Here is a 72,089-nt window from a genome sequence, read left to right as displayed (position 1 = left end):
ATTCATTTCTGAGAGGAAGAGGGTGGTGGGGGAAAGAGGTGCAGAGTCACCACACAGACCCCGGGAGTCGGTGAAAGCAGGCCTGAGGCAAGCAGTTGCTACAGCTGCTTATATAGTAAGGCAGCCAATCCAGTCAAGGGGCGGTCTATGCCCTAACCAATCACAGCCTGTTGCCAGGCAGTTTCCAAAGCCATCCTATCACAGCCTGTTGCCAGCCAGGCTCTGTTGCCAGGCAGTTTCTGAAACCATCCAATCACAGCCTGTTGTCAGTCAGGCTCTGTTGTCATGTGGTTTCCGAAGCCATCCAATCATGGCCTGTTGCCAGGCAGTTTCTGTTGCCAGTGGCCATCTTGGCATGACCTTCTCGTTCCACCACATTGATCCCTATCACCTATGTGGGAGACCCACATGGGATTCCTGGTCTCTGGCTTTATCCTAGCCCACCCTAGATATTGAAGCCATTTCTGGAAGAAAACAGTAGATGGAAGCTCTCTCTCTCCTTCACTCCCTCAACTTCTCCCTCTCTCTCTCTCTCTACCTTTAAAAGTACATCTTCATAACAACACACATATTAGCTATTAAAGACTGCAGAAGAGTATAAAATGAAAGCATGACTCCCTGCATTCTATACTAGTCATATTTCCCAGAACAAACTACTCTTAACTATTTCCTACATTATCTTCTGAGATTTCTATATGCATATATACAAGAGTACTTTAAAGTATCATGAAAATGTAATCAAATGATTAAGTCTGATTTGCTGTAATTAATTTCTTTTTAAATTTTTATTTTTATTTATTTGAAAAGCAGAGTTACAGAGAGACAGAGACAGAGAGAGTGAGAGTGAAAGTGAGGTCTTCCATCTGTTGGTTCACTCCCCAGATGGCCACAATGGCTAGAGCTGAGCAGATCCAAAGCCAGGAGCTTCTTCAGGTCTCCCATATGGGCAGAGGTCCAAGGACTTGTGCCGTCTTCCACTGCTTTCCTGGGTCATAGCAGAGAGCTGGATCAGAAGTGGAGCAGCTGGGACTTAAACAAGTGCCCAATGGGCACAGCAGGTGACAGCTTTACCTGCTGCACCACAATGTCGGCCCTTGTAACTAATTCCAAAGTCCATGCATACAAGAAGGTTTCAAAACCATTTGTGTAGTGTGTATTATGAAAAGAGGTGAATGAATTACAAGTTTTGCACCAAAATAATGTCATCTTTAATTCTATTTCTCATGAACTTTTTGAAGTGCCTTCATAAAGATATTTGTGCAGAGGGCTGGCATTGTGGCATAAATGGGTTAAACCACCACCTTTAATGCTGACATCACTTATGGGCACTAGTTTGTGTCCCAGCTGCTCCACTTCTGATCCAAATCCCTGTTTATGTGCCTGGGAAAACAGTGAAAGATGACCTGGTGGAAGCTCTTGGCTCCTGGCCCCTGGCCCCTGGCTCCTGGCTCTTGGATTTGGCCTGGCTCAGCCCCAGCCATTGCAGCCACTTGGGGAGCAAATCAGCAGATTCACAGGGAGAGATGGAACAGCTCTCCTTGCCTGTCTCTCTGCCTTCTGAATGAAATGACAATGAGTAAATAGCACTTTATAAAGAGATACATATGCATGTGTCCTTTTTTTTACAAAGGGGCATTTTTTCTGTACCTTGTTTTACATAGGTACTCTGTCCCTACATCATTTTTCAGACCTATTACATATTTAGTATTTGACTGTACAGATATAGCATAATGCATTTTACCACTTCTCTGTCAATATACATTTAGGTTGCTTCTGATTTATTCCCATCTTCAACAATACTACAAAGACCTGACTTGGTCTTTATGTATTTGACCAAATATATGTTAGATAAATTTGCAGTTGAATCCTAGCAAAGGACATTTACATTTAAAGAACTTTGATCTGCTAAATTATCCTCCAAAGAGAGTACTGTGTTATTCTCCTGCCAAAATGAGTGCAAGGGCCTGTTTCCCCACACCTTCCAAAAGTGTGTGTGATCAGAGTCAAAATCCCTTCCGATGCTTCCAATTTCCCATTTCTTCTGCTCTCTGTCTTCAACTTTTCTTTCCCTCTTTTTAGGTCTCTGATCACACTTGGCTTTTGCCAAATTAATCTGTGAATATGTTCTGCAATTATTTCCTCTCTACTTACCTTCTACACTGCCTTCTCTCACCCTCCAACCTCACTTTTCCTGCTCACAAACTTCCCTGATAGTTTCCCTGCTGCTCGGCACAACTGAACAGAAAGCAGGTGCTCACTCTTTCCCTGGTCTCCCAACCTGCCATCCTCTTCAACCAACAGAGAATGTTAATCAGGAAACTGGGAATAATTTCATAGGAAATAACACTGCCTGTGGTGCTGGCATCTAATACAAATTTCTTATACAGGAGTATGGTTTTGCATTTCATTACGCCCATTCTCTACTGCTTATAAACATTATCATATGAAAAAACAGAAATGAGTTAACTATATCAGAAATTATGTCAGAAATTAACTCTGAATTTTAAAAAGCTATAATATACATGGTTAATTTTGGCAATCTGCACAAATGACCTGCGTCCTATTACTTTTTGCTTTTGAGTACTTCCCAACCTCTCTACTGACCTCCACCTCCTCCCTCCTCCTTCACTCCTACTCCCTTTCTACACCACTGCCCCCTTTGTCCCTGAAGCTCTCTCCCTTTGGAAGCAGTCTTGTAGACTGACATTCAATCATGTGAGAAATGTTACTTATTTCAAAATGGTTCTGTAGGACAGGCCTGAATGGCATCTGATGGCAATCAACTGGCCTTCTAATAACCCTTAAATATGTTTCCAGCATACATGGGGCCAGTATTGAGGCATAATATGTAAAGCCACTGCCTGTGACACTGACACATGGGCTGTGGTTCATGTCGCAGCTACCCTACTTCTCATCCAGCTCCCTGGTAAGGTGCCTGAGAAAGTATCAGAGGATAGCCCAAGTGCTTGCGTCACTGCTTCTTCATGGGAAACGTGGATGAATCTCCTGGCTCCTGCTTTGATCCAGTCCAGCGCTGGCTGTTGTAGCCACTGAGGATGTGAACCAGTAGATGGAAGATTGATATCTGCGTGTGTGTGTGTGTGTGTGTGTGTGTGTGTGTGTTTATCTTTTCCTCTAACTCTGCCTATCAAATAAATAAATTTCTTTTTTTTTTTTTAACAGAGTGGACAGTGAGAGAGAGAGACAGAGAAGGGTCTTCCTTTTGCCATTGGTTCACCCTCCAATGGCTGCTGTGGCCAGCGTGCTGCAGTCGGTGCACCACACTGATCCGAAGGCAGAAGCCAGGTGCTTCTCCTGGTCTCCCATGGGGTACATGGCCCAAGCACCTGGACCATCCTGCACTGCAATCCCTGGCCACAGCAGAGAGCTGGCCTGGAAGAGGGGCAACAGGGACAGAATCCGGCACCCCGACCAGGACTAGAACCCAGTGTGCTGGCTCCGCTAGGTGGAGGATTAGCCTGTTGAACCACGGCGCTGGCCACAAATAAATAAATTTCTTTTAAAAAGTTTTAGAAAGGGGTCCACACTATGGTGCAGCTAGTTGAAAACATCCCTTGTAATACTGGCATCCCATATAGGTACCAGTCCTGGTGGCTCCATTTCACATCCAGCTCCCTGCCAATGGTCTGGGATCAAGTACTTGGGCCCCTACACCCAAGTAGGAGATCTGACTCCTGGCTCCTGGCCTCAGTCTACCACAGCAGAGGCTGTTGTGGCTATTTGGGGAGTGAACCAGAAGATGAAGATCTCTCTCTTAGAATAAAAAAAAGAGGGGTCAGCACTGTGGCACAGTAGGTTAATCCTCCACCTTCTGCGCTGGCATCACATATGGGCGCTGGTTCTAGTCCCGGTTGCTCCTCTTCCAATCCAGCTCTCAGCTGTGGCCTGGGAAAGTAGTAGAAGATAGCCCAAGTCCTTGGGCCCATGCACCCATGTGGGAGATCCAGGAGAAGCTCCTGGCCCCTGGCTTCAGATCAGCAAAGCTCCGAACATTGCAGCCAACTGGGGAGTGAACCAGCAGATGGAAGACCTTTCTCTCTCTCTCTCTGCTGATAACTCTACCTCTCAAATAAAAAAAAAACTTTTTAAAAAAATAGAAAATAGATTAAAATTAAGGAGAACAAATAAAAAAAGCCCCTCTCTCATTCTGCCTTTCTGTTTAAAGAAAACTGACCACAAATATTCTGACTCAATTTGACATACGATGGAGCCAAGAAAGCTACTTCTGACTTTGTCTAGTGCCTCCTCAATCCCTTTCTGCAGAAAAAACAATTCCTCTTGCTTTCAAGCACCCAAAGCCAAAATGACCAGTGCTACCCAGTTTAACTCTGTTAAGGCTGCTCCAGCATTGAAGGAAAGAAGGAGGAAGGGACACAAATGCATGGTGCTTTAGATCATAGTTTCAGACCAGAATCTCATGGTTGGGGGGTGGGTGCTTTCTCAAGATGGGAGTCTCTGGTGCTCCAAAATGGAGTCCCTACTGTCCAGGTGTTACTTCATTACCAGCTTATGTATCTCATACAAAATATTTCTCTCTTACACATTTTATAAAACTTGCCAGAAACCTATAGCCATGAGGGGAAGGATGTGCCAAGGACAGCCAGTTAGCCTGATGAGTCTAAGCATCCTGTTCTCAGCTTTTTCCAAGTCGTATTAACAGGTAAACAATACAGTTGCTCAGAAAGTGGTCTTACACTTGTTACAAGAGCTGCTTCCCACCGGAAGCACGAAAATGCTGGTCCGTTCACAAGCACTGTGATAGGGAGGGCACTGGAGAAAAGGTCAAAAACAACACACTGGGGCTGAGAGGAGAAATGCTGTCACCCTAACACCCTCTATCCAGAAATCACTTTCTGTGTTCACTTCCTAGATGGCCTCATTATGCTAATGAGTTTCATAAACTGGTAATCTGGTGACAATGACATTCTATCAGGACACTGGAATCACTCAGTTATTCATGTGAAAACTGCATTACACTGAAACTCACTCAGCAATAGTTTTCAAGGTCATATCTACTCTACATCTCTGTGGGGGGAGAGGTGAACTTTTTTTCTTTCCCCTCTTCTTTTTGACCCCTCCTCCCATTAACAACTTGTATAGATGCTTCCACAGACCACAGTCTTTATGAAAATGTAGAACTAATATCGTCCTATGTCAAAAATGTCATGGGTTAAACACAGAACCCAAAATAAGACAAGTATCTGGACTTCTTAGTTAATTCAGTGTGGGGTCCAGGGCTATGGCAGAGTGAGTAAAGCTGCCCCCTTCAGTGCCCGCATCCCATATGGGCCATGCCAGGTGGATTGTTTTCAAAGGGAGGGGGGAATTTTTTCTAAGTCCCAGCTACCCCACTTCAATCTAGCTCTCTGCTATGGCCTGGGAAAGCAGTAGATGATGGCCCAGGTCCTTGGGCCCTGGACCCAGTGGGAGACCCAGAAGAAGCTCCTGGCTCCTGGCTCCTGGCTCCTGGCTTCAGGTCAGCCCAGCTCTGACCATTGCAGGCATTTGGGGAATGAACCAGCAGATGGAAGACCTCTCCCTCTCTCTCTGCCTCTGCCCCTCTGTATCTCTGACTTTCAGATAAATAAATAAATCTTTTTTAAAAAAAGTATGGACTGTAACATAATCAGCCTGCTGGAGCACTGGGTGACTGCAGAACTGGGCAGAGAAAGTGCTACTTTTCTGTATTTGTGTTTATAGTTCTCCACTTCATGCAAATCCAGACTAAAATAGCTCCAGTTGTTGACTGCACAGTTCGCTCTCACTTTGTAAAGGGGTCAGCGGCAGGCAATAGCAGTTGACATCCTTCCTAACAGGAGAAGGAAGAAGGGCTGATGACAGAAATTGAAAAGCAGCAATTAAGTCATCAGCTAAGATTCTGTGGCCTCAAACTCCAGATTGAAAAGTCTGTTAACTAAACACGGAAGAAGGATCAACCCGCAAAGTTACTGCTCACCCTTCACACTGCTCCCTCTGGCGAAAAGCTCAGCAGCAGGGCCACCGCTGCCAGGTGTGTCCATGGGGAATCCAATGCCCGATGAGGTGCAGAATGGGGGCCATGGAGCAGCTCCTATTCTGACCCTCCTTCCCACCCCTGCTGCCTCCCGCACTCCTCTGAAGGCCACTGAGCCCCACCCCGCAGAAGCAGCAGCCAGAAGGCATTCTGTGACCCACCCGAAGTGGGAGCCGGGCTTATTTAAAGAGTGAACTGGCAGCCTCACGGCCTTCCTTCCCCGCCCTCTCATCCGCCCTGCTTGTGCAGTTGTCCTGACCGGTGCTCTCTGTTTCGTAACCACCACATAAAGCACATTGAGGAAAATTTGAGCAAGGTAACACGGGGGCCGGCCGGGCACTGGGAGGCTGGGCAGTGGCGGTGGGAGACAAGAGAGCCCAGGTCCCAGCCCTGACCCTGCCCCGGGAACCCACCAGAATCACTGAGAAGTGAGCCACGTGGTGGAGCCGCCACCCGCCCTCTCACCCATCCCTCTCCCACACTCACATCTGTGCCCCTTCTGTTCTCCATACTTGCCTGAAAGTCCCGGGAGCCCATCCCCCTGCTTCAGGACACTCAGGGAGCAAAGCAGAGAGTGTGGGACAGAAAAAGTCCCTGGCATGTGGGACCCACAGGCGGCAGCTGAAGAGGCACAGAAGCAGCAGGTGGCAGCTCAGGGTGTCTCCGCAGACTTCCTGAGATTGTACGTGCAGGGCAAGAGCCACAGTGAATGTGGGAGAAGGAGCAGCGTGGCCTCTCAGGCTGACTCCCCATGAATGAACTTGCTCTGTTCTCAACTCTGCACCAGAGAGCAGGCACCGACATGCACGTACGCAGGAGCAGGTACTCCCACGTCCACACGCACAGGCAATTGGAACGCAGAATACGTCAGGGCACCTGGTGACTCTGGGAAATGGAGTCCAGGTGGCACATTTCTAGAGACCTGTGGGCGATCCCCAAGGGCTTCAGTGTGGAGTGGATGGAGAAATACTGCCAAAAGGGGGCATCCGCTCTGTTCACATCCCCTCTTTTCCTTCCCACCCCAAAATCTCAAGGATCAGTTGGAGTTGGTGTTCTTTCCTGAATCAAATCTTAAAGCATGGCACTCTCTTTTGTAACTGATCCCAAATCCTGGCTCCTTCATAACCTCTGTCTTCTTCCAGAAACATCTTATGGGTTGCATTGTTCCTGGAAACTTCTCTCACATAATAAATTATTATGAAAGCAATTATACCTTTTAGCAGAGGTGTAGAGGGTAGAGTTTAACATGCAGATTTGATAATACAATTTTATTTGTGTCTTATTGATGTTTATAGTTCTTCTCAAATCATTTTACACCATCTTTTAATTCCTCAAGCATAGAAACAAAGAAGGGAACTGGATACTGAACTAACATTGCTAAGTATCTTCTAGGAGCAAGATTAAGGGACTGAATGCCTTACCTCATAGCATTTATACCTTGGATTAATTCTGGAGACAGTATAATCAGGAGTTCACAAAGGGGAAACTGAGGTTCAAAGAGGTTAGAACTTGCCCATGGGAATATCATTAAAATGTCTAGGTTAAAGGCTAACTAAATTCTTTTGTCTTGGGGCTCAGTTTCTAAAACCCCAGATTTGTCATCTGGGGGAAAAAAGTGAGAGAGAGGGAGGCTGGTACCGTGGTGAAGCAAGTAAAGCTGCCTCCTGCAGTGCTGGCATCCCATGTGGGTGCTGGTTTGAGTCCCAGCTGCTCCACTTTGGACCCAGCTCTCTGCTATGATCTGAGAAAGCAGTAGAAGATGGCCCAAGTCCTTGGCTCCCTGCACCCATGTGGGAGACCTGGAAGAAACTCCTGGCTCCTGACTTCAGATGGGCACAGCTCCAGTCATTACAGCCAGTTGGGGAGTGAACCAGCAGATAAAAGATCTCTCTCTCTCTCCTTCTCTCTGTGTAGCTCTGACTTTCAAATAAATAAATAAATCTTTAAAAAAAAAAGTGAGAGAGAGCAAGAGTACCTACAACAATAATCTACACTGTAGAGAACATAGGATTCTAACTTGTCTAAAAAGGAAGACAATTCAAAATTGCTATTATTCCATTGTCATTTTCATTTTTTCTTATGTTTAATATCAAGATAGCATATATATTATGCAATCTTAGGTATACATATGATTTTTAAAATGTTTAAGTAGAAATGCAAATGGATAACTAGATGACATGGAGGTCTATGTTTATGATTGCTTCTGTCAATTCTAGTTCATGGGATTAGAGTTGTTGCTGGATTAGGAATGCTTAAATACTTATCCATTGCTTTCGCACTATTTACTGTCAGGCAATATTCTTTGGGTAGACTGCTCTTTCTTGCCAAATTGAAAATGTCATGGGGACAAGAAACATGTTTGCCTTGAAATTAACTCAGCATCTGGACAGAGTAAGTCTCTTAGTTCAATGAATAAATGAGGATATAGAAACAAGCAAATAAGAGTTGTGACCCCCAAGAACTGCCTAGTAGGGGAGACAAGGAAATAGGAATCTATTTGGAGACTGTCACAATTAGGGTTGAAGTGTATAAACAGGAACCATCCAGGCCAACAGGTCAAATGTTTGCCCTTGCTATGGAAGGCATTCCATTCATTTATTTAATAAGTGTTTATTGAGCAATCTTCTGTGTTGTGTGTGGAAAGAATTACCAGCCACTTGATTTCCCTAGGAATTGAAATAAGAGACACTGAACAACCAGATAGAAGCAGAGAGACTGGGCTGAATCACAAAAGGCTTTGCACACAAAGGTAAGGAAAATAAAAGACAGGGGGTAAATTAGTCTATTAAAGATAATTTAGTAGGATCCACGCAGAGGTACTGTGGCAGTGAGAATGAAGAAAAGGCAAATATTACATTGAGATCTACATGTAGAATCAACGGGAGTTCAATGCTTTAATATGGTGGATGAAGGCAGATGAAACTCATGTGTAAATCTTAATTTGGATTTTATTTTTAAAGGACAAGATGTTCTTACTACATTAATGTTCATCAGTAACAAAAGGCTACCTCCAATCAACTTACAAAGTTGGCATAAATCTAGAACACAATCTCATGGGTAAATGTTATGTATAAGCCCTATGTAAATCATCAAGCCTATTATGTAAACTGCTACCATATACAATGGTCCTCACTATGATGCAGTTACTTAGAAATTAGAAGACATGGGGTCAGCGCTGTGCTGTAGTGGGTAAAGCTTCTGCCTGCAGTGCCAGCATCCCATATGGGAACCAGTTTAAGTCCCAGCTTCTCCACTTCTGATCCAGCTCTCTGCTGTGACCTGGGAAAGCAGAAGAAGATGGCCCAAGTCCTTGAGCCCCTGAACCCACATTGGAGATCCAGAAGAAGCTCCTGACTCCTGGCTTCAGATCAGCTTAGCTCTGGCCATTGCAGCCATCTGGGGAGTGAACCAAAACATCAAAGATTTTCTCTCTCTTTCTCTCTCTCTCTCTCCCTCTGCCTCTCTGAAGTTCTGCCTTTCAAATAAATAAATAAAATCTAAAAAAATGCTGATGAGAAACTATTTTTAAAGAAAAGAAACTAGAAGACATAATCAGTGGCTATACGAACAACCTAAATAAAAATGAAATTCAAAATTACATAATTCATAGCTGAATTTGGAACACCTCACTAAGTCACAGTTCATGCATCCAGCAATCTCAGGTACTCAAAGTACAATGAGCAGGACATAAGTAAAAACATTCCCAGAATAGTCAAAATATGCATTATAAAGTCCAAGTGAGGTGTCCTGCCACTGGCTCTGCATCATGGCTCTTAAACTGGTTCATAAACTGGCTCCTCTGGCAGGCGTGAGTGGGCACAAAGAGAAGAAGAAAGCAGTCGGTGTGAACTGTGACTAAGTGGAAAGGGCTCCAAGAACAGTGATGCAGAGCTCTGTGGCCCCTAGCTGGATGTAATGTGCAGGCAGGCATTTTGATTTCTGGGAGACTACCATGCTCTGAGTTGTCATGGGGCCATCAGAACTGAGCAGAATCAACACATTCAAGGCCAACATCCACAATTCATCTAGTGATAATGGAGCACAGGAGCTTGGCTTTATGGGTACAACTAAGCCTCACTCCCTTGCTATATCTTTGTTTGGAGCCACTGGAACTGGAGAGCATATAGGGTCAGAGGGGGTAGAGGAGCATGGTGTGTGGGGGTCTAAATGTGGCAGCAGTGTGCAGAGGGAGGTGTGGAGGAGGAGGAGAGAACCAAGAGCATCTAACACTAGGGGCATAAGGATCAGAGGAGGAAGGGAGACAGGATGACTTGTCTGCATTATGCCCGGTACCCTCCTGGGTATAGTTGATACAACATGAATGATGTGAATATAGTGCTTACCCTAAAGACACTTCAGTCCTGGGGGACAGGTGACAAGGACATAGACAATTACAAAACAGTGTGATAAAAGGTGTAGGTGCACAACAGAATCACCTACATCATTTGTGGATTTCATGTCCACGTCAGGTAAGAACAACTGGACTAAGGTCAAATCTCAGAGGGATGAGAGCCCAGAAATGACAGTTGTCTGAAAAGAAAATAGGCAGGTGATAAGCAGATGCTTGGTAACTGAAGCTGGGGCCAGAGCATGGATCCTGACTGACTGGAGGCTGTCAAACTGTCATTAACCTGTACCAGGCTGAGATGTCCTAGCTTCTATCCTGGTGCTCATGTCTGTAGAGAGGCATAACAAGAAAGAGAAACTCACCTCTGGCTGTGGTTGACCAGAGGGACTGTGGGAGGTCCTCCATTTGAGGCCAGAATTGTTTTACCCTGAGGTTTCCTCATTCATGGGAAGGCTCTTTTTTTCTTTTCTTTTCTTTTCTTTTCTTTTCTTTTCTTTTCTTTTCTTTTCTTTCCTTTCCTTTCCTTTCCTTTCCTTTCCTTTCCTTTCCTTTCCTCTCCTCTCCTCTCCTCTCCTCTCCTCTCCTCTCCTCTCCTCTCCTCTCCTCTCCTCTCCTCTCCTCTCCTCTTCTCTTCTCTTCTCTTCTCTTCTCTTCTCTTCTCTTTTCTTTTCTTTTCTTTTTCCTTTTTTTATTTGACAGGCAGAGTTAGAGAGTGAGAGAGAGAGAGAGAGGCAGAGACAGGTCTTCCTTCTGTTGGTTCACCTCTTAAATGACCGCTACGGATGGTGAGCTGTGCCGATCCAAAGCCAGGAGCCAGGTGCTTCCTCCTGGTCTCCCATGTGGGTGTAGGGCCCAAGCACTTGGACCATCCTCCACTGCACTCCTGGGCCACAACAGAGAGCTGGACTGGAAGAGGAGCAACCAAGGCAGAATCCGGTGCCCCAACTGGGGCTAGAACTTGGAGTACCGGAGCTGCAGGTGGATATTTTCTTTTTTGCATTAAACTCTCCTGCCACCAGATCTCCCACATACCCACAGAGGGCAGATGATAATGACTTATTGAATGAACAGAATCTTGAGGTGTCAACTAAATAGAAGACTCATGAGTCAATACTCACCTATGGGTGTACTGCAATATGAGAAAATTGAGGCAGGGGATTTTGGTCACACTCAACCTAAGAGTCCTTCTTAAAAATCAAAATAAATAGGAGCTGGTGCTGTGGTACAGCAGCTTAAAGTTCTGGGCTGAAGCACCGGCATCCCATATGGGCACTGATTTGAGTCCCAGCTGCTCCTCTTCTGATCCAGCTCTCTGCTATGGCCTGGGAAAGCAGTAGAAGATAGCCCAAGTCCTTGGGCTCCTGCACCCATGGGGGAGACCTGGAAGAAGCTCTTGGCTCCTGGCTTCAGATCAGTGCAGCACCAGCTGGTACAACTCCAGCCATTGAGGCCATCTGGGGAGTGAACCATTGGATGGAAGACCTCTCTCTCTGTTTCTACCCCTCTCTGTAACTGTCTTTCAAATAAATTAAATATTTTTTTAAAAAAAGCAAAATAAATAAATAAATAAATAATCCCTTTCACAGCTCAGAAGTACCCAGCTGCCAACCTCCATAGTATATGCTTCCAAAAAAAATGACAAATCCCCTAAGACTAGAGGTGGGCAAGCACTATCTTTGCACTTTCAAAACCATGTGAGGAGAAAAAGCCCCACCCCACTAGAACCCATTTGTCCAGGATATAGCAGAAGCCTCAGAGGCTGGCCTCACTGCACATTTGCCAACAGGGTAGGCAGGGCACAGAAGGCGTGAAGATATTTGTGGTCTCATGGTGCTGGCTCCAGCTGTTGACACACAAAGAATGGGTGATAGGCAGGCGTTCGAGCTAGCCCTGCCTCTGCCTGGCCACCACTTCAGTACGCATGGACCAAATCTGCATCTGGAGTGCCTGCTGAGGCCAGGGGATACATGGTAACCTGCAGTCAGAGGAAGTTTGAAGCACCAGCTTCAAGGTTGGAGAGTTGCCATAGCAACAACACTTTTAGGGGTTGATGTGACAGGGACAGCCCTGGGAAGATGAACCGGTCTCCTGACCCCATGTCTTTCCCTTTATGCTCCTCTGACTTACAACGTGAATGAGGCTCTGACAGAGGGACAGCAGATTGTGATTGGATAGATTTTTATTGTAGAATTTCTACCAGAAATCACCTTCATCAAAGCATGCTTTGTTCTGACTTTATCATACACAGTGATGGAGCAAGGACAAAAGCCTTGGATCCATGATGACCTCTTACATAGCAACAAGCAGGCCCCTGTTTTTCGGCCTTGCCAATACAGCGCCACCCTACTTTAACCAGGCCTGTCCTGCCTTGACTTTTGGACACATTACTATCAGAAGACTCCTGCTGTCAGCCCGAGATCTCTCTCACTCCTCCTCTCAAGCTACCTCCCCATATGTCAGCTGCTCAGCTTCAGAGTCCAGTCTCAGCCTGAACCTCTCCCAGCTCACACTGTTATCTCAAAGGACCCTGAAATCTAGCCCAAACTCTCCCTCTTTCTCATCAGCCCAGCATTAGCTCACATCTCCAAGCCCATTGCCTACAGTGCTAGCATCCCATTCAGGCACTGGTTCAAGTCTCAGCAGCTCTACTTTTGATCCAGCTCTGCTATGGCCTGGGACAGCAGTGGAAGATGGCCCCTGTGCTTGGGTCCCTGCACCCACAGGGGAGAACTGGAAGAAGCTCCAAGGCTCCTGGCTTTGGATTGGCCCATCTCTGGCTGTTACAATTATTTGGGGAATGAACTAGTGGATGGAAGACTTTCTCTCTGCCTTTGCCTCTATGTCACTCTGCTTTTCAAATAAATAAATAAATCCTTTTTTAAAAAATGTTTTATGGGGCTTATTAATGTATGATTAATCAACATTTCTAGTTTCCTTATATAATGTCAATTATAGTATAATATTCTGCTATTAACTTTTAACTCTGTTCATTGTTTAGGATGACAACACAATTTGTTATCTTCTTTGGTTTTGTTACATGTTTTTCTTTTTTAAAATATTTATTTCTTGGTATGTCTGAGTTACATAGAGAGAGAAGGAGAGGCAGAGAGAGCGAGCAAGGTCTTCCATCCACTGGTTCACTCCCCAGTTGGCTGTAATGGCTGGAACTGTGCCAATCCAAAGCCAGGAACCAGGAGATTCTTCCAGGTCTCCCATGTGGGTGCAGGGTCCCAAGGACGTGGGCCATCTTCTGCATCTTCCCAGGCCATAGCAAAGAACTGGATCAGAAGTGAAGCAGCCAGGACATGAACCAGTGTCTATATGAGATACCAGCATTGCAGGCAGCACCTTTACCCACTACTCCACAGGGCCAGCATTGTTATGTATTTTTCTTTTGAGCTTTATACCTCTTGCCTGGCAGAATTTTTCAGAAGTATAATTCCCAGCATAATACTCCTGGCCTGGCACTTTGAGATAGTGAATTCTGGCTACATAACAAATATAGCTAAGTTTATTAATGGACTGCAAGTAAAACTAGCCTGAAGACCACTCCTTCTAAACCCTCATTGTTGCTCAAAGTTGGCTAAAAATGTGCTCACACTGACCCCTTCTCATCAAATGTTTCTCTCTTACATGGGTCTGGGTCAAAAACCAGGTCAAATAAAACCTGGAAAAATTGGAACATGATCAGCTGCATTTTCAGAAATGGATTTTGGTCACAAAGAGGAAACAAAAATCAAGATGCAATGAGTCATTAGTGTCAATCCTAAATCAGGTTCGATGAAGCAGGATGGTTATAAAGGAAGGGATTTTTAATGAATTATTGTTTGATAGTAACTATAACAGAACATTCTGTCAGAACTATATCCTCTGGAGAGGGCTTCCATTTTGAAGGGGAGATGCTACCTTGATGTGATACTTAGTGTTCTCATACCTAATGCTAGAAATTTTGTACAGCACCCACAGTGAACTTCTGAGGAAGTTCTTTGACATTGTTGTTCCTGAGAAGCTGGGATTAGGATGCAGAGCACTAATTCAAACTTTGGAAAAATAAAATTACCGATGCTGTAAGATTGATCTGGGCATTGCCACGTGAGGTTGGCTGATATGTCTCAGAATAACAGTCACTTGTGTACTGCAGGACGCAGAGTAGCTCACTTTTGGCCAACCCAGCACAATACATACAACTCACTGTGTGTGCTTCCACTCCTGGAGCAAAGGTTACTGACTCATTTTGGGCTCTCTGGGAAATATTAAGCCATAGTATTTGATAACCAAAATGTTACTTTGAAGCTATAATGTTTAATCCAGTCACCTTGCCATGAGACCGCTCTGGGACACATATATGTGAATAATTTTATGATATTGAACAGCTAGATCTGACCAATGTCCCTTTAGTAGAGGGGGGAACACCCATTCCATGTCATAGAAAGCCCATGGGTCTGACCTTGCTACGGCAACTGCAAATGGGACTTGAAATTCAATAAACCTGTAGCAGGCTAAATCTTTTTAAAAAAGATTTATTTATTTACTTATTTATTTGAAAAGGAGAGAGAGAGAGAGGGAGAGAGAGAGAGAGAGAGAGAGAGAGATCTTCCATCCATTGTTTCACTCCCCTAATGGCCACAATGGCTGGAGCTGGGCCAATCCAAATCAGGAGCCAAGAACTTCTTCTGGGTATCCTGAGCAGGTACAGGGCCCCAGGACTTGGGCCATCTTCTTCTGCTTTCCCAGGCCATAGTAGAGAGCTGAATTGGAAGTGGAGCAGTTGGAGCTTGAACCAGTGCCCATATGAGATGCTGGCACTGTAGACAATGGCTTTACCTGCTATGCCACAGTGCCAGCATCCCATATGGGCACTGGTTCAAGTCCTAGCTGCTCCACTTCTAATCTACTCTCTGCTATGGCCTGGGAGAAGAGTGGAAGATGGCCCAAGTACATGGGCTCCTACACCTGTGTGAGACCTGGAAGAAGCTCCAAGGCTCCTGGCTTTGAACCAGCTCAGCTTCTGCCATTGAAGCCATCTGGGCAGATAACCAGCAGATGGAAGACTTCTCTCTGCCTCTGCCTCTCTGTAACTCTGCCTTTCAAATAAATAAATAAATCTAAAAAAAAAGCTGCACAGAAACTGGCTGTGCAATCCTTCTCATAATGCAGAGGATCTCTACAGCTAAACCCAAGACTAGAAACTTTATCTGAAGCAACGCCTACAGGGGCTGGTGTTGTAGTGTATCAGGTAAAACTGCCAACTTCTACTCAGTATCCCATATGGATGCTGGTTAGAGTCACAGCTGCTCCACTTCTGATCCAGCTCCATGCTAATGGCCTTGCAAAAGCAGCAGAAGGTGACTCAAGTACTTGTTCCCCTACCACTCATGTGGAACACCCTGAAGAAGCTCCTAGCTTCGTCATGATCAATCCCTGGATTATGCAACCATCTGAGAAGTGAATCAGCAATGAAAAAACACTGTCTCTCTTTCTTTCTCTGTTAACTTCACTATTATGTAAATAAATAACTAATAAAAGAAATACCTAAAACTTTGTCTCCTTTCATTCTTACAATACCCCAGTCAGACAGTCATTGTTCCTTTTCTCTGAGGTTTGAGGAATAACAAGAAATTGGGGCAATTAAACCAAAACTTCCATAATAAAAAATCAAGGCTCAGCCTCTTGTCTGTGTCTCTTTGCCCAAAGCTTTCTTGCCTGTATGGTATCAAAAAAATTTGGGACCAATGCTGTGGCATGGTAGGCTAAGCCTCTACCTGCAGTGCCAGCATCACATATGGATGGTTCTAGTCCCAGCTGCTCCACTTTTGATCCAGCTCCCTGCTAATGGCTTTGGAAAGCAGCAGAAGATGGCCCATGTCTTTAGGCCTCTACATCCATGTGGAAAGAATTTCCTGGCACCTGGCTTCAGATCAGCTCAGCTCTGTCCATTGTGGCCATTTGGGGAATGAACCAACTGATGGAAGACTCTCTCTCTCTCTCTCTCTCTCTCTCTATCTCTCTCTCTCTATCTCTCTCCCTCCCTGTCTGTAAACTCTGCCTCTGAAGTAAATAAATAAATCTTTTTTTAAAAAAAGGGAGTGATACAGCTGGCCTGACAAGCTAGTAATCACTGGACAAAAGAAGTCATTTGTTTCTGCAATAGATAAAACCCTGCTAGCCAAAATTGTCTGGAAAGGATTATTTAGGGGAGTTTCAGATCAGGTAAGAAAAATCCAAGTCTGGGAAGTAAATAACTACCACTTACACATAAACCCCAGACAAATTAAGCTCACCGGTACATCATAAAAATTCCCTAAAGAACATGTCATCGCCACCAATAAAAGGAAGATCACAAGCACCACTGAACAATTGGGATCTTGGACAAAGCTCAACATGCACCTGTCAGCCCCAATTTTAATCTATAAAAACATTTACCTCTAACTTCTTGGGGAGCCCTGAAATTAAGTGAAAAGTTCTCATCTCCTTACTTTGGACTTTGCCATAAACACCTCAAACTACCATCACTCAGTGTCAGTGATTGGCTTACTGTGTGTTGTGCAAGCACATATAGGTTAGGGAGTTCTTTTTGTTTTATTTTTTGTTTCTGTTTTAAAGATTTATTTATTTCTTTGAGACTCAGAATTACACAGAGAGAGAAGGAGAGGCAGAGAAGGAGAGGGAGAGAGTAAGAGAGAGAGAGAGAGGTCTTCCATCTGCTGGTTCACTCTCTAATTGGCTGCAATGGCTGAAGCTGCACTGATCTGAAACCAGGAGCTTCTTCTGGGTCTCCCATGTGGGTGCAGGGGCCCAAAGACCTAGGGCATTTTCCACTGCTTTCCCAGGCCAAAGCAGAGAGCTGGATCAGAAGTGGAGTAGCTGGGACTCAAAGTGGTGCCCATATAGTATGGCAGCACTGCAGGCAGTGATTTTTATCCGCTATGCCATGGGGCAGGTCCTGGTTAGGGGGTTCTATATCAACATTGCCAATGAGTTTGGGGGGATTATTCTGCATAGGAGCAGAGATGGTGCTTGAAACCCAGGCATGCTGACATAGAATGTAGGCATCTCAAGCAGTGCTCCAATCACTATGCTAAATCCCATTCCCTTAGTTTGTTAAATTAACTTTCTACTAGAATGCCAGAGAGACTGAGAAGACAGAGGAGATGATCCATCTGATGTTTCACTCCCCAAATGCCCAGAATGTCTGGGGCTGAGTGAGGCCAAAGCCAGGATCCAAGAACTCATTCCAGGTCTCCCTCATGGCTGGCATGGACCTGAGTGGCTTAGCCTCCAAGGGCAAACATTAGCAAGATGATGGGATTAGAAGAGCCAGGACTCTGTCCTAGGCATTCTTGTAGCTAAATGTGGGTGTCCCAAGTGACAGCTTAATTGTTGTGCCAAATTCCAGCCCAGCTAACTTTGTTGAGGTATTTTCCCTCACAAGTCTCTTTCTCTACTTAGAAGAGGGAAAACTGATTTTTCTTTGAAAAAATTGTCAATAAAACAGGGAGATTCTCACAAATGTAAATGAGATACACTCAGTATTATTTTAAATATATTATTTGAAAGTTTGCTTTTAATAAATTCAGGAAAGTAAGAAAATAATAGATTGTGGTTTGGGTACAAATAATATATCTAAACCGAGCATAACGTGAGTTTTAACACCTCTGCTTTAGAAGACATTTACAACTACATTGAAGTTGTGTAGAAGAGAATGATATAGAATTAATGAAAGCAGGAATGCAGGAGGTCAGATTCTTCTTTTCCCCTCAGGCTTCAATGCAGGACCACCAAGTCCGTATTGCAATGTTCGGATACACTATGTATATTTTCACACTGTTTTTGTCTGCCACTCTCTGAATCTATGTTGGGATTTCTTCCCCAAGCCCTCTTGAATCTGTAGAAATATCACAGCATGATATAGCTCCATCCCATTAAAACACTCAATAATGGATACATGACTCTTCCTTAAACTTTATATGAAGAAACACAGAATAACTCACCTGGAAGCATTTCAGAAAATGAGATAAACATTGAGGGAAAAAGCATTTGGCATGGTAGTGAAAAGACCCACATTCCATGTTATGGTACCTGGGTTCAAGTCCCAGTACTGATTCTGATCCAGCTTCCTGTTCATACACAAGCAGGTGAGCAGCAAGCTCAATAGTTATCTCTCTGTTGCCAGCGTGGTGGATTCAGAATAAGATTCTGGCTTCTGACTGCCCTGGCCAGTCCCAGCAGATGCAAAGACAATCTCTCTCCCTCAGTCTCTGTCTCTCTCTCTGTGAGTGTGTGTGTTCCTCTGTCTCTTAATCAGTATCTGTTTTCAAATGAAATTTTTTTTTTAAATTTGTTTATTTGAAAGGGAGAGTCACAGAGAGGAGGCAGAGAGAGTTTGAGAGAGAGGTCTTCCATCCACTGGTTCGCTTCCCAGATGACTGCAACAGCTGGAGCCACACCAATCTGAAGCCAGAAGCCAGAACCTATTCCAGGTCTCCCACACGGTTGCAGGGACCTAAGGACTTGGGCCATGTTCTACTGCCTTCCCAGGCCATAGCAGAAAGCTGAATCGAAACTTGAGCAGCCAGAACACAAACCGATGCCTATACTGGATGCCGGCACTGCAAGTGGTGGCTTTACCGGTAACGCTATGCCACAGTGCTGCCCCAGGAAATGTTTTCTAAAAATGAGAAACATCATGGACAAGAAAAATATTTTTTCTTAAGCCATCAGGGTCATGTTCAGCATCTTTACCTACATGTGGAAACTGCCCAAGTCTTCCAGAAGCTGCAATCATATCTTAGCTCAGTCTTGAGGGAAAAATGCTCTTGTTTTCCTGCAGGTGCTGTGCGTACATCACTGGGAGTAGCAAGCCTGTGCTTGACTCCTCCAGGGTGAGTTTTGGTGCAAAGCTCACTGTTTAGCGGTGGCTTGCTGCCCCCTGCTGGCCCTCTGGTGGAACTAATAAAGTGTTTGGCAGATACTGACAAATTGTTTACCAACTTTCAAGACCCTACATAATGATGAATAGCAAAGTTAAAGTGGTCACAACTTCCCATTTTATAAAGCTATAGGAATGGAGAGACTGAGCCTCCTCTAATCTCAGCTTCAACTGTATCCCATTACCTTTTTTATATGCATTTCATTTCCAATCATTTCACAATGTTTGCTATTGTCCTTTGTGATTTGTTTCTGTAGCTTCTAGGAGTGTGTTCTTATTTTCCACATATTGTGCACTTCTCAAATGTTCTTCTGTTACTGATATTCCAGGCGAATCTATTGTAGTCATAGGATGTCCTTTTTTATTTTTATTCTTTTAATTTTGTTGAGGTTCTTTTGTGATCTAGCAAAAGGTCTTCTGCAGACCATGTTCTGTGAGTACTTGAACAGAATGTGTATTCTTTTGTTCAAGTACATGGTCAAGTTGCTTTATCCTTTCCAATATATTGCAAACCTGTTCTGTCCATTATTAAGTGACATATTTCTGTCTCCTAATATTAATTTTTTAAGAATTATTATATCTAATGCTGGACTAGAGAGAGAGAGAGAGGCATTCCTCTGCTGATTTTCTTTCAAAATCGCTACAAAGCTGGCCAGTGTTGTGGCGCAGTAGGCAAAACCACTGCCTGCAGTGCCAGCATCCCATATGGGTCCTTATTTGAGTCCTGGCTGTTTCAATTCTGATCCAGCTCTCTGCTATGGCTTGGGAAAACAGTGGAAGATGGCCCAAGTCCTTGGGCCCCTGCACCCAACTCCAGCCATTTTGGCAATCTGGGGAGTGAGCCAGTGGATGGATGACCTCTCTCTCTCTGTAACTCTTTCACATAAATAAATAAATCTTTTGAAAGGGTGGGCTAGCCAGGAGCTGGATCACTAGAACTGCCAGAACTAGAACGAGTGCCACAATTGGTGGCTTTACTCCCTATGCCACAGTCCCCCTTCCTAATACTAGTCTTGACCAGTCTTTTCTCTATGATTTTTGTCATTTTCTTTCACTTAATGTTGGGCTAATTTGTTAGATGCATGCATATCTAGAATTAATCTTATCCAGGTTGATTGACCCTTTTATTACTCTAAAATGTCATTTATCTGTAGTACCTTTATTTTAGAGTTTCTTCTCTTATTGGAATGGTCAGCAAGTATATACATCTCTTTTATAATTACCTTACATGGCATATCCATATTTCATGCTTTAACCTCTAATACTTTTGTATTAGAAGCACCACTGTTCTGGTGCTTAAGGTTCATTTACTCCATGATTCTGGCTTTTTCAATTTATCTTAAATATTTATTTTATTTTATTTCATTTTGAAAGACAGATACAGCAATCATGAAGGGAGCACAGTCCAGAGTAGGCAAAGCAGCCCCTGGTACAAATCACCCCTGTGAGCTGTTTTGCTGCTTCCTGAATATTTCTTTGAATCAGAAATAACCTGAGCAACTAGTTGTTGACCTGGTGTCATTGGCCTAAGGAGTTTCAGACTGGCAGAAACCAGATTAAAATTCCAACTGAAATCTAGGGAAATGTATTTGGTAAGTATCAAACTTGTACATGGTGGTACCAGGTAATATCTCTTTTAATGTTTTGTTCAGCTGTTAGTGGACATTGGTTTTTTTGTTTTGTTTTGCTTTCAAAAGATTTAATTGATTTGAATGACAGAGGTACAGAGAGAGAGGGAGACAGAAAGAATTTCCATCCATGGGTCACTCCCCAATTGGCCATAATGACCAGGATTGGGTTGGTTCAAAACCAGGTATCAGGAGCTTCTTTTTCCACATCTCCCACATGAGTTCAGGGGCCCAAATTCCTGGATCATTTTCTGCTGCTTTCCCAAGCACAATAACATGGAGCTGGATTGGAAGTGGAGTAGCTGACAACATAGGAGGTGACTTTACCCATTATGCTACAATGCTGACCCCTGAACATTGCATTTAAGAGAGCTCTCCCTGGGGCCAGTGCTGTGGTGTGGTGCCAGTTTGAGTCCTGGCTGCTCTACTTCCAATCCATGTCTCTGCTCTGGCCTGGGAAAGCCAGTAGAAGATCAGCCAAGTCCTTGGGCCCCTGCACCTGTGTGGAAGACCTGGAAGAGGCTCCTGGATCCTGGCTTCAGATCACCACAGCTCTGGCTGTTATAGCCAATTGGGGAGTGCACCAGTGGATGGAACACCTGTCACTCTCCCTCTGCCTCTCCTCTCTGTGTGTAACTCTGATTTGCAAAAAATTAAATAAAATAGAAAGAAAGAGAGCTCTCCCTTTTGTAGTCAGATATCTCTTCCCTGAGAAATTGCTTTCTTATTTTTTTAAAAGATTTATTTTATTTATTGGAAAGATAGAGTTACACAGAGAGCTAGAGACAGAGAGAGAAGTCTTCCATCTGCTGGTTCACTCTCCAGATGGCCGCAACAGCCAGAGCTGCTCCAATCCAAAGTCAGGAGCCACAAGATTCTTCTGGGTCTCCCACATGGGTTCAGGGGTCCATGGACTTGGGCAATTTTCTATTGTTATCCCAGGCCATAGCAGAGAGCTGGATTGGAAGAGGAGCAGCCAGGACTAGAACCAGCACCCATATGGGATGCCGGCACTTCAGGAGAGGGTGTTAACCCACTGTGCCACAGTGCCAGCCCAAGAAATTGTTTTCTAACTTGGTTCTTTTACAGGTCTGGACTAAACAGCAATTGTGATCAGACCTCTATTCTTATTGCCCCTTAGCACTTATTTTCTAAAATAAATAAATTGTATTTGGAAACTACAAAAGAAAAAGCTGTTTTACTATAATGCTGCTTGACCTCCTTAAGACTGAATAAGAAATGGCCACTTAAAAGATCTCTGAATGGGGCTGGGGCTGTGATGTAGTGGGCTAAGCTACCACCGCAGGTGCCTGCATCCCATGTGGGCATGATTTCTAGTCCTGGCTGCTCCTCTTCTCATCCAGCTCTATGCTGTGACCTGGAAAAGCAGTAGAGATTTGCCAAGTGCTTGGGCCTCTGCACCCATGTGGGATACCCAGAAGGAACTCTTGTTCCTGATTAGGATTGGCCCAGCAATGGCCATTGTGGCCATTTGAGGAGTGAACCAGATGGAAGACCTTTCTCTGTCTCTCCTTTCCTCTATAACTCTACAGATGGTCTGGGTGGAGGCTTCTTGGAAATAGAATTCAGATGTTCACAGTCGATGGCTACATGTTTCCTCATGAGCTGTCAGTGAGGTCTGCCTTCTGTCATTGCCTTTCAGTGGGCTCCTGAAACTCCCATGCAAACACCATTATTCATAGGTCATTCAAAACACCAGCAACCAGTGAGTGTCAGCCAAAATATGAAAATTTTAACTAAGGTTAAAATTATATTCTGTGTATTAAGTACAATGAATCAGAATCATTCTTTTGAGTTTTCTTTCATAGGAAAAATTTTCAAAATTGTAGCTTTAAGGAGCTGGCACTGAGTCATAGCTGGTAAAACCACTGCCTGCTGTGCCATTATCTCATATGGGCACTGGTTTGAGTGACTGCTGCACTTCTAACCAAGCTCTCTGCTGTGGCCTGGGAAGTCAGTAGAAGAGGGCCCAAGTCCTTGGACCCCTGCACCCATGTGGAGACCCCGAAGAAGCTCCTGTCTCCTGGCTTTGGATTGGCCCAGTTCCAGCAGTTGTGACCATTTTGGGGAGGTGAACCAGCCAATTGAAGACCTCTCTCTCTCTTTGCCTCTGCCTCTTTGTAACTCTTCCTTTCTAATAAATAAATAAATCTTTAAAAAAAAATGTTGCTGCTGAACACTCCCAAAACTGCCTGGAGGAACTGCTACAGCAACTTCAAATGGGTTCATTTGCCTGAGACATAGCAAGTCATTCACTGACTCTGGGGTAGTGAAAAGAAATTATAACTTTAGTTATATACTATCTCAGTTTCTTAAGACATCTAGGTATTGCTGTTAAGTATAAACGGGGTAAAGCAAATGACATAAATGTTTCTAAATATAAACTTAAGTACTCTTTTTTGTTTGCTGATAGATCAGGATTTCTCTCATTTGTCAGTTGAAAATGGCTAATCAGAATAAAAAATGAAAGGGACTCTGTGAAGAGGCTGGAGTCTCCCCTATTTAGAGATTAGAACCCAGGTATCTCCTCTACCCAGCACCATTCTAAGGTGGGCTGAGGGGTAACCCCCAGGGGACATCTGGAGGGGCCTAGGCCTGCCACTCCTTTCCTCTGTCCTGTTTTTGGCATGTGATGAAAAATATTGCATTTTGGATTTTTCTTTTCTGTCCTTGCACTTTAAAATCACCTTAACTGTAGCCTAGGGGAAGCTCTGAGGGCTCACTTAAGAAAGCCACCCAACCCCTCTCTCCCAAGAAAGGGGGGATTTTCTAATAGTGTTTTGAATTAGGCCAGATGCTTTTCCTGATCCCCCTCCTACCACCACCACCAATGTCATGGAGCTCTGACCCCTTTCCTGGGAAGCTAAATGCCAATAAGCCTAGAAAACTAACTTTCCACAAGTCCTTTCCTCTTCTAACCAAGAGCTCAGACTCCTCTCTCCCCAGGTTTCTTTCATGATCACTTAGCACCAACAGGGGGTTCTACTACTTCCTTAGTTGGTAACAGACAAGAGAGGGACCATGGGGGGAAAGGAAGACTCTGGTGTCTCCCCTCTTTTCCTGCTGGTCTGAGGACCAGGAAAAGTAAGACCCTCCTTCTTTTACATATCCCTCCCTCATTTTCCCATCCCAAGATAGATATATAATTTCTTTGATATTTATACACACACCTGGTAACACAGAAGATTAAAAAATAGGATCTGTAACAATAATAAAAAAATTATTTCTGGTTTAAAAATGATCTGGTTCCCTCCAGGGCAAGCAATTGCACAAATGTCCACTGAGTCTGGTCCAGGGACTAGGGAAGGATGGTCTTAAAAGGTAAAAGGGGGGAGCTACTACCCCAGCCTCAGGGCCCCAACTCTCCAACTCCCCAACTCGGTTGCATTTTATAAAACACTCATCCTCTGGGAATCGGGGTTTTAAAAAATGTCCATGCAGGGGAAGGGAGCCCCTTGAGGGAAGGCAGATGGTCACCTGGGGCCCTTTGGTCTAGACACAGTGGTGTGGGGAAGGGGAGGTGCTGACGGCTCACACCATATCTCAGGTGGTACCACCCTCTCATGACAGTTTCTGGACTCCTCCCCTTGTGGTGCCAGGGGAGGCTGAGCTGATGCTCTTGGGTTGCTGTTGGATTTGCTGTGGGCAGTATTGAGCTGTACTTCATCTTCAGGCATCAGCAGTGGCTGCAAGGCCACTTCCTCTATCTCAGAGACACCAGGTGGGGATTCTTGGCTGCTGTAAGATGTTTAACAGCCCAGATATGGGGTGGTTGGACCTGGTTCAGGGGACCCTAGTCCCTGGCCCCTTAGGCTTTCTGCCTTCCCCAAATGGGGGACAGCTGGGCGTCCAAGTGGAGTCTTGCTCGGTGGTGATCTCTTCGGATCAGCTAAGGAGGAAGCCCTATGAGGGCATGCCTGAGCCAGGTGTTGACTGAATGCCTGAGTCTCCCAAGCCTGGCCTCTTCCTCATGGACTGGGAGCTGGGTGACTGGTGCAGCAGCTTCTCTCATCCCTGGAGGGAGGCCACAGATTGTCATAACAGACTGGCGAGGGCTCTCATGTTGGACCTGTTGGTACCAAATGTGGATGCCTCTCGGCTTCCTGTTGCTGGGCCAGGAATACTGACAGGAAGGGAGAGGTGTAGCTGAAAGCTGGGTCTGGCTCAGGCTTCTGTTGCATGTCTGATTGGCCAGGCTCTTACAGGAGGTGGAAGTGGTGCCTTCTGAACACATGGACTGCAGCTCATCCAGTACAAAACCTGTTCTCTGTGCCGACTTGAGGCTGGAGTAATGAGAGCCACTGGAAAGTGGATCGAAGTGAAAGCTTTTGCCAAAGGTGGGAGAACAGAAGCTCTCGGGTTCCAAGCTGGGCTCTGAGTGGTAACTGGGATGACGGCTGCTCTCTGCAGTTGAGGTTGGCTTCCTCAAACTGTCCCCATGACTAACTTGGTGCTGGGGGAATGAGGCAGGGCAGCTGATGCACTGCTGCTGCTATAACCCGGCCGACACTTGTACATGGTTGGTGTGGGGGGCTGTCCTTGCCCCAAAAGCTGCTATCTCCATTAATAGCCAGGCAAAGGTGTGTTCGCAGTCCCATGCAGCTGCTCAGGTCTGGCATAGGAGGAGGCCGGGGTTTGGCATTTGCGGACTGGCTCTCTGTTGTTTCCAAGCTTCCCTTAGACTTAGTTCCCCTAAGCTCTCCCTGGATGCCATTATCCATGATCTTCACAGTAATCTGACACTTCTGGCTGAAGGAAGGGAGGTCTGATTACAATTGTCTTCTCTTTCTTTGGTCTTCCCAAATAACTGGGTGCTGGGGAATTGCAAAGTGCATTGTTACAGCAGCCATTGGTGAAGGGGCTCATGCCTCCCTGGAATTTACCCATAACCTGTTCATTGGCTGTGCGTCCCCAGGCCACCAGCACCACATGAAACCCTGTGAGGCCAGCTACGGGGATGAAGAATAAGCCAGCAACACACTTCACTGCCATTGTGACAGTGTGCAGACCCCTGAGAGCTCCTCTATGTGACAGAGGGCATAAAGGAGGCCAAAGCCAAATATACCCATAGAGTGGGCTGTCAAGGAAAGGAGGAAGAGGAAAACAATGCTCGTTCTGGCGGCCAATACAGTTGTTCACCCAGGGGCAGGGATGATCAAATTCCTCCACACAATTATCACAGACACTGTGTGGGAACGCCGAGGAGGACAGTAGCAGCGGCAGGTGGCACATCCTTTCATGCACACCTGGATGCCCTTGATCTCCACTGTTTTGTCAAGGGAGCTTGAAAATCTTCCTTGTCCTCATCTTCCTCAGCTTGAGGGAAAATGCCTGGGAACATGAAGGTGGCCCTACTGAAATTGGCCAGAACAAAGGGAAACATAAATGCATTGTAGATGGGCACTGCAGGTGACATATTCAGGCTTAGTTCTGGACACATACAAGCAAAGAAGAGTGTTGTAGCTCCCACTAAGAAGATAGCGGCTGCTGAGGTCAGGATGTGTTTCTGGGTCTGAATGTCTATCCAGACTCTGCGGGCATGTTGGAGCTCTGAAGGGACATCTAACCTACTGCATAGCCCAGGCCCACACAGAGGCAGAATGGATAAGACAATGGGATAAGGGAACCAACAGAGAAGAGTACAGAAAAACAAACAAACAAAAAAACAAACCAAAAAATTTCAGGGAAACCAAAAATTTAGAATTATCATCCTTCCACATCCACACACAAAACTGAAGGTCAAAATATCTCAAACGAAAGAAAGCATATCGGAGGGGGAAAGGTGATTGCAAGTGATAAATAACCGCTTCCCCAGAACAAAGTAGAACAGGAGGTTAAGAAACACAACTTGGGGGCTGGCGCCGTGGTGTAGCAAGTAAAGCCGCTGCTTGCAGTGCCGGCCTCCTATATGGACACCAGCTCGAGGCCTGGATGCTCCACTTCTGATCCAGCTCTCTGCTATGGCCTGGGAAATCAGTAGAAGATGGCTCAAGTCCTTGGGACCCTGCACCCACATGGGAGACCTGGAAGAAGCTCCTGGCTCCTGGCTTCAGATTGGCACAGCTCCAGCCATTGCAGCCAATTGGGGAGTGAACCAGCAGATGGAAGACTTCTCTCTCTCTCTCTGCCTCTCCTCTGTGTAACTTTAAAATAAATATAAAATGACTCATTTAGGACCGAGGTCTTGCATGCGGAGTAAGTGTACAACAACTCCTGCTCTAATTTAACAATTGAATCTCTTATGTATGTCAGTGATCACCCAAGACTCTTGCCATGAGTTGCCCAGGCTAAGGAAGCCTTTTGAGACCACAGTCTTTGTCAGTATTTAGGCAAAGCCAAAGGCAAAATGGAAGTTCTGTCCTCCCTTCAAAGAAAACTACATTCTTCTTGGATGGCTCCTTCTTTCCACTGGGGTATCATTCATGGCAATCCTTCATGTAGGACTTTTTTTATTTTTGCCACAGTGTCTTAGAATTCAATGCCTGAAATGTTTTCATGGGCTTTTCAACCATACAAGAATGCTTTAAGGGCTCATTCTGAGGTCACTATGCTATATAAAATGATTGTCATTCCGTGAGTCTGCTGTATGAACTGCTTTCCAACTCAACATGTCTTAAAATGCAATGTCTGGTCTTACTCTAAGTCTCTTTTTTATTGTTTTTTAAATATTCATTTATTTGAAAGACAGAGTTACAAAGAGAGAAAGAGACAGAGAGATCTTCCAGTGGCTGGTTCAGTCCTCAAATGGCTGCAACAGCCAGAGCTGGACCCATCCAATGTCAAAAGCCAGGAGCTTCTTCCAGGTCCCTCAAGTGGTTCCAGTGTCCCAGTACTTGGGCCATCCTCTGCTCATTTCCTGGGTGCATTAGCAGCAAGATGGATCAGAAGTGGAGCAGCTGGGACTCAAACCCATGCCCATATAGGATACTGGCAAGGCAAGCAGTGGCTTTACCCTCTACACCAAAGTGCCAGCCACATGCACACAAATCTTAATCAGTGACTATCCCTGGTTTTAAACTGGAAGTTTTCTGGCAGAAAAATCACTAATTTCTCTGGTTTCATTTGAGGTACAGAAATACTAGCATGTTGCTTTTATTAACGCTGTAGAATGGTTATATACCTGCAAGGTAAAGCTATGCAGAAACTGGCTGTGTAACCCTTCTATTTATATATAAGATTGCTACAGCAAAACCCAGAACTAGCAAGTTTTTTTCTTAAAGAAATGCCTATGGTGGCTGATGTTGTGGTGTAGCAAGTAAAATTGCCAACTATGACCCCAGCATCCCATATGAGTACTGCTTTCAGTCTTGGCTGCTCCACTTCCAATCCAACACCTTGCTAATGGCCTTGGAAGATGACTCATTGTTTGTGGCCCTGGCTGATGCAGCCACCTGGGGAAGTGAACCAGCAGATGGAAGATATCTCTCTCTCTGTGTTAACTAGTAAGTAAGCAAATGAGTAAGTAAAAGAAATGCCTCCAACCTCCTCTCCTTTCATCCTAAAAATACCCCCACATTACCCCACAAATTTCACGAAGCAGTCTAACCAATTACTGTCCCTTTTCCCTAAGGATGGAGAAGTAACAAAAAATAAAAACATCTAAAATGAAACCCCTATAAAACAAAAGCAGGACCAAGCATCTCCTCTGTCTCCCTTAGACCAAGGCGCCCTTATCCATATTGTACCAAAAATAATTCACTGAATTGAGGGAGTGATACAGCTGGCCTGCACACAAGAAGTCACTTTTCTGCAACAGATAGAAGCCTGCTGGCCAATATTGTCTGGATGGGTTTATTTAGGGGAGTTCCACATCTAGGTAAGGAAACATCCCAGTCTGGAGCAGCAAATAACTACCAATTGTATGTAAACTCCCAGATTCACTGACGCCCACTTGAACACCATTACACTTCCCTAAAGAATATAGCATCTTCAACTAGGAAGATGAAGGTCAAAAGCATCACGAACCGATCAGGAACCTGGACACAAGCTGAACATGCATCTGTCACCTCTAATTTCAATCTATAAGAATCTTTGCCTCTAACTTCCTGGGGAGCCCTGGAGTTAAGTTCCTTCATCTGGTCTTTAAAATAAATGCTTCTTTACTCCACCACACCAAAGCCAGTGATTGGCTTACTGTGTGTTGGGCAAGTATATACAGGTTTTAGGGGTTCTACAGCAACACCACCAACCAGATTGGAGGTATGTCCTGCAATAAGGGCAGAGATGGGACTTGAACCCAGGCATGCTGACAAAAAAGATAGGCTTCTCAAGGAGTGCTCCAATCATTATGCCAAATCCCATTCCCTTACATTTTTAAACTAATTTTTTCTTTGGATTCCAGATAGACTGGACACAGCAGAGATCACCCATCTGCTGGTTCAGTCCCTAAATGTCCACAATAGTTGGGGCTTAGAGGCCAAAGTGAGGTGCCAAGAACTCATTCTAGGTGTCTCTCATGGATGGCAGTTGGGCCATCTTCTGTTGCTTTTCCAGGTGCATTAACAAGGAGCAGAATTGAAAGTGGAACAGCTGGGATAGGAACCAGCTCCTATATGGGATGCCAGTGCTGCAGGTGGTGGCTTACCCACTATACCACAGCATCAGCCATGATTATATTGCACACCTCTGCTTTTGAAAATATTTAGAAATATTTTGAAGCTGCAAATTACTGATTTGGGCTTGTGCTGTGGTGCACCAGCCTGTAGCATCTGCATCCCATATGGGAGCCTGGCTGCTCCACTTCTAATCCAGCTCCCTGGCAATGCACCTTGGAAAGTAGCAGAGGATGGCCAAGTCCTTGTGCCTCCACACTGATGTAGGAGATCCAGGACAAACTCCTGACTTTGGATTAGCTCAACTCTGGCAATTGGCATTTTGTGAGTGAGCCAGTGCATAAAATACACAGCTATCTTTCTAGCTATCGCTCTCCCTACCTCTTTCTGTACCTATTTCCAATAAAATAAATAGAAAAAAATACAGTATGGCTTTGGGGGGCCACTACTCAACGCTCCCTCCCCAGATTTAAAAAGTCAGTGATAGAGAATTAATGAAGGCATTAGTATAGGAGCTCACATCTTTTCCTCTTGCCTCAGACTAAACCAGCAGTGAGTGCTCCCCAAGTCTGTACTGCAAAATCCTCATAAATTTGTTATCACACTTTCATTATCTGCCAATCTCTGAATCTGTGTTGGGATTTCTTCTCCCAAACACTCTGGGATACATATAAAAACAACATAGCCCAGTGTAGCTTCATCTGATTAAAACACTCAGTGATGGATAATTGACTTTATGTAAAAAAAATAAATAAGCCACCCAGGAACATCTTAGTAAATGATTGCTTCTCTGTTGCTAGTTAAGAGAAACTCCCAGGGAATAAGCACTTGGCCTGGTAGTTGAAGACCCACATTCCATACTGTGCTGTCTGTCTCAAGTCCCAGTACTGATTCTGTTCCAGCTCCCTGCACATGCACAACCACGGAAGCAGCAAGCTCAATAGTTGTCTCTCTGCCACCAATATGGGAGATCAGATGAGTGACCAGTTTCTGATTTGGCCTGGCCAGTTCCAGCCCATGCAAAATCACTATCTCTCCCTCTTTCTCTCTTTGTTTATGTGTATGTGTCTGTCTCTCTTTGCCTTTCAAATAAAAATTTTTTAAAAATGAGAAACATCCTGGACTGCAACAAGGCTCATGTGCAGGATCATTTCCTCCATGTGGAAATGGCCCCAAGTCTTCCAGAAGCTGCAGTGGTGCTTCCTTAGCACAGTCTTGAAGGAAAAATGTTCTTGTATTTGCTGTAGGCACAGCACCTACACCACCTGGTGGATTAAGAATGTGCACCATATGAGGCCTCTTGGGTGAGTTCAGGATCAAACTCATTGTTCAGTGGCTTCTTGCTGCCCTCTGCTGGACTTCTGATGCAACTAATACATTTTTTGTTAGACACTGACAAACTGCTTACAGACCACCCTACACAATGAAGAATAGCAGAGTTGAAGTGATCCCAGTTTTCCATTTTAGCACTTAAAAAGCTATAGGAATTGAGAGGGATCATATTCGTAACCTGTTTAACTGCATCCTATTTTTATGTTTTATTTTCATTTCCTATCATCTTGTATTTTTTACTTTCACTTGTTATCTATTTTCTATAGCTCTCTATTTAGGAATATGTTGCTATTTTTCATATATATGTGCACTTCTCAAAGGTCCTTCTGTTATTGACACTCAAGATAAATCCCTGTGGTCATAGAACATTCATTGTTTTATTTGTATCTTTTCAGTTTATTTAGGCTCTTTTGTGACCTAGCAAAAGTTCTTCTGCAGAGTATTACATGTGCACTTGAACAGCAAGTGTATTCTCTTGTCCAACTATACCGTCAAGTTCTTTCATGATGTTCATGTTTCCTATATCCTTTCCAATATATTGCAAGCTACTTTGCAAACTTCTTTCCATTACTGAAAATGGCAAATACATGTGCCCTAATACTAGTTGACAACTCTACTTCTCCCTTTTTGTCTCTCTGTGACTCTGCTTTCAAATAAATCTTAAAAACATCCCTAAAGAATAACATTGAAATTTTCATTGCAAGTGCATTGGTTTGATTTTATCTTCTGTAATGTTTCTGAGTTCTAACATTTGTAATGGACTCATTAGGGTTTTTTGACATTTGAAATTCCAAAAGAGGGAAGGGATGGATGGACAGAGAGCAGCCACGTGTTGGTTCATGCCCCGAATGATCACAGTAGCTGGGGATGAGTTAAGTCAAAGCTAGGATCTGAGAGTTCAATCTAAGTTTCTCATGTGAGGGAAAAGGACAACTTGAAGCATCAACCCCCTGCTGTCTCTGTTAATGATACACATGCCATGTAACAGACAACTAATTCCACTACGTTCTTATTTTTATCAGTTTGCTCTCTTTCTTGCCTAATAGCTCTAGTTTGAAGTTCCACTGCTACAAGCAAAAGAAATGATGAGGGCAGGGATCCTTATCTCCTTGATATTAGAGGAGACGTGGTGTGCTGGCTGCAGCGCACTGCCTGTGGTGACCATTGGAGGGTGAACCAATGGCAAAAGAAGACCTTTCTCTCTATTTCTCTCTCTCACTGTCCACTCTGCCTGTAAAAAAAAAAAAAGAGAGAGAATGTGAATAATTCTCATTTGAATATTCCAGAATTAACATACATCAAATGATCACATCATACCCTAAAGTATCTACAACTATTTTTCAGTTGAATATTTATAAAGGCAAATATTATCAGGTTACACTAAAAAAAAAAAAAGAAAGAACAATATAATCTATACAGGACTAAAACTTTTTTTTAAACTTTTTTGTATTAATACAGAGAAATGTTTCATGCATTGCATAGCAGGATAAAACTTGAGGGGCCAGCACTGTGGCATAGCTATAATTCTAACATTTGAAGCTAAAAAAATTTTTTCAGAGAAAACTCAAGCCGAAACAAGAAAGCAGAAGAAATAAACAGTAAAATGGAGAAGGTGGAGACAGGAAGGGGTAATTCTCCCCATCTTCATGTAGGAAAGAAGCAGTGCTGTGATGCTAGCATGTGGCAAGGATGCCTCCCCACCAAGACCCTACAATCTCTGAACCTTGCCATCAACCACCATACTCACATATGGATCCTCTTTGGACTCTGCTGATGCCTCTGGGACAGTCATACAACCCCTGCTGTGCATGTAAGCCAAGCCCAGGAAGAGCCAGTTCAGATTTACCACCCACATGCTCTTGTCTGTTGGCTGGCAGGGTGAAAAACCCTGCAGGGTTTACTACATACCAATTGTAAGAAGGCGGCATGTTTGAATATCCTGGGGATTTTGTATTTTCACCTGGGTCAGAGACAAAGGATTGTGCTGCTTAATGCTGAACACAGTTGCTGCATCAGCAAAATGATTTCCTTCTTTTGCCTGGAAATGCAGGGGTTACACAAGTGGTACAGATAATATTAAACCTTTTAAAGTGTCCAGGTCCTGCTGCTCCTCCAGGGTGAAGTCCACAGTCCACACCTGTAACAGTGCATTTCTCCAAAAGGTATCAGCTCTGGGTCACAAAGAAGGATGTCAGGGAGTTCATTCTTCTCTTTATGTCTATCTTGCCTCTTATATAAGATGAAGCTAATTTTTGTATGCTATAGGCCAACAGAAAGGAAAATGACACTCAAAACATATCAATTTCATATTAACCTTGCAATTATGAAATTTACTATAATAGAGTTTCCCTTATTCAGTAAAAGATCACAGTGTAATCTGTAAACATAAGTGTAATGTGTAACTGAAGGGTGTTAGATCAAGTGAGACGTCCATTCAAAGTAGATCAGGCTAACAATGTTTAAAAAACTTTGGAAGGATGGCCTTGTGGCATAGTGTGTAAAACCACAGGGAACCTGTTTAAGATCCAGTTGCTAACTTCCTTTCCAGCACTCTGCTAATGCACCTGGGAAAGCATAAGATGGCCCATGTCCTTGGGCCCCTGTAGCCACCTGGGAGACCTGAGAGAAGTTCCTGGCTCCCATCTGTTCCAGTTCCAGCTGTTGCCACCATCTGGGGAGTGAACTAATGATGGAAGGTCTCTCTCTCTTTCTAAATAAATCTATTAAACAATAAATTTTAGGGGATGGTATAGTGCCACAGCAGATTAAGCTACCATCCGAACCCACAGCATCCCACATGAGCACCAATATGAGCCACACCTACTCCATTTCTTATCCACTCCCTGTGAATAAATGTGGAAAACCAGTGGAAGATGGCTGAAGTACTAAGACTTCTGCCATCCACCTGGGAAACTTGGAAGAAGTTCTGGGCAAGTATTGGCCCAACCCCAGCCATTGTAGCAATTTTGGGACAACCAGCAGATGGAAGATCTATCTCTTTCTCTCTGTAACTCTCTTTCAAATAAAGAAGTAGTAAATAAAACTTTTTTGGATCATCAGGTTACACTTCACAGAAAAGACATATCTCTTCATCAATGTGTCCTCATGAATATAAAATTGCAAAACACACTGGCAAAAAGGCAAAGAAAAAACTAGACCAAGTGATGGGAACTACAAATGCACCATATCTAGGTGAGTGGTCCTGGACTGTGTTAACTGAATGAATCACTGTTTTTGAAAATTATTTATAAACAAATGTATACTTATAAGCTTTTTCATATTTCTTCCAAAAATCAATGTAATTGCTATTGTTTACATGAAAGATATTGTGTATGTCCTCAAACAGGGCACATAAACTTGGAAAGTTATCTTAGAAGATGTGCATTTTTTTTAAAGATTTTATTGGAGCTGGCACTGTGGTACAGTGGGTTAAAGCCCCAGCCTGCAGTGCCAGCATCCCATACAGGCAACAGTTTGAGTCCCGGCTGCTCTACTGCCAACCCAGCTTCTGCTGTCACCTAGGAAAACAGTGGAAGATGGCGCAAGTGCTTGGGCCCCTCTACCCATGTGGGAGACCCAAAAGAAACTCTTGGCTCCTGGCTTTGGTTCAGCTCAACTCTGGCTGTTGCAGACATTTGGGGAGTGAACCAGTGGAAGGAAGACCTCTCTCTCTCTGACTCTACCTCTATCTGTAACTCTATCTTTCAAATAAATAAAAATAAATATTTAAAAATAACAGATCAAAGGGACAAGATTTTATTGATTTATTTGAGAGGTACAACTACAGACACAGAGAAGGAGGGATAGAAAATATTTCTTCCATCTGCTGGTTCACTCCCCAAATGGCCTCAATGGCAAGAGCTGAGTCACTCAGAAGCCAGGAGCCAGGAGCTCCTTCAAAGTCTCCCACGTGGGTGCCAGAGCCCAAGCACTTGGGCCATCTTACACTATGTTCCCAGGCCACAAGCAGAGAGCTGGATCAGAAGGTGAGCAGTCAGGACACAAACGGGTACCCATATTGGATGCTGGTGCAACATCACCGGCCCCCAGAAGATTTGAATTTGAGAGTCAACGTCTGGAAGGAGAATGAAGAAATAGAGAGGAAGAATTGGAGAAGACATGATGACCAACCATTAGGCATAGAGTAGTCAGAATAGTGAAGAAAAAGACAGGAAGCATGAACACAATTTGGTACGAATTGGTTACACAGAGGGTTGAAAGTGGAGTTCAATTCCATGATGTGTACATGAAAGACTGTGTGGACACTGGCACAGGAAGTTGAAATTGGAAAAAAAATCAACAAGAATATGATGCAAAGAAGTGAGACTGGTACCCATATGGGATGCTGGCACTACAGGCCATAGCTTAATTTTTAAGTCTTGAAAAAAAGATTATTTGCACACAATTTATACCTGCAAGACTCAAAGAATCTCCTGAGAACACCTATTTGGTTGGTTCAATAAAAAAAGAATATTGGAGCCAACATTGTGGTGTAGCAGGTTAATCCACTGCTGGCAACACTGGAATCCCATATAGGTGCCAGTACAAAACCTCTCTGTACCACTTCCCATCCAGCTCCCTGCTAAGGTATCAGAAAGCAGAAGATAACCCAAGGGTGTGGTCTCTTCCACCCACGTAGGAGATATGGAAGAAGCTCCAGGATCCTGGCTTCAGACTGTCATAGCAGCAGTCAATGCAGCCATTTGTGTAACGAATCAGCAGACAGAACCTCTCTCTCTCTCCTCTTTCTGTAACTCTTTCTTTCAATTTAATAAATAAACCATTAAAAAAAGATGAAACATGACCACTGCTGGACAATAGTGGGAGTCAGAGAGTATTCTTATTTTATATATTATTGTTTAACGTTGCCTCCTCCAGTTCTTCTATTTTTAGAACTGTACTTTTGTACAAGCAATCCATTGGGAAATGATAGCAATCTGTCATCTCCAAAGTAACTGATACCTGAAGGTTATGGCCATGACAACACTGTTAAATATGTGAACAGTTAAATAGACCTCAAATGCTTTCAAATGCTCAAAATTGGCCAAAGGAAAGGAGAATGAAGCATATATAAAACATGTTTAAAAAAATCATAAAATGAAAGATTAAAACATCATCTCAAAAAGTTGACTCCAGGCTGGCACCATGGCTCACTAGGCTAATCCTCCACCTGTGGCGCCGGCACACCGGGTTCTACTCCCGGTCGGAGCACTGGATTCTGTCCCGGTTGCTCCTCTTCCAGTCCAGCTCTCTGCTGTGGTCTGGGAGTGCAGTGGAGGATGGCCCAAGTCCTTGGGCCCTGCACCCTCATGGGAGACCAGGAGAAGCACCTGGCTCCTGGCTCCTGGCTCCAGATCAGTGTGGTGCACCGGCCGCAGCACACTGGCCGCAGTGGCTATTGGATGGTGAACCAATGGAAAAAGGGAGACCTTTCTCCCTGTCTTTCCCTCTCACTGTCCACTCTGCCTGTCAAAAAAAAAAAAAAAAAAAAGGTTGACTCCATCTAAAACTATGAAAACATATATCTAAGTCCACTTTTTATTGTCAGAAGCAATCCAACTGACAAAAAGTACTGAGGGTTTAAGCCATAGAGGCCAAGGGTGATAGATAGGAAATACAACACCTAAGCAATCTAACCCCGAGAGTCTTTGCCAAAGGCTGCAATGTGGATTGCAGAGGAAGGATACTGCAGAGGGCAGGGACTTGTGCAGTGAGGATGCATAATCAAGGCCTCAGTAGAGTGTGTGCCATGTGAACTTAGGTCACTCCCTATTTCTGCCTCCATGATAGACAAATTGCTATGAAGATCCCCCCACCCTTCATGACTCCCTACTTTTTTCAGATCATAAAGGAATCTGAAAACCAGAAGAGTTACTCTGGTTTATCTTACTCATGCTTTCACCCTCTACATGGGGTACACAGAAGGCACATAACTTGTTTCCTCTGTTAACAGGTCTATGTATCAAGGGAGGCTACATCTGGAGATAACACGGGTGCCTGGCATTATTCTAGATTCTGGATTTGAGTGTAAAATGATGGAAACATGGTACATTGTGGTCTCTGGTGGGATGGCCTGTGCTGCGGCTCACTTGGTTAATCCTCTGCCTGCAGTGCTGGCATCCCATATGGGCACCGGGTTCTACTCCTGGTTGCTCCTCTTCCTGTCCAGCTCTCTGCTGTGGCCTGGGATGGCAGTGAAGGATGGCACAAGTGCTTGGGTCCCTGCACCTGCATGGGAGACCAGGAAGAAGCACCTGGCCCCTGGCTTCAGATAGAAATAGATTCACACTAAATTTTGTAGCATATAAGTAGCTGATACTAAGTGTGAAAAACTTGTATAATGCCCACATTTGGATACACAATCCATAGAGATTATTAGGGAAAAAGTGTAACCATGAACAAGGAAAAGTCTTCCAAAACAGTGTTTGTTCCAAATCAACTGTGGTTTCTGAAATGGGTCTCAAAATACAACTTTTAAAATAAATGTGGTAAATTAAATAACCCTACTCAAACATAAATAAATAAACCAGAGTTTGTGACATCTACAAATCATTTGATATTTGTCAATGCACTTCACCATAGCTCTAGATATCAAATATGACAAACTACATTTCACATTAATTGGAAAACAATAATTTTTTAAAAAAATCATAGTAGACAAGACACACACCCTGGTATTTGATGTGAGCCTCCCAATCAGCAGCTTAAACTGATGCAGCACAATCCCTGCCCCACAGCTCCTGGTTTTGATTTAGCCCAGACTCAGTTGTGAGCCTTGGAGGATGAAAGCACTGTATCTGTTTGTGTCTCTGCCTAAAAGATATAAAAGAATAAATGAAAGAAATGTACTACTCCACTCATAAGCAGGATGCAGCTACAGAAGAGATGTTGACTCTAAGCCCCTCAACGTCCCTTAGGATTAAGAGAATGGGGTCTCTGAGGGGAGAATGTTGTAGGCAGGCATATAGAATAAAATTCATTAGGTGTGTGAGCTAAAAGACCACACTTTCACCATGCCCCTGTGTGACCTCATACCCCTACCTGGCCACACCTGTGTCTCCACTGGCCAATCAGGTTAATTAACCTCTCCCCTTTGGAAGTGGAATAAAAGTCTGGGACATGGTGTCCTTCTCTCTCCTTTCCTTGGCCTTTTGCCAGTATGGGGCTTGCTGCGGCACTGCACCTCCAGGGCTCGTGGCCTTTGGGCCACCCACCCCATGCTTCCTGGCCTAGATGTTCCTCCATGTGGCTGGTTCCTAGTACTCAGCATGAATTCAGATTTGCTTCTCTCCTGTAGATAGGGTTCTCATTCTCCTATGCATTTCTTTCACTAAATAAAAGCTTAAAAATGTAAAAAAAAAATTTGGCTGTCTTCTGCTCTTTTCCCTATTTCTAAACTTTGCAACACAAGCAACCGCAAATGTGCTGCATTAAAATAGATTTGCTTACTGTGGACATTGCAAGGAGGTTTGAGGGTAAGAAATGCCACTTGTGATAACGTCATTGCATACTGGAGTGCCTTGCTGGAGCCTGCTTGTCCTACCTGATCCATCTTCCTGCTAATGTTCATCCTGAGATGATGATTCAAGTACTTGAGTACCCCCCATAAACATTGTAGCTGCAAATGCAGTTTTTGGATGCTGGATTTAGCCTGTCCTAGCCACAGCTGCTGCAGGCCCCTGGGCAGTGAGCCAGCAGATGAGAAGGTCTTTCTGTCTCTGCCTTTCAAATAAATGAAAATAAATAAGACATTAAAGAAAAATGACAGCAAAAGAGAACAATTAAAATATCCTATTTTAATGAATTCTACTATATAAATTATCATGTTCAATGTGGATTATCTAAATATACCAATTAAAAGAGATTGAAACAGCCAAAATAAAACCAAGACCAAACTATGTGTGATCTGTAAGAAAACCATTTTAAATATAAAGACACAAAAAGATGATCTGATTCTGAGTTAATTAAAGAAAAAATTGGATTCCAGCATTATAGTGCTGTATCAAGATTAGCTTCCTACTTATGATGCTGGCATCCAGCAGAGTATCAAATATCAGCTGCTCTGTTTTCAATTGAGCTCCCTTCTAATGTCTAGGAAAGCAGTGATGATTGTCCTAGTACCTGGCTCCTGCCACCCATGTGGGAAACCCAAATGGAGCTCAGGTATTCTCCAGATGAAGAGTTAGGGTCCTGGCTTAGGCCCAGCCCAGCCCAATCCAGCCCATTGCAGCCATTTGCAGAGTGAACCAGAGGATGGAAGATCTCTTTCTCTGTCACTCTCCCATTCAAATAAATAAATATTTAAGAATGAATAAATTTCACTTGCATATGAAATGTGAAAGATCTGCATTACAACATGGTGACTCCACCATCATCAAAAACAACTACATGATAGAATGCATATGGCGGTGAGGTTTATTTCACTTCTACACACATATTTATCACCACTAATGTGTTAAATTATTCCATTTTTTCAAGTGAAAATATATAAGTACATTAAGAGTAGGATAAACACAAAGATAGCTTCAGTTCTGATTAGGATTTAGGTCAGAAAAATTTTAAGTGTTACACAATGAAACTGAAGGCAGTTTTCCAAAAGGATAGTACACTGTTTCCTTAGCATCAATCTGTGCAGAGTAAAATCCATACAACTGAATGGGCATTACAGATACATCAGTGGTAATCAGTACAAATAAATATAAAAGTGGAAATACCAAGTCACTGGAAACTGGTATTTAGTAATGAATAATCAGAGATGCCAGTTACTACTAGATGGAATAAGAAAATAAGGTCATCCCAGTGTTGACAAGTCACAAAATACACATCAATGAAAATTTAGTAAATCCCTCCACTCTATGAATACTTCATATTAAATATGAATTTATCCACAACCTGCAGCCTAACAATATTTTTCTCACATATTTAAAATATTTGCCATGCATTAGCACTGGTGGGGAATTAAAAAAAGTAACAGTCACAGACATCGAATAATAATCTAGAAGAAAGCAACGTTCCATAACTCCTGGAACCACTGACGTGAACTGCCTGAACGACAACCTAGAATACAAACATCTGGGGAGGCCGGCACCGTGGCTCAATAGGCTAATCCTCCACCTTGCGGAACCAGCACACCAGGTTCTAGTCCCGGTCGGGGCGCCGGATTCTGTCCCGGTTGCCCCTCTTCCAGTCCAGCTCTATGCTGTGGCCCAGGAAGGCAGTGGAGGATGGCCCAAGTGCTTGTGCCCTTCACCCCATGGGAGACCAGGAGAAGCACCTGGCTCCTGCCTTCGGATCAGCGCGGTGCGCCGGCTGTAGCGCGCTGGCCGCAGTGGCCATTGGAGGGTGAACCAAGGGCAAAGGAAGACTTTTCTCTCTGTCTCTCTCTCTCACTATCCACTCTGCCTGTCAAAAAGAAAAAAAAAAGAAAAAAAATCTGGGGAAAAAACACTCAAGGCAAAAAAGGAAGACATCTTTTTAGTGTAAAATATCAATAGTTAGTATCAGCATCCTGAAAAGTTGAAAAGCCAAGAGACAAACACAAGCAAAACTCCTCTTTGGAAGAAGCAGATCGTAAACTACAAAAAGAACCACAAAGAATTAGACCTGGTCACTTCTGAGGGCAGTGGGGGAAGAAATCAGGAAGACACCTGAACTGACAAATGCCCATTCATTCACTTGGGTAAGCATTCTGTGGGTGTTTATATTTTTATGTAAAGTCAGCAGAAAATAAGGCTACTGAACAGTAATCAGGCCCTTGCTTCTCGACAACTGGATTCACCAGAGAGGAAAGCATTTATTTCAAGAAGCTGGCATCTTGGGAAGAAAGAGATCTCTTCATCTAAAATGTGCTCTTTCCACCCAACAAGCCAGCAAGAGCTGTTTCTAAGAACATGGGTCGAGGGGCAGACACTGGTATATGGGGTAAAGGCACAACCAGCAGTACCACTGTCACATATGGGCACCAGCTGCTCTGCTTCTGATCCAACTCACTGTGAATGCAGCTGGGAAATCAGTGGAAGGTCACCCATGTGCTTGGGCCCCTGCTACCCCCTTGGGAGACCTGGGAGATGCTTCTGACTCCTGGATTTGGTCTGGCCCAGCTCAGGTGATTGCAGCCATGTGGGGAATGAACTAGCTGATGGAAAATCTCTCTCCATCTCTTCCTCTCTATCTCTTCCTTTTGAATAAAATAAATAAATCTTTTTTTAAAAAAATGGGTAGCTTCAGATGGAGGTTAGAAATCAAAGTGATTCTATTTAGTTGACAATTTGGCAGCTGTTCAGGCTTTACACTAATAAGTGCTCATCTGGGGATATCCAAGGCATCAACCAGGTGAAGATGTTTTGATGGGGCTGAAGCTCCTTTGTTAGCTGGGTCAAAGCCTGCTATTCTGGGCTGGTGCTGTGGCACAGCAGGGTAAAGACCAGGCCTGTGGCACCAGCATCCCATATGAGATGCTCCTTTTCTGATCCAGCTCTCTTCTGTGGCCTGGGAAAGCAGTAGAAGATGGCCCAAGTCCTTGGGCCCCTGAACCCACATGGGAGACCCAGAAGAGGCCCCAGGCTCCTGATCAGCTCAGATCTGGCCATTGCAGTCATTTGGGGAGTGAACAGTGGATGGAAACCACATAGGATCCCTGATCATTATAATAATCACTTACATAATATTAAGTCAAATTATGTATAAATATATTAAGTATATTGAATATTTAATTAATAGACATAGACATTTAAAATATATTAAAAATCTCAACTCTGAAAACTCAGTTTTCTAAACCCAAAGTCAGAGAATACATGAGATAATCTTGACAAAACACAAAATTTCTTTCCCTTCTGTAATAACCAAAAGGTAAACAAAATTCTTTTGTGCTGTGTTTCTTCTAATGGGAAGCTCCTCCAGATTACTTAGAAGTTAAACCCAATGGAAAGGTACCGAAACTTAGACACTGGAGGCTGTGAGCATTCAACATTATAAAAGAATGAAAAAACTTAGAAAAGATTACACCTGTTGCCGGTACTGTGGCTTAGCAAGTAAAGCCACCGCCTGCAATGCTGCGATCCCATATGGGGGTCAGTTCACGTCCACTTCTGATCCAGCTCTCTGCTATGGCCTGGGAAAGCAGCAGAAGATGGCCCAAGTTCTTAGGCCCCTGCATCCCTGTGGGAGACCCAAAAGAAGCTCCTGGCTGCAGCTCAGTGCAGCTTTGGCCATTGTGGTCATCTGGGGAGTGAACTATCAGATGGAAGACCTCTCTCTCTCTCTCTGCCTCTCTGTAACTCTGCATTTCAAATAAATAAATACATCAAAATTAAAGAAAATAATACACCTTAGAAACAAAAGCAGAAGGGCCGGCGCCGCGGCTCACTAGGCTGATCCTCCGCCTTGCGGTGCTGGCACACCGGGTTCTAGTTCCGGTGGGGGCACTGGATTCTGTCCCGGTTGCCCCTCTTCCAGGCCAGCTCTCTGCTGTGGCCAGGGAGTGCAGTGGAGGATGGCCCAAGTCCTTGGGCCATGCACCCCATGGGAGACCAGGAGAAGCACCTGGCTCCTGCCATTGGATCAGCGCGGTGCACCGGCCACAGAGCGCTGGCCGCAGTGGCCATTGGAGGGTGAACCAATGGCAAAAAGGAAGACCTTTCTCTCTGTCTCTCTCACTGTCCACTCTGCCTGTTAAAAAAAAAAAAGCAGAAAAAAAATCCCATAGAACAATTTAAATACATCTAGAAAAGTCAGGTGTAGGGGCCAGTGTTGTGGCGTGGAGTGTAAAAGCCACCACCTGTGACACAGGCATTCCACATGCACACTGATTCTAGTCCCGACTATTCCATTTCTGATACAGTTCCCTGCTAATGTGCCTAGAAAACCAATGAAAAATGAAAAAGTCCTTGGGCCCCTGACAGCTAGGTGGGAGAACCAAAAGAAGCTCCTGATTCCTAGCCGTTGTGGCTCAAGTTCAGCCATTGTGACAATTTGGGGTGTGAAGCAGTAGACCAAAGATCTCTGTCTCTCCCTCTCTCTGTAAACTCTGCCTTTCAAATAAAAAGAAAGCTTAAAAAATATTAGGTGTAGGGGTTGGTGCTGTGGCGTAGCGGGTCAAGCCACTGCCTGCAGTGCCAGCATCTCATAAGGGCACTGGTTTGAGTCCTAGCTGCTCCATTTCCTATCCAGCTCTTTGCTATGGCCTGGGAAAGCATCAGAAGATGGCCCAAGTCCTTGGGTTCCTGCACTCACTTGGGAGACCTGGAAGAAGCTCCTGGCTCCTGGCTTCACATCAGCACAGCTCTGGCTGTTGTGACCATCTGGGGAGTGAACCAGCAGATGGAAGACCTGTCTCTCTCTCTGCCTCTTCTCTCTCTGTGTAACTCTGACTTTCAAATAAATAAATAAAGCTTTTTAAAAAATTAGGTGTAAAGATCAAGTACTCTTATTATCCCTAGTCTCCTAAGATAAATATTTCTTTCAAGATTAATTTATTTCCAAGGTAGAGTTACAGAGAGAGAGAGAGAGAGAGAGAGAGAGAGATCTTCCATTGGCTAGTTCATTAGCCAAATGGCCACTACAACCAGAACTGAGCCAGGCAGAAGCCACTGCCAGGAGACTCATCCAGGTCTCTACATGGGTGCAGGGTCCCAAGGACTTGCGCCATCCTCTCCTGCTTTCCCAGGTGCATTAGCTAGGAGATGAATCAGAAGTGGGCCACGAGGAATCAAACCAGTGCCCATATGGGTTGCTGCTATCACAGGCAGCATCTTAACCCGCTGTGCCACAATGTCAGCTGTAAAGACAAGCATTTCTCATGACAGGCCATAACTAAACAATAAAGGAGGAGAAAATAGCTTATAAGAGATGGCTAGTTGTTGGAAAGGAGTCAACCAAATGGAAACTGTAAGAAGCTGCAGTTGAGAAGATGGTTGAAAATGTTATTAGAGGGGCCAGGCACTGGAGCGTAGTAGGCTAATCCTAGGAAAGCAGAGCAAGATGTGCTTGAGAATGGGGGACCCACAAGAAGCTCCTGGCTCCTCTTGGATTGGCTCAACTCCAGCCATTGCGGTCATTTGGGGAGTGAACCATGGATGGAAGACCTTTCACTCTGCCTCTCCCTCTCCTTCTCTCTCTATCAAAATTTTAGGCACTGTGGTATAGAAGGTTAAGCCTCCTCCTCAGTGCCAGCATCTCATGTGGACTCTGGCTCAGTTGAGTCCCAGCTGCTCTACTTCTGATCCAGCTCTTTGCTAATGCACCTGGGAAAAGCAGAGGAAGGTGGCCTAAGTACTTGAGTCCCTGCAGCTGTGTGGGAGACTCAGCAGGCGCTCCTAGCTCCTGCTTACTGGCTCCTGCCTGACCCAACCCCCACCCATTGAGGCCATTTGGTTAGTGCATCATTGGATGGAAGAGCTCTTTCTTTTCCTCTTTCTCACTTTGTATCTCTGCCTTTCAGATAAATAAATCCTTTTTAGAAAGTTATCATACTTTAAAATCAAATATTAAAAATCTCTAGCAAATATTTATCATTAATATTTATATTTTCTAAAAAAACTTTACTGATTTAACATAGGGGACTAAATCCTAGTTTTATTTATTTGAAAGACAGAGTTACAGAAAAATAAAGCCAATGAGAAAGAGATTGTCTATCTGGTTCACTCCCCAATCATCTACAACAGCCAGAGCTGGGACAGGTTGAAGCCAGAAGCCAGGAAAGTCCATGTGGTTCTCCCACATCTGTGGCAGGGGTCACAGCACTTGGGCCACCTTCTGCTATCCCAGGCACATTAGCAGGGTGCTGGATTAGAAGTGGAGCAGTCTGGACTCAAAGAAGCACTCTTATGGGATGCAGGTATGATCGACTGCACTTAACCTATGATGCTGCCCCCACTTTGAAAATTTTTAATGTCAGGGCCAGTGTTGTGATGTATGGGTAAGGCCACCACCTGTGATGCTGGCATCCCATATGGGCACTGGTTCATATCACAGCTGCTCTACCTCAGATCAAGCTCCCTGCTAATGGCCTGGGAAAAGCAAAGGAAAATGGCACAACTGTTTAGGCCCCTGCTACTGATGTAGGAGACCTGAATGGAGCTCCAGGCTCCTGCCTTCAGTCTGGCCCAGTGCTTGATTATTACAGACATCTGGGGATGAACCAGTAGATGGAAGATGTCTGTCTCTGTCTCTCTAACTCAGCCTTTCAAATACATAAATAAATCTTTCAAAAATTCTAGACTTTGGGATATTGACTTAGAATTATTTCTTATTGGGGCTGGTGCTGTGGCATAGTAGGTTAAGCCTCCACCCGCAGTGCTGGAGTGCTGGCATCCCATAAGGACACTGGTTCAAGTCCTGGTTACTCCACTCCAATCCAGCTCCCTGCTAATGACCTAAGAAAGCAGAGAAGGTGGCCCAGAGTCCTTTAGCCCCTGCACCCATGTGAGAGAGTGGGAGGAGGCTCCTGGCTTCCGGCTTGAGATCTGCAAGGTCCAGCCATTGCAGCCCTCTGGGGAGTGAACCAGTGGATGGAGGACCTCTCTCTCTCTCTCTCTCTCTCTCTCCTTCTCCCTCTCTCTGTGTGGGGAGCAACTGGGAGCAACTCGGACTAGACTAAGTTACTGGAATTAAGACTTATTCTATGCATCTGCTCTCCCACAATATGGCGCTGGGAGAGGAGGAAACAGCTTCTACACAGCTGCCTCCAGTTCAACCAATAAACTGTAGGATCTGCTCCTGATTGGAGGAGAGCAGCGTACTTGGCGTGTGGGTAGCAGAGCTGGGATTGGTGGAAGAGGACTATAAAGGAGGAGAGAGACAACATGCACCAGGAACATCTATCTGAAGGAACACCTGTGCAGCCCCCAAGAGAGCCGGCCGGTGGTGTGCCGCTCCCCTGCGGAAGTGGGGAAAGTGGCAGGGGGCCTGCCCCTCCACGGAGGTGGAGGGACGGTAGCCAACCCGGGAAGAACCAGCAGCAAACCCGGGGAGGGCCGAGCAGACAAAAGAACAGTGCAGGGTCCTGTGTCGTTCCTCCACGAAGAGGGGGAGCGACATAATGGTGCCGTGACTCGGATATGAAGCCTAGGCAGGGTTTGGTGTCGTTCCTCCACGAAGACGGGGAGCGACATAATGGTGCCATGACTCGGATAGGAAACCTAGGTGGGAAGAAGTGGGAAAATACCAGAGAGAGAGACTAGCAAAGAGCCTAGGGAAAAGCCGGACGGAAAAGGTGCCGGAAGAAGCTATTGAAAGCCTAGGCATAGACTCGGATACGGACTGTGGGAAAGCTAGAACAAACAGACTCGGACACGGACTGTGGGGAGAAGCCAGGAGAAATGAGAGGGGAATATTGTTGGAAGAAAACTTAGGGAAACATACCGGGTAGAGAAAAATATGTTAGGGAGGATGTAGGCGCGGGGGCAGGCTGAGGCGGAAACGTAAGCTACCTTGGAATTCTTCAAGTCAGCCCGGGGAGCAAAAGGCAAAAATCTGTAACCAGAGGCAGAGACGTGGGCCGCCAGGTTGGAATCCGTCAGATTAGCCCGGGGAGCGGAAGACGGGAAGCCAAACCGAAAGGCACAGACGTGAGCTAGGTTGAATTCGTCAGGTTAGCCCGGGGAACTTAGACTGAATGCCAGTGGCAGAAACGTGAGCTGGGCTGTGTGATTCACGGAAGCCGCCGCGTGCAGAGAGAGCACGGGGTGTGAATAGATAGGGAACGAGGGGCTGGCGCGAAGGCCGAGGTGCGGGCGCGAAGGGCGTAGAGACCGCGGAGCGCACGAAGGGCGTGGAGACCGTGGAGCACACGAAGCCGAACCGTGCAGAGCCGGGAAGCCGCCGCGGGTGAGGCACCGAGAAGCAGCCTCGGGGCAGGCGCCAGGAAGCTGTGGGGATAAGAGAAATAGAAGTTTAGAAGTAAAATGAGAGAAATAGGAATGCTGGCTGATAGAAGTAAAATAGGAGAAATAGGAATGCCCGGAGATAGAGAAAGAGAAAAATAAGGCCTCCCCACAACATGGCAATGAGAGAGCTTGGATTCGGTCTGCCTGATTAGTAAGACAATAAGCACCTGCTGGCGGCTAGCAGCTTACACGCTACAGGTCACCGAAGACAGGCACGTTATCAACACCAATAAGTCTCCCCACAATATGGCAATGAGAAGGCTCGGATTTGGTTTGCCTGATTGGTAGGGCTTGTAAGCACCTGCAGGCAGTTCTAGCAGAGTAGAGCATGTGCTGCAGGGCACCGAACACAGGCACACATCAGCGCCTTAAAACCTCCTCACAACATGGTGAAGAGAGGACCCGGATTCGGTTTGCCTGACTGGTAGGGCTTTCAAAGCACCTGTGGGCAACTCTAGCAAGCAGAGCAGAGTGTGCCGCGGGGCACCAAAGACAGGCATGTATCAACGCCAAAAATAAAAAGAAAGGGGGATCTGTGGGGAGCAACTGGGAGCAACTCGGACTAGACTAAGTTACTGGAATTAAGACTTATTCTATGCATCTGCTCTCCCACAATATGGCGCTGGGAGAGGAGGAAACAGCTTCTACACAGCTGCCTCCAGTTCAACCAATAAACTGTAGGACCTGCTCCTGATTGGAGGAGAGCAGCGTACTCGGCGTGTGGGTAGCAGAGCTGGGATTGGTGGAAGAGGACTATAAAGGAGGAGAGAGACAACATGCACCAGGAACATCTATCTGAAGGAACACCTGTGCAGCCCCCAAGAGAGCCGGCCGGCGGTGTGCCGCTCCCCTGCGGAAGTGGGGAAAGTGGCAGGGGGCCCGCCCCTCCACAGAGGTGGAGGGACGGTAGCCAACCCGGGAAGAACCAGCAGCAAACCCGGGGAGGGCCGAGCAGACAAAAGAACAGCGCAGGGTCCTGTGTTGTTCCTCCACAAAGAGGGGGAGTGACATAATGGTGCAGTGACTCGGATATGAAGCCTAGGCAGGGTTTGGTGTCGTTCCTCCACAAAGACAGGGAGCAACATCTCTGTTATTCTGCTTTGCAAATATTTAAATAAATAAATCTGAAAAAATTATTTCTTGTCCTTGGTAACTTACTGTTTAGTGAAAACTTAGCAAGTAATTTTGAACAGCTATATGTTAACAACTTATGAAAACATTTACCAGGCTGGTGCCACAGATCACTAGGCTAATCCTCCACCGTGCAGTTCCAGCACACCAGGTTCTAGTCCCAGTCGGGGCACCGGATTCTGTCCCGGTTGCCCCTCTTCCAGGCCAGCTCTCTGCTGTGGCCAGGGAGTGCAGTGGAGGATGGCCCAAGTGCTTGGGCCATGCACCCCATGGGAGACCAGGAACAGCACCTGGCTCCTGCCGTCAGATCAGCGTGGTGCACCGGCTGCAGTGCACCAGCCACAGCGGCCATTGGAGGGTGAACCAATGGCAAAAGGAAGACCTTTCTCTCTCTCTCTCTCACTGTCCACTCTGCCTGTCAAAAAAAAAAAAAATTTACCAAAAGGCCCAATGGCTTGTATATATTTTAAGCCAAGAGTACATGTATTTAGAAAAATCTTTTACATTTAGCAATTCAAAAAAAGTCATCCTACTGCAGAGTAGCCCTTGGTCTCTCTAGCTGTTACACTGCTTTATCTCTCTTCAGCCACTCTAAGTCAGAGATGCTCTTATCCCTGGGCAGGAAAACCTGAGGTCTAATTGCATAGGGTCCCCAAATCTGTAATCCATCCTGTGATTACCTTGAGGAGAGGATCTGGGTTGTGCATGGCACAAGCATCATGAGCCATCGGGGTGGGATTCCCTTTGTACCCAGTCATCCTCCTCACCTTGCACAGCTCATACTGGGCATTCTCTTCAGTGTGTGTTCAGTTTGTATACCACCTCCAGCTCATGTCTGCCACCACGTGGCTTCTGCTGTGATGTAGTGAACAGCAAGATGGCCCTGTGGTGTCAAAGATCAGGCAGAAATGCTCACCTGTTGGCTTGATGCTGATGTTTGCTCCATCTCACACATATCCATGAATCCAGCAAGACTTGCAGCATCAGCTTGAACCTTGCTGTGGATTCTGACCCAGCACTGCTACATTATCTTCTCTACCCCCTCTCCAGTCAGTGTACACTTGAGTCTATTTCTCAGGAAGGTGAGGAGAGGGAGACATCCCTTAGGTTGCAGGGACCTGATGATGCACAAGGTGCCACAGAAAAGACCACCAATTCATTTTTCAGCCATTATACTTACATTGCCTGAGAAACTAACATATTAGATAAGTATGGTTATTCTCTTAAGTCATGATCTTGCCACAGAACAACTTTAATTTGGACTTCATAGGAAGCAATGAACACTGCATCATCTTTTCATCTATTGTTTGTGCTTAGCTGAAAATTACGTTGTGATTTTAAATAACACAAATAAGCACAACCAACTTTTACACATACAGCAGTACACACACATAATGCATAGCATACATTATGACACAGAAAAATATAGAAATCTCTGCAACTCTTTTTAAATCTTTTAATCAGGCCCTATGGCTCACCATGTGGGTAGCCAATTGCACAGGGATGAATGTTGGTAAGAAGAGCTTATTTCTAGAAGCTGGCATCTTGGGAGAGCCAGAGAGAAAGGTCCTCCACCAGCTGAACCACCCCCAAAATGGCCACAATGGCTGAGGCTGGGCTAATCCAAAGCCAGGAGCCAGGGCCTTTCCCATATCTCCCACATGGGTACTGGGTCCCAAGCCCCCCTGGGCATCTCCCACCACATTCCCAGGCCACAAAGCAGAGAGCCAGATCAGAAGAGGACCAACAGGGACATGAAACAGTGACCACATGGGATGTCAGCACTACAGGTGGAGGTCCAGCTCTATATGCCACAGCACAGCCATGAGAGAGCTCTTGATATAAAATGTTCTATCTCTGTTAAAGGGTTAATTTTTTAAGATTTATTTATTTATTTGAAAGTCAGAGTTAGAAGAAGAGGTAGAGATAGAGAGAGAGAGAGGTCTTCCATCCAAAGGTTCACTCCCCAATTGGCTGTGATGGCCAGAGCTGTGTCAATCCGAGGCCAGGAGCCTGAGATCATTCTGGGTCTCCCACTTGGGTGCAGGAGCCCAAGGACTTGGGCCATCTTCTACTGCTGTCCCAGACCATAACTGCTTAAGGGTTTCTTAAAGGACAAGGGTAGCTTCAGGGGGAGGTAAATAAAACAATGAGTCACTTAATTGACAATATGTAAATGCCCAAGCTTTTTTCTGATGAGGCCTCTTAACCAGGGGGCTCAGCATCAGTTGGGTGAAGGCTTCTTTGTCAGCTGGGGCAAAAGTCCACCATTATACAAATGCTACTATTCACCAGAGTAATTCAGGCAATATACAATATCAGTAATTGGTTTTTGCTATATAAAATGTGAAAAGGAAAAGAGAAGGAGGATGGCTTTAGTATGGTTAAAATTCCTTTTTAAAAGCTCCAATCAACTGAATATAATTACTTCCTGCTGTTAGTAACCTCAATTAACCTTATTGTTCCTGAAAAATTTACTTGAGCATTTAACTCAGAAAGCAACTTCAGTCCCAGTGATGGTACTGGACACTAACATACATAAAGATAATTATATCCTCATTTCAGATTCAGTAAGCACTCTGTTGGAAAAACATGTTTTATTGCTTTATTAACTCTTGTTCCTCACAGTCAATTTTATCAGAGGCCTTTGTGGAAATTTACAATAGATTTTTAAAAAAAATTTTTTTAAATTTATTTGACAGATAGTCGGTGAGAGAGACAGAAAGGTCTTCCTTCCATTGGTTCACCCCCCAAATGGCCACTACAGCGGGCACTGTGCCAATCTGAATGAAGCCAGGAGCCAGGTGCTTCTTGTTTCCCATGTGGGTGCAGGGCCCAAGCACTTGGGACATCCTCCACTGCCTTCCTGGTCCACAGCAAAGTTGGACTGGAAGAGGAGCAACTGGGACTAGAACTCGCACCCATATGGGATGCCAGTGCTGCAGGTGGAGGATTAACCAAGGGAGCCATGGTGCTGGCCCCTATGATAGATTTTTTAAGAGACCAGGGAGCCCCAGGGTCTCTGCTCTACCACTGGGCTGAGGCAGAGCTGAAGCTTCTGCTTTTTCTAAATTGACAAGGACTCCTAACCTGTCTCCTTGGGCATCAACAGCCACAGACACAGTTGCTGGAAGGTTTAAAGGATTTAAATGCTTACTCCGTCCCATTTACCAGAACTCTCACAAAACTTCTACTGTTAGAAACCCACTGACGCTGTGGCATATTGGGTAATGCAGCCACCTGCAGTGAGTGCCAGCATCCCATGTGGGTGCCCATTGGGGCTGGTCCTGGGTGCTCCAATTGTGATCCAGGTCTCTGATGTGGCCCTGGGGGAGCAGTGGAGGATGGCTCAGGCCCTTGGGCCCTTGCATTGGGTGTGTGTTGGGGGGGAACCCAGAGAAAGCTCCTGGCTCCTGGATTCAAATCAGCCCAGCTCTGGCCATTGCAGCCATCTGAGAAGTAAACCAGTAGATGAAGGACCTGATGGAACAAGGAAGAAGGACATAAGCCTCAGCCATTCTCCTGCATTGAAGGAAAGAGGTAAACATTGGAATGTACTCTTTGACCTAGAAACACAATTGGAGGGCCTGTGCTGTGGCATAGCGGGTAAAGCCGCTGTCTGTAGTGCAGGAATCTTTTAGGGGTGCCGGTTTGAGTCCTGGCTGCTCCATTTCTAATCCAGCTCTCTGCTATGCCTGGGAAAGCAGTGGAAGACAGCCCAAGTCCTTGGGGCCCTGCACCCATGGGAGAGACCCAGAAGAAGCTCCTGGCTCCTGGCTTCAGATCGATGTACCTCTCTCTGGCCATTGTGGCCATCTGGGGAGTGAACCAGAGGGTGGAAGCCTTCTCTCTCCCTCTCCTTCTCTCTCTGCTTAACTCTGACTTTCAAGTAAATAAATAAATCTTTAAAAAAAAAAACAAAACACCTCAATTGGGTCTCACACTCTGCTGTCTTCATACTCCACCCCTTACAGCCACCTGAAAGACCAGTTCCAGGAATTCCCCTCTGCCTGCTGCCCCCTACCTCGCCCCCATCCCCAGCCTTCCCTGGGGGTCAGGGCCTTCTGTCAGGTGTTCCATCATGGGTACGTGGGCAGTTGCAGTTGGTTACCATCTGTACGGATTTATTTTCCCTGAATAAATTTGGTCCGGCTATAAATTCATACACTACTTCCTCTCTATTCTGTGCCTCTTTTCCTAACAGGACAACCCCCCGCCTCTGCCTCTCTAACTCTGCTTTTCAAATAAAATAAACATTTAAAAATCCCACTTAATGAGGCCAGCACTGTGGCACAGTGGGTTAACGCCCTGGCCTGAGGTGCCGGCATCCCATATGGGCGCCGGTTCTAGTCCTGGCAGCTCCACTTCCAGTCTAGCTCTCTGCTAGGGCTTGGGATAGCAGTGGAAGATGACCCAAGTCCTTGGGCCCCTGCACCCATGTGGGAGACCCAGAAGAAGCTCCTGGCTCCTAGCTTCGGATCTGCTCAGCTCCGGCTGTTGCGGCCATCTGAGGAGTGAACGAGCGGATGGAAGACCTCTCTCTCTGCCTCTACCTCTCTCTGTAACTCTGTCAAATAAATAAAATAAATCTTTAAAAAAAAATCCCACTTAACAACCACCTTCTCTTAAATTTAACACATATGCAGGCCATGCAATATTACAATAGAACACCATGTTTTTCTTAGTCATAAGATCGTAACTATATCCTGCCCAATCAGCCACGATGCAACTCAAGGTGATTTTGGATGAAAATTAAATTGAACCACTCATATTTCACCCAAGAGGAAGAAATCCTCATACAAACAACCAAATGAGTACTCTTCCAAAAAATATCCAAATTTCCTCACAGGGAGGCTGAAGTAAAAATCTTAGAATCCATCTCCTACACACCAGTACCACAAAAAATGACCTAAACCAGGTCCAAATGCCATGAGCCCAAAGAGCAGAGACAGAAATTGCAGGTATGCCCCTGGTTCAACTTACCCAGTCTCAGAGCTGTTGACTCTGGACACAAAGGGGAGCCATTGACTCCCCGCAAGGTAGCTAATGCCACAGCGGGAACAGAAAGGAAAGTCCCGGAGAGAAAGTGCTCTCAGAAGCTGCGGGGATGTCCCCAGAGTCCCAGCCAAAATGTTAGCTCAAAAGTGGCTCTGGGGTGGAGGTACAAGTGACCATTGCCCTCCTTACTAATGTGAAGGTTTAAGCCACTTGAAAAATACATTCCAGGGGCCAGCGCTGTGGCTCAGTGGGTTAATGCCCTGGCCTGAAGTGCCAGCATCCCATATGGCCACCAGTTCTCATCCCGGCTGCTCCTCTTCCCATCCAGCTCTGTGCTATGGCCTGGGAAAGCAGTAGAAGATGGCCCAAGGCCTTGGGCCCCTAACCTGTGTGGGAGACCCGGAAGAAGCTCCTGGCTCCTGGCTTCAGATCGGTGCAGCTCCAGCTATTATGGCCAATTGAGGAGTGAATCATCGGATGGAAGGCCTCTCCCTCTCTCTCTCTGCCTCTCCTCTCTGTGTAACTCTGACTTTCCAATAAATAAATAAAATCTTTAAATAACAACAACAACAACAACAAAAATACATCGCGGACTTCTGGGCTAGCTCACCAGTGTTGTTTCCAGACACATAATCCGGCTCTGGATGCTCACCGCTTCAATTCGCCATAGCTGAGTGCTGGCCAGAGGAAAGGGTGTATTTCCAGAAGGCAGCTGCAGTCTTGGGAAAGAAAGTCCTCCCAATCCAAAGAAGCCTTTTTCTACCCAACCGCGCAGCCCAGAGGATGTTTAAAGGGACAGCAGTAATTGGAGCACCAGGCTTGAAATAAAACAATGAGTCTATTCAATTGACAATTATGCAGATTTTCAGGCTTTGTTCTGAGGAAGGTCCCACCAGACAGTCAGGGGAGTCCAGGGTGTCAGGAGGGAGGTGCTTTCTACCTCAGTTGGGGGAGGGTTCTCTGTCAGCTGGGTCAAAAGCCTGCCCTTCCAAATCACCTGCTTTTTTTCAGTAGGCTTCCGAAACTCTTCTGCAAATATTACTCACAAGATTAGGGGAAGGTAGGATGCCTTCATTAGGACTACCATGCTGTTGGAGGAGGGTGATCAGGGTTTATAAAGAGGTTGTAATGCAGGGGGTGCTGGTGTAAGGACTAAATGGCCTAATGGGGAGTCCTTGTAAGAGTGGACAAGATGCTGCTTCTCCCCAGAACCTGTCTATTAGCAAGACAGAAGTGGTGATCCCACTCCCCCAGTTTCTAATTTTATCATGAGAATAGCAAGGAAGCAATGCTCCGCCCTTCTGAGCATCTAGTTTTATCAGGAAAATACAAAGAATTTGCCTATCCTACTATTCAGCTGGATTTTTGTTTTATCAAGAACAAGCTAGACAGGATTGTTGATGGGTTTTGTCCCCAGCCTCTGACTAATTGTTAGCTGTTATTATTCTGCTCATCCAAATTGCGGTTAAAAAACTCCACTCCATTTTTCAGGTCTCCCTCTCTTGGAGACCCCCTAATGGCTGCTGTGGCAAGAGGTTTCTCGTGTAAATAAATCTTGCTTTGCTCACTGCGTGTCCACAGGGAAATTCCTTGTGAGACACGCACCACAGGCACCTTCCTTCATCACCATTTTCCCCCATTACTTTGGTGTGGTGAAGTCATGGAAGAGTTGACAGTCTCTGGTTTCAGATGTCATGGCTTATTGCTAGATCAATGACAAGGCTTAAGTTCTCTGATTCCTCCTGGTGGTCAGCACCTGAGTCCTTCAGCTCTGCCTCAGCCTAATGGTAGAACAGAGACCTGGGGCTTCCCTGCTCTCTTAAAAACCTACTGTAAATTTCCACAGATGCCCCTATGAAGTTGATTGTGAGGAGCAAAAGTTAACAATAGGATTTCTTTCTTTCTTTTCTTTTTTTTTTTTTTTTTTTTTTTTGGACAGGCAGAGTTAGTGAGAGAGAGAGACTGAGGGAAAAGTCTTCCCTTTTCCATTGGTTCACCCTCCAAGTGGCCGCTCCAGCTAGCACTTGGTGGCCAGTGCACTGTGCCAATCCTAAGTCAGGAGCCAGATGCTTCCTCCTGGTCTCCCATGTGGGTGCAGGACCCAAACACTTGGGCCATTCTCCACTGCCTTCCCAGGCCACAGCAGAGAGCTGGACTGGAAGAGGAGCAACTGGGACAGAATCTGGTGCCCCGACTGGGACTAGAACCTGGGGTGCTGGTGCCGCAGGTGGAGGATTAGCCTAGTGAGCTGTGGCACTGGTCAATAATGGGATTTCTAAGAGCTGGGTGTCTACTTCTCACTGTTTCTACACACACACACACACACACACACACTCCTCTCCTAGACAAAAGATTTCCCAGGTACAAAATTAGGTAATGTTATCAGACTCAGTAGCCTTCTTTGCACCAAGCAAACAGTGTTTTCCAGGTGTGTGTTTATTGGAGGGGAAGACTAGAACCACCTATGAAGTTATTGGGATAAGGCAGGACTTTGTAGTATGAAATATTGGGCTGTTTCCCAAGGCCTGCTTCTATAGGCAGCCCATAAAGAAGTCATCGACAAGTCAAGGTCCGTCTTGGCTTGTGGAATTCCTGGGATAAAAAAGTCATGTACTCCCATGTTGAAGGAGAATGATCAAACAAGAACATTCTGCTAAAATTAACTATGTTATGACTGTGTTGCAGAAAGCCCGATAAGTTGCTTGTGTATGGTGTTATCCTCTGTGTTGCCTTGACCTATAGCTGGTTATGTATAAATATCGCTGAGACACTGGAATAAAGGAGCCTTGTCTTGGCTCCATTCTCTGATCCTTGTCCTTCTTTTCATTCCCACTGCCCCCTTCAGGTTCTGTTTGACTGGTGCTGCTGGCCTGCACATGCTTCTAAGACTACTGCATAACTTCTGCAGGGCACGTGTTTTGTTTCCCATGGCTGCTTTCACAGACATAGGCTAACTTCTATCTTCCTATCTAAAAATATTATTGAAGAACATGAACGCCTTCAATAGAAAAATACCCTTAGAAACAAAAGCTGAAGGAATTGTCTGATTACATGGGAAAAATTAAACACATTAAGGAAATGCCCCTGGAGAAGAAGCTAAGGGTCCTTGTATTTGTGCAAGAAAGAACTCAGGTGTGAGACAGAGAGCAGTGGAAAGCAAAGTAGCAAAGTTTATTAGGGTTGGGATGTCCGTAAGAACAGATGGGCACCTCTCCAGACAAACCAGAGAGAGTGCCTAGTTCACATTTAGGCTGGGGCTTTTAAGGGGCTGGGTCTTGCCTTTCCACCTTTTTGCTGTCTCCTTCTTCTCCAGAACAAAGGACTTCTTGGGTGTAAATACAAAAAATTCCTTTCTGAGTTTCCCACTGAAGTCAGACAGGGGCAGCCTGGCTAGCTTAGCCAAGGGGTTTCTCTCTAGGGTGCCTGCCTTAGAGGAAGGATGCTTATCAGGCCAGGTAGAAGGGGCAGGGCCCCCTGGAAGGTTATCAGGGTCTGAGGGCAGGACTTTGCAGTGCAGATACTGGACAGCACCTGCAATGTTATTGGGTGACTTTGAAATGCGAATGCTGGACTGCTGTAGATGTCCCTTTCCTTAGGCCCTTGTCACACACATAGGTTAATTTCTGACTTCTTACCTAACAAAAAGACAGAAGAATCAAGTTATCCTAGTGAAGTAGGCATAACCTTAGGTTTCTAAATAAAATAGTTTTAATGTCAGGTCACAACAGTCAGAACCAAGGAGGAAGAAATAACTTACAGGAGATGCCTAGAAATTTGACAAAGAAAATCAGCAATTAAGTAGAAATTACTAAAAGGGAAATTGCATTAAAAATAGATTTCAAAATGAAACATTAAGACTTATATGTGTATATATATATACATATATATATAAAGTATATATATGACTTATTACAGATATATATATACATACATATACACATATATGTATCTTTTTACAGATAAATATATATACATATATATATATATACCTGTAACTAAATAACTTTATTGCTTTAGCATGTTGCCCAAATCCATAGTTCTGTCTTTGTACTTATATAACATGAGAAACTCATAGAAATAATTTCCTTCTAATCTCAGCCAAAGCAACCTCACACAAAGTTATCTGCTACAAATCTGTAACATTCTTATATTCCCTTATATTCCTTAAGTTATTTGTTCTGCTTTGTTCCTCTCTCTCCTTGCCAAACACCAGTTTTATGTCATGTTAGGACAAAGATCACTTGCATTCTTTGTGCAAGGTGTCCAGTGTGTAAGAAATCTTCCTAGCCAAATGAATCAGTTTACAGGCATTTATTGGGATTCCCCTCCTGGGCAAGGTTCACCAGTTCCAACAGAGTGGGGGCCAGGGAAGTCACGCTTCAGAGGTTGGGAGGGCTCCTTTTATAGATACAGGGCATGGGGGTTAAAGGTTGAGGTGCTTCTGATCCTCATTGGTTGACCTTTAGGTGCACGCGGGACCTTGGCAAGCACTTTTTGTTCCTGGAAGTGTGGGCCTTCTCTCTTGTGGATCCCAAAGCTACCTCTTTGTTATTTGGAACACATCTTGGGTGCCAAGACACATTATCATTCTCATTTTTCTCTTCCCTATCTATTGGTTCCTTAATTTGCATTTTGAAATAATCCTAAAAAGCCTTTAAAATAAGAGCAAAGAATTTCAAATTATTCTAAAGTAGTCTAAAATGGTTTGTCTTATATCAATGATTTATGTAAACAAAAAAGTCCATTGTCTTTTACAATTTTTAAAAAGCAAACAGTACAGGGGCCGGTGCTGTGGCACAGCAGGTTAATGCCCTGGCCTGAAGCGCCGGCATCCCATATGAGCACCAGTTTGAGACCTGGCTGCTCCACTTCTAATCCAGCTCTCTGCCCCAGGGTCAGCTCATACCCAGCAACCACAATATGAGAGCCTCACTCCCTTAGGAAGAGCTGTGGCAAGAGGACTGCATTGTGGATTTAGTGACCTGTTTCCTAACTGAGGGGAATTACATTATCCAGGAGGAAAAACAAGGGACAGGGGATCCCACAAATCATGGGTTGTCCCCCAAATTTCATGCATGAAATCTGGATTCTCCCTGAGAACCTGTGCATCCTAACCACACAATTTGGAAAAATACAGAGCTCTAGGGCTGAGCCAAAGTCACCACATTCAGGAATGAGAAGATATCCAGTGTCCCATGTGTCCCATGCCAGATACCATCTTTTTTTTTTTTTTTTTTTTTTTTTTTTTTTTTTTTTTTTTTTTTGTTAGGCAGAGTGGACAGTGAGAGAGAGAGACAGAGAGAAAGGTCTTCCTTTGCCATTGGTTCACCCTCCAATGGCCACCATGGCCGGTGTGCTGTGGCCGGTGCACCGCACTGATCAGATGGCAGGAGCCAGTAGCCAGGGGCTTTTCCTGGTCTCTCATGGGGTGCAGGGCCCAAGCACCTGGGCCATCCTCCACTGAACTCCCTGGCCACAGCAGAGAGCTGGCCTGGAAGAGGGGCAACCAGGACAGAATCCGGCACCCCAACCGGGACTAGAACCCGGTGTGCCGGCGCCGCTAGGCAGAGGATTAGCCTAGTGAGCTGCGGCGCCGGCTGCCAGATACCATCTTGCAAGCAGGAGGCAACTAATCCCACAAACTCACCATATTCCAGATTCCAGGCATCCTTCTGATGGTTTTTGTAGTGAGAGAACTTCACACATGACAAAGAATGAGCCTCGTGGAACCACTATAAGCAGCAGACTGGAGAAGCTGTATTTAGCAGCATGAAGAAAAAGAACCCATGTTGCTCTTCATTGTTGATCCAGTGTGTCTGATTGGACAGTTTGCTGAGCCAATGAGAAGGCATCATGTCAGAGAAGATGCAGCCAATCAGAGTCACACCTACTAGATTTCTGTGACAGTTGGGGAAAAGGGGTGCCATTCATCCAGGCTGTGGCTGGTGGGGGTAGTGAGGGTTGAGTACTGGGCTCAGGTCTGGAGGTGCTCACCCTCCTTGGGCCTCGCTCTCCTAAGAGCAGGGGCTGCTGTCACCTTCATGATGACTCAACCACATGAGAGTGGAGATCTCTCCCACCCTCCAATGTCTGTGATTCTGCTGGCATCTTATGACCTGGAGCTTCCAATAAACTCCTTTACAAGAGATGAAATTTACTCAAAATTTAATGAATTCTGAGCTTTTCATTTTCTTCATTTTTTGACTTAATTTTGTTTTAGGTCATTTTGCTTTTTTAATGATTTGAAAAATATTTAAAGATACTCTATAGAAGTTTTCTAGTCTGTATTTTGTCCTTTAAAATGGCTTTCTATTTTTTCCTGCTGCTACATGGAAAGCCACTTGATATATATTGATCTTATACTCACTAATATCACTTAATTCTCTTGTCAGTTTATAGTTTGTTTTGGATTACCTCTGTAGATTGTAGAGTCAACCACATATATTGAAAATTTTGTTGTTTAATTGGGTGTAGAAGGGACATTCCTCAATACAATCAAGGCAATTGATGAAAAACCCACAGGCAGTATCATAGCGAATGGGGAAAGGTTGGAAGCATTTCCACTTGTGAGAGGCCAGAGCCATGCCATGACAGGCTTCTCACAAGACAAAAAAACTGACTAGGCCCAGGATGCCCCTGGTATGAGAAGATGAAACCTGACACCGGGCAGTCCTTGGTCCTGTCTGCAGGACCAGGTGGAGGCAACCAATAAGGTGGGCCGCCCTTGCTCCTGCAAGCCCAGGGGAAGGAAGGAATGCAGATGTAATACTTGTTTGCCTGGGAACTATAAAACCCTGAGAACAAAGAGAAGGGGGTCTTGGTCTCCCAGCACTGCATTGCATGGGAGGCTGGGGCCCCAGCATGCTGGACCTACAAATAAAGTCCCTTCATTCTTTGCATTACGGTGAGTCTCACTGGTTCTTTCTATCTGGGCAATTGGGAACACAACACACTGAGATCCGGTACCAGACAGCAATGCCCACTCTCACCATTGCTATTCAATATAGTACTGGAAGTTTTTGCCAGAGCCATTTGGCAAGAAAAAGAAATTACAGGGATACAAATTGGGAAGGAAGAACTCAAACTATCTGTCTTTGCAGACAATATGCTTCTTTAGGAGATCCAAAGAACTCTACTAAGAGACTATTGGAACTCATAGAAGAGTTTGGCAAAGTTGCAGGATATAAAATCAGTGCACAAAAATCAACAGCCTTTGTATACACAGGCAATGCCATGGCTGTGAAAGAACTTCTAAGATCAATCCCATTCACAATAGCTACAAAAACAATCAAATACCTTGGAATAAACTTAACCATAGATGTCAAAGATCTCTATGATGAGAATTAACAAAACTTTAAAGAAAGAAATAGAAGAGGATACCAAAAGATGAAAAAAATCTTTCCTGTTCATGGATTAGAAGAATCAATATCTTCAAAATGTCCATTCTCCCAAAAGCAATTTATAGATTCAATGCAATCCCAATCAAGATACCAAAGACATTGTTCTCAGATCTGGAAAAAAATGATGCTGAAATTCATATGGAGGCACAGGAGACCTCGAATAGCTAAAGCAATCTTGTACACAAAAACAGAGCTGGAGGCATCACAATACCAGATTTCATGACATACTACAGGGCAGTTGTAATCAAAACAGCATGGTACTTTTACAGGAACACATGGATAGACCAGTGGAACAGAATAGAAACACCAGAAATCAATCCAAACATGTACAGTCAACTTATATTTGATCAAGGAGCTAAAACCAATTCCTGGAGCAAGGACAGTTTGTTCAACAAATTGTGCTAGGAAAACTGGATTTCCACATGCAGAAGTATGAAGCAAAACCACACCTTACACCTTACACAAAAATCCACTCAACTTAGATTAAAGATCTAACCTTACTACCTGACACCATCAAATTATTAGAGAACATGGGAGAAACCCTGCAAGATATAGGCACAGGCAGACTTCTTGGGAAAAACCCTAGACGCACAGGCAGTCAATGCTAAAATTGGTCGGTAGAGGCAGGAGGTGGACATCGGTTGGAGACACCAGGCGGTCGGCTGCTAGCTGGTCGGTGCTTGCAGGTTGTTTGATCTCTGCTTTCGTCCCTCCCTGGAAAGGGAGGGAGGCCTCTATGTCGAGAGGCAGTGGCCGCCGTAGTTCCGAGCGTGAAGTCGGACTTCTCACGCTTGTGTGCTGAGGACACTCAGATGTTGGCCTCAGCTCCTAGGCTGAACTCGGCAGACTGGCCCATGAACACCTCTGTCCTGAGACAAAGGAGAGGATCAGCCAGAAAGCTAGGCGCGGCAGCAAGGAAGAGGCCAGGCAGTGGGAACCCTGCACTCTGGGCAGCAGACCGAAAGGTGACAAAGAAGCTGAAGATGGGTGGTGGAGAGAGGTATAACATTCCAGCCCCTCAGTCTAGAAATAGTAAGAACCAACAGCAGCTTAACAGACAGAAGACCAGGGATCAGAATTCCCAGATGAAGATTGTTCATAAGAAAAAAGAAAGAGGACATGGTTGCAACTCATCAGCAGCCACATGGCAAGCCATGCAAAACGGAGAGAAGAACAAAAACTTCCCAAATAATCAAAACTGGAACGCGAACTTGTCAAGTCCTAGCTTACTTTTTAAGCCACAAGCCAATCAGAACTATGCTGGAGCCAAACTCAGTGAGCCGCCATCCCCGAGTGTTCCCAAACCACCTAGCCACTGGGGTCCTGTTTCCTTTAATCCTTCAGATAAAGAAATAATGACATTTCAACTTAAAACCTTACTTAAAGTACAGGTATAAAACTGTTAAGTGCTAATGTTTAAATTGGCCTGAAACAAATTTGACTAGGGAGTTTATTTGTGTAAAACTGATTAGTATAAGCATATATCTCATTTGTTTTGTGTGCACTGTGATATAATGGTAGTATCAGTGCAACTTAAGATAACTAAATAATTGTAATTCCTACTAAGTGTCCTCAATTGAGTAACTTTGAGGTGAAACCATTCAAGTTTGGATTCTCATTCGTTTAGATTTAGGGGAGGGCAAAAGAAATAAGTTTTCTATTGTCTGTTGGGGGAAAGTAGTTATGATTATCATTCATGGATCAGTAGTGAGCTGCTTAAGGTCAGTGAATCAAATTAATCACCTAACACAAGGATCAAAAACTAGTTGAACCTTTGAAAGTTTATGTTCTAGAAACAAACTAGTAATGTCAACAACCCAATGCACTGCCAAAAGAAAATGTGAATTTTCCTTAATAAGTTACAGTTCAGTGGATTATGCAGTGGTGAATGGGAAGGGCACAAGTTTACCCATCAGCCTTCTTTAACTGCAGTTCGATAGGTGTCTGCTAATGAATGCATCCAAACCATTTTTTATAGGAACAGTATTTGATGGTCACTCAATAGCTTTCAAATACATATTTTGTATTATAGCACTGCACAAGCTATTCTGTCAGTGACCTTAACATCCCTGCAAAGCTTGCTTAAAGTGGGGAACTGTATAATGTGAACCTTCACTAGGGAAGAAAGAGCCATGTAAATACATGTAATCTTGTAGCATATGTCAAGTTTTCTTGGCTTTTATCTTACAAAGAGTATTTTGGTATGAACTTGCTGAATGTAAGACCATGGATTGTTTTTTATACTATGGCCTAATTTTAAAGGTCTGAAATGTTTTTAGTTTGCCCCTGTGCTGAAGTGCCAGTGTATGTAATGACTGATTGGGATGTAAACTATATTTCAGAGGAAATCCTAGTGTGTAATGAGTTTTATAATATAACTGAAAAAGCTTTAAGCTGCTAAAACACTTCCTATTTTTGAGAGATGTGAAATGCAGTACAGGAACACCCCTTCTCCCATCTCCAATCAAGCCCAAAGTTGAGCTGTTGTAGAGTTCCTCCAGTCTTAAAGATTCCTTTTGGTTTTCACAAATTCTTAGGTTCTATGATTCAAAAACACTTGAAATGTGTAGTACCAGTGGAGTTTTGTGTAATAAGTAATCCAGGGGACAACCTATTATATAAAAGCATTTCTTGCATATAATACCTAGGTACATTTTGAAAGGTAAATTCAAAATAAAACTTAAAAATTAAGCCAGTTACACTGTTAAAAAAATGCTAAAATTAACAATTGGGATTACAGCAAATTGAGAAGTTTCTGTACCGCAAAAGAAACAGTCAGAAAATTAAAGAGGCAACAAACAGAATGGGAAAAAATGTTTGCAAATTATGCAACTGATAAAAGATTAATAACCTGAATCTATAAAGAGATCAAAAAACTCCACAAAAACAAAACAAACAACCCACTTAAGAGATGGGCCAAGGATCTAAGCAGACATTTTTCAAAAGAGGAAATCCAAATGGCCAACAAACACATGAAAAAATGTTCAGGATCACTAGCCATCAGGGAAATGCAAATCAAAACCACAATGAGGTTTCACCTTGCCCCAGTTAGAAAGGCTTTCATACAGACATCAACGAACAACAGATGCTGGTGAGGATGTGGGAAAAAAGGCACACTAATCTATGGTTGGTGGGAAGGTGAACTGGTAAAGCCATTATGTAAGACAGTTTGGAGATTCCTCAGAAATCTGAATATAGCCCTACCACACAACCCAGCCATCCCACTCCTTGGAATTTACCTAAAGGAAATTAAATTGGTAAATAAAAGAGCTATTTGTACCTCAGTGTTTACTGCAGCTCAATTCACAATAGCTAAGACATGGAATCAACCTAAATGCCCATCAGCAGAAGACTGGATAAATAAATTATGGGATATGCACTCTATAGAACACTGCACAGCAATTTTTAAAAAATCTGATCATTTGCAACAAAATGGATGAATCTGGAAAACATCATGCTGAGTAAAATAAGCCAGTCCCAAAGGGACAAATATCATATGTTCTCCCTGATCTGTGACAACTAACTGAGCACCTAAAAGGAAGCCTGTAGAAGTGAAACTGACATGATGAGAAACAATGACTTGATCAGCCCTTGTCCTGACTGTTGAGGAGTAGCTTACTATTTTATTCTTTTTAGTATTTCCTTTTTCTACTTAATACCATTGGTTGAACTCTTTAATTAACATACAATTATTCTTAGGTGTTTAAATTCAACTGAAAATTGATCCTTGTCAAAAATAAGAGTGGGAATAAGAGAGGGAGGAGAGGTACATTTTTGCACATGCTCACTCGGACTTACCCCTAATGGTAGAGCTAGAAAAATGCCATGGGGCTCCAAATCCCATTAAGTTGGCAGGTACCAATGCCATCTTACTAGTCAAAGTGATCAGTTTAAGTTCATAATTGATCATAAAGATAGGATTATTTGTCAAAGGGATCACATAAATAAGATCAGTGCCTGCTAAAAATAATTGAAAAAATTAAAAAGGAGAGAATGATCCAACATGGGAAGCAAGATACACAGCAGACTCCTAGAATCACCAATGCCCTAAACAGCACTCTGGCCTCAGAATCAGCCCTTAAGGCATTCAGATCTTGCTAAAAAGCCCATGAGAGTTTCTCAGGCATGGAAAGCCAAGACACTCTGGCAAAAAAATGACCTAAATGAACGATCTCTGTGAGTGAGATGCCTGTGGAAAGAGGGGACCATCAAAAAAGGAGGTACCATTCTCTGAAGGGAGGAGGAAACTTCCACTTTGATTATGGCCTTGTCTAAATAAGGTCAGAGTTTGTGAACTCAAGAGATTTCCATAGCCTTGGCAGCTCATGACAAGAGGCTCGGTGATAACTGACATCATAAATAAGAGTGCCAATTGTTAAATCAACAACAGGAGTCACCCTGCACTTACTTCCCATGTAAGATCTGTGTCCTTGATGTTTTGTACTATGTGAATTAATGGTAAAACTAGTATTCAAACAATACTTTACACTTTGTGTGTCTGTGTGGGTGCAATCTGTTGAAATCTTTCCTTAGTATATACTAAGTTGACCTTCTGTATATAAAGATAATTAAAAATGAATCTTAATGAAGAATGGGATGGGAGAAGGAGTAGGAGATGGGATGTTTTGCAGGTGGGAGGGTGGTGATGGGAAGAAAAACTGCTATAATCCACAAGTTGTATTTTCAAAATTTTTTTTCACTATTTTTTTTAACTTTTATTTAATGAATATAAATTTCCAAAGTACGGCTTATGGATTACAATGGCTTCCCCCCCATATCATCTCTCCCACCTGCATCCCTCCCCTTTCCTACTCCCTCTCCCCTTCCATTCACATGAGGATTCATTTTCGATTCTCTTTATATACAGAAGATCAGTTTAGCATATATTAAGTAAAGATTTCAACAGTTTTCTCCCACACAAACATAAAGTGAAAAATAATAGATGATTTTTTAAATGATGATGAAATCAGATCAGACCTATTGTCATGTTTAATCCCAGTGAGAGTCAAGTTGGGAATTGATAATTTCTTCTTTTTTTTTTTTTTTACAGAAGATCAGTTTAGTATACATTAAGTAAAGATTTCAACAGTTTGCACCCCCATAGAAACACAAAGTGAAATATACTGTTTGAGTACTCGTTATAGCATTAAGTCTCAATGTACAGCACATTAAGGACAGAGATCCTACATGAGGAGTAAGTGCACAGTGACTCCTGTTGTTGACTTTACCAATTGACACTCCTGTTTATGGCATCAGTAATCTCCCTATGCTCCAGTCATGAGTTTCCAAGGCTATGGAAGCCCCTTGAGTTCTCTGACTCTTATCTTGTTTAGACAAGGTCATAGTCAAAGTGGAGGTTCTCTCCTCCCTTCAGAGAAAGGTACCTCCTTCTTTGAAGACCTGTTCTTTCCACTGGGATCTCACTCACAGAGATCTTTCATTTAGGTGTTTTTTTTTTTTTTTTTTTTTTTTTTTTTTGCCAGAGTGTCTTGGGCTTTCCATGCCTGAAATACTCTCATGGGATTTTCAGCCATATTGGAATGCCTTTAGGGCTGATTCTGAGGCCAGAGTGCTGTTTAGGACATCCGCCATTCTATGAGTCTGCTGAGTATCTCACTTTCCATGTTGGATCACTCTCCCCTTTATTTATTCTATCAGTTAGTATTAGCAGGTACTAGACTTGTTTATGTGCTTCCTTTGACTCTTAGTCCTTTCATTATGCTCAATTGTGAACTGAAATTGATCACTTGGACTGGTGAGATGGCATTGGTACATGCCACCTTGATGGGATTAAATTGGAGTCCCCTGGTATGTTTCTAACTCTACCATTTGGGGCAAGTCAGCTTGAGCATGTCCCAAATTGTACATTTTCAAAATTTGTATTTATTAAAGAAAAGTTTTCTAAAAACAAAATAAAATTTTGTTGTTTAATATTTGATCCATTTATCTAATGCTTCCATTTTGTTGTTTCCTTTTCCTGACTACACTTCTAGTACAATGTTGCAGAAATAGAATGGAAGGAGGTAGCTTTGTCAGAGTAAACTCCCAGGAAAAGAGCTTTCATTGTCTTATCTTAATGATACTGATTGTTATGGGCTCCTCAGAGACAATTTTGATTATAATAAAAAATTCTGATATTTTACTTCTCTTCTAACAGTTTCTTTAAAGCTTAGATGCTGAATTTAATCAAATGCTTTCTAGCATTAAGCTTAAATATTTATGGATTTTATTCTTTTATTTTTAATGATTTATTTGAAAGGCATATTGATAGAGAACTTTCATCCATTGGTTCACATCTCACATGATGACAACACCCAAGATGGACTTAGCTGAAGCCATCAGACAGGAATACTAGCTGGATCTCACACATGAGTGTCAGAGACTCAAGTATTTGGGCCATTTTCTGCTGCTTTCCCAGGTGGAACAGCAGGGAACTGGGCAAAATGTCAATCATTCAGAATTTAATCTAGCACTCTGATATGGGACTCCAGCACCACAGCTGGTGGGTTAACCCACTGTGCCACAAGGGGAGCCATTGATTTTGAGTGTTTTCTTTTTTTTTTTTAGGCAGTAGCTTGATGTACTATATATATATTTACATACATACATATATATATTTGAAAGGCAGAATTACAAACATACACACAAACACACACACAGAATCTATCAGTGATGGCTAGGTCTGGGACAGATTGAAGCAGGAGGCTTGAACTCCATCTGGGTCTTCCACAAGGGTGCAGAGGCCCAAAGCTTTGTGTCATCTTTCACTGCATTCTTAGGCCTATTAGCAGGGAACTAGATCAGAAGTGCAGAAGGGGCTGGCACTGTGGTGTAGCAGGTAAAGCCACCACCTACAGTACCAGCATCCCATATGGATGCCAGTTTGAGTCCTGGCTGCTCCACTTCTGATCCTGCTCTCTGACTGGAAAAACAGAAGATGGCCCAAGTCATCAGGCAGCTACCCTTGAGTGGGAGATCCAGAGAGAGTTCCTAGCTCCTGGCTTCGGATCAGCTCAGCTCCATTCATTACAGCTATCTGGAGAGTGAATCACTGGATGGAAGACCTCTTTTTCTCTGTTTCTGCCTCTCTGTATTTCTACCTTTCAAATAAGTAAATAAATCTTAAAAAAAAAAAGAAAGAAGTGTAGCAGTTAGTACATGAAGCAGTGCCTATATAGGGTGTCATCATTTCAGACAGTGGACCCAAGATATATTTTTAATAACTGTAATGCTTGATATCTTGGGGATATTTGAATAGATAAACACACAGGTATATGACATACATCCCAGGGTTCATTCTTACCTTTTGGGTAGAGCTAAACATCAATGGCTCCTCAGCACTCCAACTCAGAACCACTCTCAGAGGGCTTATACACTGCACTGATGAGTAAACTTGCTTCAAGTGTCCCACAGAGAGAAATTACTTAAATGCATCAACTGGACTCTCTAGGGAGCAATAGTGACATGCAGTAAAACTCCAAATCCAGTGATTGGTTGGCACCTGTCTGTTGGGTCTTGTGCCTACTCATGTGGGTTAAGGGAGCCCAGGAAGGCTGCAAAGACTGCAGCTGGCAAACCTGTCATTTGGAGGTTCAGAAAAGGGAGCAGCAGCATCTTTCTGTAACTTGGGGTCCCAGCAGGGAAATCTTCTGATGTTTCCTCCCAGTAGCACAGAGGCTGCTTCTCTCCTCCAGGGTCAGGCCCCAGATTTCAGGTCTCTACAAAATTGAAATGTTCTTTTGCACCCCCAGCCAGTGCTGAAGTGTTCTATGACCCCTTGCTAGCTGACAGCTGCTGTCATCTCAGCATCCCTTGTGACCTGGAGGATGGATGGACTCTTGTGGCAACAGTGTCCTGTTCAGAAACTCAGTCTCAGAGGAAACAGGTTTGGAGGAGTGGTGACTCGGTTTCTGAACATGAGGGACATTCATAACATGTTGAGGTACTGTAGAGTCTGACACATACAAACCGCTTGACAAATACTTGCCATCCCAGGAGCACTCTCAAAACATTGTGGGGGGCACTGTTGTGGCATAGTGGCTTAAGCCACTTCCAGTGATTCTAGCATCCCATGTGGATACCAGTTTGAGACTTGACTGCTCCATTTCTGATCCAGTTCAATACTAGCATGCCTTGGAAAGCATCAGAAGATGGCCCAGGGGCCAGTGCTGTGGCATAGCAGGTGAAGCCACAGCCTGCAGTGCTGGCATCCTATATAGGCACCAGTTCAAGTCCTAGAAGCTCCACTTCTGATCCAGCTCTCTGCTATGGCCTGGAAAAGCAGTGGAAAATGACCTAAGTCCTTGGGCTCCTGCACCCACATGGGAAGACCTGCAGGAAGCTCCTGGCTCCTGGCTCCAGATGGGTGCAGACCAGCCATTGTGGCCAACTGGGGAGTGAACCAGTGGATGGAAGACCTTTTTCTCTCTCTCTCTGCCTCTCCTTTTCTCTCTGTGTAACCCTGACTTCCAAATAAGCAAAATAAATCTTAAAAAAAGAAGCTGGCCCAAGGACTTGGGCCCCTGCCTGCCATGTGGGAGGCCTGGATGAAGCTCCTGGCTTCTGGCTTCAGCTCGGCCCATCTCTGGATATTGCAGGCATTTGTGGAGTGAACCAGTGGAAGGAAGGTCTCTCTCTCTCTCTCTCTCTCTCTCTCTGTCTCTTCTCTCTCTCTCTCTCTGTAGCTCTATTTCAAATAAATAGATTTTTAAAAAGACTTAGAAAACAACCTACCAAACATTCTACATGCTGGGCACAGGATCAGTTCCCAGTGTCTGGGTCCCCATTCATTGTAATGATGTTATCACACCATTGCATTCGTTGGCTATATGATTTCAAACACAACCAGGAAGATACTCAAAGACTTATTTTTTAAAACTAGATTCATTTATTTATTTGAAAGGCAGAAGGGCTGTCTTTGAGGGGTAATGGGTAAAGTTAGCACCTGTGATGCTGCCATCTTATATCTTTATGTTCTGGCTACTCCATTTCCAGTCCAGCTCCCTGCTAATGGCCTGGGAAAAGCAACAGAGGATGGCACAAGTGTTTGAGCTCCAGCCACTCGCACGGAGACTGGAAGAATCTCCTGACTCATGGCTTTAGCCTGAACCAACACCAGCCATTGTAGCCATCTGGAGGGAGTGAACAAGCAGATGGAAGATTTCTCCCTCTGTCTCTGTCTCTTCCTCTCTCTGTGCAACTCTGACTTTCAAAAGAAACAAATAAATCTTTAAAATATAGAAGGCTGAGTGACAGAGAAGGAGAAAGATAGATAGTTGAAAGAGAGAGAGAGAGATCTTCCATCTATTAGTCTACTCTCCAAATGGCCACAATAGCTGAGGCTGAACCAGAACAAATCCAGGAGCCTTGAACTCCATTCAGGTCTCCCATGTGGGTGTAAGGACCCAAGTACTTGGGTGATGACTCCACTGCTTTCCAACATGTATTTATAGGTGTTGGATTGGAAGAGGAGCAGTAAGGACTCAAATGAATGCTCATACAAGATGCTGGCATTGCAGGTTGAGGCCTAATATTTGCACATAGTGCTGGCCCTGATTTTCACAGATTTCTATTGGTCACAATGGATGTCACATAGAATGCTTGTTTTCTTGGAAACAAGCAGTTAGACAGTCACTCCAAAGACACCATGCTAATCTGTCATACAGATCTGGATGTACTAGGAATCTCACATCAAGTATGCCCACTGTCACAGAATTTCTGGAGCTTACCCATGTCATGCAAAAGCTGGAAGTGATAAGTGATATCACATGGAGGCTGCTAAGGTGGCATGTGTGGCACTTTTCCTGCACCAAGCCAAAAGCCTATGCCCTCATTTACACAGTGAGGAGAGTTAGAGACAGTGGGAGGATGTTAATAGGTGAGGAAACAAGAGCCCTTGGAACAGACAATCCAGAGAGGGGAGCACAAGGAGACTAATATGTGAAAGACCCTGAGACACTGGAACATCTAGAAGAAAAGTCAACCAAAGAAACAACCTGAGATGTGTTAAATAGCCTCCAGGAACAAGTCTGAGTGAAACCTACATTTGTTCTCAGGAAAATAAACTTTTCTGTGCCTTCTACTGCAGTTTAGTTCACAGGTTCCAATGCAAAAATGGAATAAGAAATAATCATCAAGAATATAAACATACATAAAACTCAGTTGCTGGGACTGGCATTGTGGTACAGCACATTAAACTATCACTTATGATGCTTGCACTCCCTATCAGAGTGCCAACTTGAATCCTAGCTGTGTTCTTTCTGATCCAATCTCCTAACCTGTGCCTAGGAATTAGCAGATAATGGCTCGATTACTTGACTCCTTGCCACCCACATGAAATACTCAGATGGGGTTCCTGACTGCTAGCTTCAGTCTGGCCCAGGCCCAACTGTTGCAGCCATTTAGGGGAGGGAACCAGTGAATGGAAGTCTCTCTCTCTCTCTCTCTCTCTCTCTGCACTCCTCCTTCATGTATGTGAATCTCCTTCCCTGTTACTCTGCCTTTCAGCAAAATAAAATCTCATATCATGATCAAGCATTTGGGGATACTACACTTTAGGAGGAAATGGATTGATTTGGTCAGAGTACTCAAAGCAGCTTTTTTATATCGCACACTTATGTTTTTATAGCACTTATTATGGCATCAGTGTGAATTTTCATTCATTTGCTCGTATCTAGTCTGTGACCTATTAAAAAGCAGCCTTCCTGATTGTGTCTTTTTGCTGCTCCATCCCATATACTTAGAATAGTGTCTAGTGCCTGACATGTAAAGAACATATGCTGAATGAGCAAACTGAGCTATTTACTAAGTGTTATGGGGGAGCTCATGTATAATCAATCCATTTATAAAATAAAGCTCAGCAGACTATGGAATGTTTATATTTTATATAAAATATATATGACTTTGCAGTCTGCCTTTGAACTCGGTCATAAGCATCAGCATCCTGGTCTCCTAAATTTGTTGTGGGCAGTAAGAAGACTTCTGTCTGCTCTGTTTAAAGATCCCCATGGTTCTCAGTGTTCAAAGAGCTTTTCTACTGGTGACCTTCCATGACCACCTGGTTTCTCTTTGTACCCAAGCCTGGACTTGAGGATTGTGATTGTTGATATGGGTCCCAGCTCAAAACTCAAAATAGGGGCTGGCGCTGTGGTGCAGTGGGTAAAGCCACCAACTATACTGCTAGCTTTCCATATGGGTACCGGTTCAAGTCCCGGCTGCTCCACTTCTGATCTAGCTCTCTTCTGTGGCCTGAGAAAGCAGCAGAAGTTGGCACAAGTTCTTGGACCCCTGCACCCATGTGGGAAATCTGGAAGAAGCTCCTGGCTCCTGGCTCAGGATTGGCTCAGCTCCGGCCATTGTGGCCATCTGGGGAATGACCAACAGATGGAAGACCTGACTCTCTGCCTCTCCTTCTTTCTCTGTGTAACTCTGCCTTTCAAATAAATAAATAAATCTTTAAAAAAAAACTCAGAATGTACTCACTGAAATATTTTTTATTTCCTTTTTCATTTCTTCTTCAAGCCAATGGCTGACAGTGTGGATTGAGATCCACGTATGTGTGACTTTTCCAGTTTTTCTCAAATAGATTCCTATTTTTATTCTATTGGGGTTATGAAAAACAGTGGTATGACTTCAATTTTCTAAAAATTGTTGACATATTTTTTTCTGAATTAGATGATCCCACCTGGAGAATTTTTGACAGCTGTTGAGAAGAACACATGTTCTGCTGCTGTCGGGTAGAATGCTCTCTGTGTAACTGTTAGGAAAAGTTGATTTACAGTGTTCAAATCTACCACTCTCTATTGATTTCCCACCTAGATATTCTCTTTTATT

At 44.3% G+C, this 72,089-nt stretch overlaps 1 protein-coding gene, 1 long non-coding RNA gene and 1 pseudogene across 2 annotated transcripts; 1 reads left to right on the top strand and 2 right to left on the bottom strand.

Moving 5' to 3' along the window:
* Positions 1-21,778: 21,778 nt before the first annotated feature.
* On the bottom strand, positions 21,779-35,706 carry LOC138848416 (palmitoyltransferase ZDHHC5 pseudogene; annotated as a pseudogene).
* A 3,547-nt stretch (positions 35,707-39,253) lies between these two features.
* Positions 39,254-53,613, bottom strand: LOC138848411 (uncharacterized). The gene is made up of 3 exons (XR_011386160.1): positions 53,468-53,613; positions 48,776-48,977; positions 39,254-46,710 (listed from the first exon to the last, which is right to left on the bottom strand). It is a non-coding gene; the product is annotated as an uncharacterized lncRNA (long non-coding RNA).
* A 7,549-nt stretch (positions 53,614-61,162) lies between these two features.
* Positions 61,163-61,730, top strand: LOC138848414 (proline-rich nuclear receptor coactivator 2-like). The gene has a single exon (XM_070067889.1). It carries the CDS (start codon positions 61,241-61,243, stop codon positions 61,652-61,654), a length of 414 nt encoding a protein of 137 aa, XP_069923990.1. The 5' UTR covers positions 61,163-61,240; the 3' UTR covers positions 61,655-61,730.
* The last annotated feature ends 10,359 nt before the right edge of the window (positions 61,731-72,089 follow it).

This window comes from Oryctolagus cuniculus, unplaced genomic scaffold (assembly GCF_964237555.1).
Source record: "Oryctolagus cuniculus unplaced genomic scaffold, mOryCun1.1 SCAFFOLD_77, whole genome shotgun sequence".
In the NCBI taxonomy this organism is placed as follows: domain Eukaryota; kingdom Metazoa; phylum Chordata; class Mammalia; order Lagomorpha; family Leporidae; genus Oryctolagus; species Oryctolagus cuniculus.
This window is presented reverse-complemented; position numbering and strand designations above follow the sequence as displayed.

Bases quoted from the DNA above. Each gene is read 5' to 3' on its own strand.
- LOC138848414 (XM_070067889.1), top strand. From the start codon at position 61,241: ATGGGTGGTGGAGAGAGGTATAACATTCCAGCCCCTCAGTCTAGAAAT.